The 69,030-nt window shown below is 40.3% G+C and overlaps 2 long non-coding RNA genes across 3 annotated transcripts; one reads left to right on the forward strand and one right to left on the reverse strand.

Moving 5' to 3' along the window:
- Window positions 1-5,612: 5,612 nt before the first annotated feature.
- On the reverse strand, window positions 5,613-36,913 carry LOC135313182 (uncharacterized). Its single transcript, XR_010372809.1, has 6 exons — window positions 36,740-36,913; window positions 36,376-36,594; window positions 26,086-26,228; window positions 19,702-19,815; window positions 9,332-9,682; window positions 5,613-6,100 (listed from the first exon to the last, which is right to left on the reverse strand). It is a non-coding gene; the product is annotated as an uncharacterized LOC135313182 (long non-coding RNA).
- Window positions 26,921-42,602, forward strand: LOC135313181 (uncharacterized). Of its 2 annotated transcripts, XR_010372807.1 has the most exons (7): window positions 26,921-26,959; window positions 27,054-27,163; window positions 29,840-30,049; window positions 30,926-31,086; window positions 37,836-37,926; window positions 39,267-39,330; window positions 41,585-42,602. It is a non-coding gene; the product is annotated as an uncharacterized LOC135313181 (long non-coding RNA). The 2 variants fall into 2 exon arrangements; XR_010372808.1 differs by lacking the exon at window positions 29,840-30,049.
- The last annotated feature ends 26,428 nt before the right edge of the window (window positions 42,603-69,030 follow it).

Genomic DNA, 69,030 nt, shown 5'->3' on the forward strand with positions numbered 1-69,030 from the left:
AGTAAAATTTATACGATTCATTGAACTCCACAAAAATTGATGGCTTTTCATTCCCACACACTGTTATAACTGTTTTGCATAGTAAACACAAAGAGAGTGCAACTGTACAAGCTGAAAACTCACATCTACGGCCCACAGCAAGCAACAGAGCACTGCAAATTTTTGTTGCTGGTGAATGAAAAGGGTAGTAAAGAAGTTAACTAAGCTAGGTATATCTCTAACTCTAGATATTTCTTTTTAAACACCAGCTAGAAAAGATAATACAGTCTGAGCAGGAATGAGAGGCTGTGGTATGAAATACAGTTCTGAGAGAGAATTGGTTTGACAATAAAAATACTGCCGTATTATTCCAGTGCTTATGTTGTAACTAAGTGTCTGTCAGGATTTTATGTTATAAACCACTTTGGTCAAGGATTTACTGAGGTATCAAGCTTTAGTTTAGTTTGTAAACTGGCACGCTGTCTTCAGCTCCGTTTTGCTGTTATTTAAGCTTCAGAACCCGATGAAGGCGTAGCACAATTGCTGTAAAAATACACCGTCACTTTAAAGTAGAGCTTAAAACTTCAGAAATCTTTTGGGTGGCCTGGTGGGGGGATGAAAATAGCTTGTACACCCATCATCTGATAACTGAGCAGCTTTAAAATATCCCTGGAATCTCTTGTTACCTTGGCTGAATAGTGACAGCAGGACAGGCACAAGAAAGAATATGCTGATTTCTAAGATAATGAAGTAATGAACATCTCATTTGCAAATATTTGATCCGTGGTGCTGCAAAGATAGAAGTATAATTCATTGCAAAATTCCGAGCGTGCCTGTTGAGAATCACTCTACGGGGTGGATGGTCCTGAGTCCGTAGCTGGGTGGAACCCGCACTAATCCTGCCTCCAGCTACTTGACTGCCAAGGAAGGAGAAGAAAATTCTTATCACGCATCAACCTCTTCTTGCCGTGTAGTTACCAATGCATTGGCATGTAAGGGCAGGTCCCCAGCTTTAGGAGATTTGCAATAAGGATTTTATACAAACTGCGCAGTGTGGGATAACAGACAATTAAGGAGGAGTTGTTTTGCATATGCAACTTGAACTGAGCCAAAAAGTGTTACTTGACTAAATACACAATTTGTTTTCATGTCTTTATTTCCTCTCTTAACATTTCCAAATAAATACTACTTATAGTAAGTAATAGATTTGGACTTCTACTACAAAATAAGCAGATGGAATTTGTTAAATTGTAGAAACTGGTTTGTTGTAAGCACAAAGTATAGAGAGAGGGCGTATAAAAGACAACTTTCATTTCAGTCGTGTTAGAACCATAGGAAACCAAGCAGTAGTAAAATAAGCTATTAATGCTGATGAGAGATTATAGTCTTTATGGCCCTAATCAGCTAACTAGGCTGTGGCAAAAATCATCTATAGACATTGGATGATTAAACCCTTACTTCCCTTTAGAGAAAAGAGAAATAGGTTTGAACTAATACAAAATCTAAGTTACTCAGACTTAGATCAATTTAATTTAGATATTGATGTGCAAGTGCAAATCAACCTAATAATGCATTTAATCAATTACAGACAGTTATATTTTGAAATTGATAAGGAAGAGAGCATCTCATTATAACAATGCATTATTATAACTATAATACAGCAATTTTCAGGCCTCATTCCAAGCAGAATATTGTGCAAGTTATGGTCCGATGTAATCAGTATCCATCACACAAGTCCTCCTTCTAAACCTCAGGAAAAAGTAGGTCACTCATTTTTTCATGGTAGTACAAAATTCAAGTGCTGTGAAGACAAACTAAATGCAAACGAAGTAGACTGGGAAATATTTGTACGGTTTTGATAAGGAAGGGAAGCTGCTCTGTACGCAGTCAGTGTACACTGGATAGAAGAAAATAGGTGAATATTGCTTTTCACTCTTAATCTTCATTTGACATTAATGTGGACAGAGCAAGCCTAGATATTGTATTCACATCAGTAGCACCTTAAGACATTGTGATGATTTATTGCAGTGAGACCCACATGAATCAGTATTGATTGTCCACTTACTTTAAGGTTCCTTGAGAGTAATGTGATGGTGCAGCTTCCAGGCAAATCCATGGTGCCTTGATTCATGAGCACTTTGGGGGGAAGGGGTAAGGATAAGGTGTAACACTTATCTTTATTTTGCAATTGAGATTTTTCTTGTGTAAGGTTAAATTAAGAGTTTAAAAAGAAGAACCGAATGACTGCAAGAAATAAACTGAGAGGACTGTTTTGTCAGTATCTAGGCTGTTTGAGAGGACTTTTGGCTTCTTACCAGGGTACCTGTCTCATTGCATATTGGGGTCATCCCGGAGCATCCAGCATGAGACTGTCTAATGTTAGTGATAAAAGAAGCTGGGGTTGGAGTAACTGGGGTTGGAGCGAGCATAAGTTGCGTCACTTTTGTCACGTTGGTCTTCCGTGTTTCTGCTGAATGTATTTAGTTCCACAAACATACCGAATTGTAGGTATTTATTTACAATATCTCCATCTGGGGAAATCCACCAAGGTAATTTGAAGTGTATTTTTTTCCTAGGAACCTACATTATCCACTCCTTATTTTCACCTATCTCTTGATGCTTAGGGAGCAGTCATTTATTTTATCGGGTTGGTTTAGGCAACAAGTTGCACTATATCTGATAGCCTTGTGTGTGTGTGTTTGACCGGAGCCATGTGCAAGTTGGAGAGCAGAGAATCCAACGCGCTGTGTCACTAACGAAACCCTGGGGTTTTGCACCTCCATACATTTCTGTTTCTCAACGGCCAGTGAAGAAGAAGAGTAAGGGGACTCTCACAGAATGAATGTCGTAAGGAATTATTTTTCATCTGCTCGTATTTACCCAAAAATAAACATAGAGAATTACGCCTTTAAAAGTTCAAGCCTTTGAATGGAGGTTTGTGCTTAGCAGGCATAAGTCAAGAAGTCACTTGCAGCAGAACTGGGTTTGTTTATCATCGCCTGCAATATCCCGAATCTCTGCTAGCTATTGCAAACAGTTTGGTGAGCAAGCAGATGAGATGTCAGAGGACGAAGTACCACTCTCTAAGGGTAAGACCTTGAACACCGTTAAGATAACGGCAAGGTGTAGTAGAGAAAAGTGTGATTTAGGCAGTGAGTTGATTTATATATGTAACAATTCTCCCAAAGCAAGAAACAAACTTTAGAAAATATTCTTTTATATCTGATGCTAGAAGAAACCAAACTTTTTTCATTTCCTTATTGTACTAAATGATAATTTCTGCTTTCTGAACATTGCAAATAAAGCCAGACAATTCCATGGTTTCTGGAGGACTTCACTGATAATCTTTCGATTGTTGGAATGATCTTGGCTGAGATTGTCTGCTCCATTCTGTTTTTTTTATTTTTGTTCAGGTGTGATAATTTCTAAAGACTGGCAGGCATCACTTGTCCATATTCAAAAGATGGAATTTTTGAAGGTTTTGAAGCTTAGAAGCTACAGAACTTGCTGCTTAAAATATTTTGTCATGGGGTTTTATGAGGAGTCTGAAAAATTATGCTGTTTCTTGAGTCATCTGTAAGGGACATTAATATCTCCTAACAAACATGTATTTGTAAAGCGTTCCTGAGAATAAAAAATATGTTATTGAATACAGAGGGTATTCTTCACAAAACTCTTCTAATCACTTGCTTGTTCATTCTTGCTCTTTGCTCATTTTCTTCATCATGTTTATGGCATCAGTGTTATGGTTCTTTGAGGGACGGTGTCTCTGACTTCACATTTCAGGAAAGACCATGGTACAGTTGAGCTAATGAGAAAATTGCTCATGCCCTTGATGTGAACTTGTATCGTGCTGCTTCTAGAAAAGTGTCAATGTTCATTTGTCAGAGGCTTCCATTCCCTCTCTTAAAATTTGCACTGGCTTACATCCAGTCTGTCGCTCCACCAACTGCCGAGCAGACACAGGGGAGGAAACGGCTCTTTCCCGTCTTTTTCTGGTCCTGGCCATGGTTAATGCACAATGATATTAAGTAGTTCTCTGGGATGGCTTTAGTGACTATGACAATAGTAATGTGATGTTTATTCCTATCTATGAAGACAGAGGAAGAGCAACTGTGACACAAACCTTCAAAGATGAGTATGTGTTACACTCTGTTGCTCTGCGCTGGAAGAGCGCGTGCCCATGCTCTGGCAAACATTTCCATGGAGATTTAACCAGGCAGAAGCCCCCAGACTTTTGTGTGGGTGAAAACATTGCTGTCTTGTGATCTAGCATTAACACAGATAATACTAATAAATCGCAGTTCTTATTGGGATGCTTCCCTGTCCTATTAAAAAGGAAAATTTTATAAAGTAATATTTCTCTCCACTGCCATCTAGTGAAGTTATTACACTGTGTAAAGGCTTTCATGCTCTCAGCTGAGCGTTGTAATAGCTAATTATGTCTTAATAGCACACAGGACTTTGTGCAGAAAATAGAGTTTGAATGCAGAGTAGCTAATATTCATCCCTGGGGTAATAGCAAATAGTACAAAATAAATGAGGTATAATAAATTTAATCTTAGAATTCTAACAATGGTTATGATGATAGAGGTACTCAAAAGGGTTTATGCTTGTTATCAGAAGAGCAGAAGTGATTGGCCAACACCTAGATTCAAAACAGAAAGTTTTAAGTAAAGCAAGGACCAAATCTCTGCAGGCTGGTGGAACGGTTTAAATTCAGGCTTTTTTGTGTGAAAAGTATACTGTTCTCTTAGGGGTGAAACCAAGACAAGGTAAAAAATAAAAATGTAACTCTTGTGGCAAATTTATGGTTTCTGTTTTGTGAATCATCCTAGAAGACTAGCTTTAGATGAAGTTATTGTCTGTTTTTACCAAAGGCTTCCAGGACCTTACAGAAAATTTGTTCTCACATAGCGTATCCCTTCACCAAGGTCTGAAAGGGGTCATTTGGGCATTGCCCTGCCCCAGATCAATCTCGTAATCAAGAAACTATTACTCTCTTCTTCACTTACATGTATTTTTCAGTGTTGTAATGCAGCCCCTCAGTTTTCTCTAGCTTCAGCAGGTGCACTTCACTCCATCCTTTCAAATACATCTCCAACCAATCCTGCTCTGCCTCTTTTTGTGTCTCGTTTATTGGTCTGCATCTTCTACTTCAAGTCCATGTCTTCAAGTCTGCAGAGTGATGCTCACCAAAGTCCGCACTGAAGTTCTTTGGCCTAGAACTTGAATGATGCTTTTTAAAATACAGCTTTTGAGATTTTAAATAAACCCCAGGTCGTGCCAAGCAAAACACACCACGGGTGTGCTCTGGTGGTTTCACTGCTTCCGCTGCCAGGATGGGCACCTAATCGGCTTTTGCTGTGAGCACTTTATGCCTCTCCATTTCTGTTCAGCTCAATGAGATTGATTTTGTTTAAAGATCCTTGACTATTTTTGTAACATACAAGTAGGTCAACCCATCTTTTCCTGATAGTGGAAATAGCTGAAGCAGGACATACAGCTCTGAAATCATTACTCTCTTCATGTATCATTTAGTGAGCAAAATCTCTCTCTTAATACTCTTGTGAAAGTCTTAAAATCAGAAGCTGTTCCCAGCACAAGAGATTAAAATTAATTTAGGCTGAAAAAAGACATAATTCTAACTTGATTTAGAAGAAGGAAGAATCAAGACAAGTGAAAACCAGATTCCTTTGGTGGCTGAAAGCTGTATTTCCATTGCCATAGCTGAGCAGTATCTCTGCGCTCCAGTTCATTTACTGTCTTTCCACTTCAGTTTCACAGGCACGATGGAAAAGCACCGATTCATACAAGGCTAAGCTGTACATTTCTCTACGTAACTTTAGTAGGAGTGTCATGGTTTGCTTCTCTGTTTTTCAATTTTGTTCTACCAAACTTATTTTCCACAAAATCTACTAGGCAACATTTACTGGCAAACTTTGTGTGTATCCTTCGGCCCTAACTGATTAAATATTATTGTAAAATAGAAATGAAAGACGAGTTTATATTTTAACTTGGGGTTAAAAGCTGCAGTCTGTGCTTCCAGGCAGGAACCATACATGTACAGACTTGCTGTGTTTTCTAAAGTTGCAGAAAGGAAGTGAAGCGAGCTGGTCATCTGGTAAAAAAAAGACAAGTGCAGGGTGGAATAAGTTTCTGGTTATTTATTTTGGAGGAAGCTTTTTTAAAGTATTCAATTGAATTGTGTCATAAAGTGTAAATTATAGAACAAAATTTCTTAACTTTGCTAAAATGTTTGGGAAATTTAGGAGACTTTGAAAAATCTGATCCTTGTAGTTCTGAATGAGCTTGCTATATTCAGTAATTGGAGCCATATTTAAAGAAAAATGCTTTCTTTGGTTAACTGAAGAAAGGCTAAATAGGATTGAGTTGTAGCCACTACCCCCCTGAACCAAGCTAAGTGCTTGAGAGAGGAGTTGTTTTCCCTGTCTCTTGAGACAATGAATAACTGTCTTCTAAATAATCTTAAATCACACGGTCTGCCCAGGCATATTTACAGTATGCCAGGGTAGCCAGACAATGACCGTGTTGCTAATTATAAGTAAGCAGGCGGTTTGATTCATTGGCAACTTCAGTACTGATCTTTTGCTGAATAACATTTAATTTCCAGCCAAACTGTATTTAAGCTTCTTTGTTCAAGGAGTTCCCTTCCTGAATTAGAAGCAATGATATTTGAACACTTAATTGCATGTTGCTGTAATACTTACACTTCATTTTTATTGGAAAAATACAGTACCAAGTAGAAAACTTCAACCAGTGCATCATCTTTAGTTACAGTTCCGCCCAAGGTGCTGCAGGTGAATAGCGCATAGAGAACCTACAATGTGGTTCCTAAGCAGGCCTATTACCAATAAACACCTTCAAAAGTACATTATGTACTTAAAGATATCAAGCACATCAGGAGGAAGAAAGAAATTGAATTCCTGTGGTATTGCATGGGTCGCATTGTGTTCTCAACCAGAATTTTCATGCCTTGTTTTGAAGTTGCCAAGTAAGGTTTTAGTATTAAAAGGTTCTCTTTTGTTCTTTCCATGATTGTTTATGTTGGACCTCACATATTCCAAGCTCTTTTTTTATTTCCCCAAAACAATGTCAGAGCTTGTGGACATTCCTACAGCTGATAAAGCAATGTAAATTGCCTTTATGTCTCAAGCTAAAAAGCAGTGTGGCAGATTAAATGGCATGCCCCCTTTTGAAGGGTAACAAGAAAGGAAAACTCCATGAGTGCAAAGCCACTTGTTCCTCACTTTGAGTCAGCTGCTTGATGGATAGGTAGCTGTAGAAGAAGGACGAATACAGGGCATTTTATCAAGACACAGGAAAGATTAAGATTGATTATATACCCTAGTTTTGCATAGTGCTGCTTTTACACGTACTATTAAATCCAGACTGGAGAACAAAGGTAAAATACTGTACGATGTGCTGATGCTGAATATGGCTTTGCACTGACTTCTAACGCTGTCTTCTTTTCACTGCATTGTTGTTTATAATTCCATACTCTAAAATTGTTCTGTTAAAAAGATGAATCAAGCTTATCAGGTATATGAATATTCAACTACGCAGAATTACTGCGGTTGGATTTATAAAGCAATACTACAGTTTATTTTTCTGCCAGTAAGTTGAATGTTGTTCTATTTCCATAAGAAAAAAAGTAATTAAAAATGGGACATCAAGAATATTCTTTAAATAGTTTCCCAGTGAAAAATACATGGATTTTACTTCTAGCTCCCAGTGACATATAGTATCTGTGGAAATGGCTTGTTTTCAGTCAAACTTTTCTAATCATGTATGAGAACTGGTTTTTGTTAGTTAGTGCTTTGGGTTTTGTTCTTGTTTTGTTGTTGTTTTTTGTTGTAGTCATCCCAGCTGTTATATCTTCTTTTCTTGCTTTCCAGTAGAGCAGTAATTGTATTCTACCTTGTACATAGGGTCTCCATTACATGTAAAAATGGATGCATATTAAAAAAAACCTAGGGAGAAAGATGCAACTTATAAACTTTGAAGGTGACCCTGTCACATAAGAACAGTGTCAGACCCAAGATCCACGTCGCCTAAAACCCTGTATCCTAAAACTGCCAAGAGTGAATACTTAGGAAAAAATAGTGATACTTCCCCAGAATTCTTTCCTGGCATCTGTTGCAAAATGGCTTAGGATCTTCCTGAAGGCTTGATTCAACTCTTGATGACTATTTCTTCCATGAATTTTCCCACTCCCTCTCTGAATCCAGGGAGACTTTTGGCATTCTGCTCCTGACTGTAACGACCCCTGTATACCTGATTTCAGTGGGGCAATCACCTGATTGCCCAATCTAGAGCGATTTTGGGCGTCCTGACTTCTCCTGAGCAGGACTCCATGCCTGCTTCCACATTCACAGGTTGTGTCTGGCGTACAGCCTCTCAGGGATCCCGCTTCTTCTGAAGGAATAGCGTAAAACCAAAGACTTCTAGGGAGAAACTTATTTGCACTCTCCCTGTCTTAGACTCCCTTGGTTGACTTAAAAGGAATGTCATAACAATCACTTGATATTTGTAGAGAAAAGCAGAACTCGTCAGCAATATATTATTGGGCAAATTTATTTACAGTTTGCATTTTCTTTCCATTTACTGAAAACCTTAGATGATTAAGTAAAATATTTTTTGAAAACAAGTATTTTTTCCAGGAAGAAGGCATGGCAATATTGCTAATAAGGGCAGAATCCTTTGATGTCAGGCCTCACGCTGCATAAACTTCATGGACCCATCATTAGTTCTTGTCATCTCTTAGGGTCTCTTGGCTTGGGGCCAAACAATTGATATAGTAGAGAGCTTCCAGCTAAAATAACAGCCTCTGCATCTTTATCTTCCCATCCATCAGATTGTTGGTGGAAGATAGGGCTAATTTGTCACTCTACCCACTTGGAAAAGTTTGATAAATGGCTTAATTAAACTTTTTTTTTTTAAGAAATCATATTTCTTGAGAAATCGAGGTTGGAAAAACAATGGCAAAGGATTGAATTAGAGAAGGAAAATATTTTTTTCTTCGGTAAAGATCAGAGGGAACATGTCCATTATGCAAGCACGAGGAGAAGTGGAAAGAGTACAGTTGGTCGGAAGGAGCTTCAAGGGAAAAAACCCAAACCCCTTAACACGCAAGTGTCCTGTGAGCTGTGCAGTTACCCAAAGGCTGCGGGCAGACCGTACCTCTATAGAAATATTAACCTGCAGAGCGCTATTTTAAGTATTCTGCCCCCCAAATTAGAGTGCACTTAAGCCTTTGCATTTAGACCTCTAAAATAGATAACAAGGTGCCATTTTACCTAAAAGAACATCTAAGTGTATAATTCATTACCTCTGTTTAATGCTTTTTAAATCTTCCAGCGTGTCATCTGTACTGAAGGGAACCGTGCTTTCCAGGAGGCTCCTGAGGTTAGTGCCTACACCAGTGAAACCGAGGACTTCAAATCTCAGTCTTTAGTTTTGGGCCAAAACGGGGCTGGTCCAAGGCAACATCCAATTCTTCTCTTGATGGATCAAGGATTGAGCAGGGCCAGATCACAATTCTTGAATGTTCCTGCTCAGAACATGATAAAGGTAAAAGGACATTTGCATTTTCTCTTTTCTGTGAGGTCATTTCATGGCTTACGAATCAAAAACCTATGGGAATGAGAATCAGTGGGTTTGATGCTTTTTGAACTTTCACCTAGAAAAAAAGGGAGAGAGAAGCAGAGTAAATTTCTTCTCTTGACTGTTGCTTCAACCACCAAGTTTGAATAATTATCCCTTCACTTTGCATGCATAATTATGACACGTATGCACATGTTTTCACACATGCGGATGTGTTTGTGACAGCTGGCATATCTTAGCAAGTTAGATGTGTCTGGACTTTATTTCTAATCATCTTTTTATGTAACTATCCCATTTGGATCACCGAGGAAATATGTTTCTCCTTTCTCTGGTCTGACATAAATTAACACAGCAACAAACAAACTGCATCGTCCTTTTTTTGATAAACTGTCCAGAAATCGGATGTAATTCAGGAATTATTTTAAAACTGTTTAACCTCTAGGCATAAACTTATTTAAGTAAGGAAAAGACAAATATTTTTCAATTGAAAAGATTTAGAATCCTTTTCTTTGTAGTACACTAATCTGAAATGACACTCAGGGGTAATAGGCCTAGTATTAGTGCTTCCCCAAGGAAATGTCTTATCTTTTGCACTAAATTAACTGTGTCTTTCTCACACATCCTAAAGCTGTTAGTTTGGGCATTCTCTGTAAGGAAACTTCTTCTGATTTAAAGTTTCTGAGAAGAAAGGCAAAACAAATGTGTTTAAACAATAATGACCTCTTACGCCCTAGTCTCCCCAGCCCTTTCTGAAGTGGATAGCCATTAACATTAAATCATTAACACTCCTGGAAAGGTCACGGGAACAGGTTGTGGGACTAGCCTCTGTGTGGGTCAAATCCTGGTGGCATTACACGTGGAAAGGCGCAGCAGCAAATGCCAGGGTAAAGCAAAGATGAATCAGGATAACATAGAGGTCTGTGTAGGGGCACCATTGAAGAGTTTTTGCTGGCCAGCCTCCAGGCAACCAGTACAGTTACAACCAGAAATGACTGCGGGTTACTGATCCCTCCTGACTCCTTGGTGGCTTATCTGAGACCCAATAATTGCAATGCAAATGCTGCATTGGAAGCGTCCTTTGTTTCTGCAACCCAGGGTCACCAGAACGGGACCTGGGCGAGCCAGTGCCAACAAGGGCTCTCATGCTCCTGGCATGGCTTGCAAGGTGCGATGGTGCAGCTCCACCACTGCAAGAGCTCTTGAAATGGCAGCGAGTGGTGGAGCTGCACCATCCCACCTTGCAAGCTGTCCTGGGAGTATGAGCTCTTGAAATATGGGTGCACACACCTCGCAACCACTTGACATAGAGTTTGGTAGCTTCCCCGCACCAGTTTGCAGTCTATGAGATGGGTAAGAAGTCATCAGAAGCCTCGCCTGGGCTACTTCTGCTTGGCCTTCATTGGTGCTTCCACCTGGGACTGTGGCAGGAGGGCCACGCTGACCTTCAGCTCAGCAAATGTTGTTTTGCAGAGCCAGTTTTGCAAAAAATGCCTCATGCTATTCTGCGTCACCCTGCTGTTGACATCAGTTGCAAAGCAGCCTGTATTGGTGTTTCCAGGTAAGAGCTTTAAGTTGGGGCTTGTTGTACCTATCGGACATCTTTAATATAATAAGGAAAAATGATGTAAAAAAGCATCTCACGACCATTTGATATTCCTGGCTGTAGTTTATTTCTTTGTGCAATCTTTTTACTATCTTCTGTTAGAAAACCGAGACCAGTACCCCACAAACGTTTTCCACCTCGGGGAGCGATTTGACGCACCCTGACCCACATGAGCAGTGTAATGGTCATCGCTGGACCAGCTGTTACAGGTGAAGCTATTCATGCGCAGGTTTACAGGATCTGGTCCCAAGATAATAATTGCCCATATCACTAGTGAACTGAAGATAAATTGTACTTGCAGCTTTAGATCTTCACTAGGAAATCTGATTTATCTAATTGCAGCATCTAAAAGTTCAACAAAGTGGCTACACATTGGGACATGAAAAGTGCATTTACAGGATTATTTTTGTACTGAAGGGAAAGGAAATCAAGCATTTTCTTCTGTATAAAGAAATGTCTTAGACGGGAGGAAAAAAAGGAATATGTCGATCCCTGTGTTGTGGATTTGCTATTTTAAAGTAAGTGAATATATGCAATATGTTTTACTATGTTTTAAAAATAAGAACTGTCAGAAATAAAACTCACTAAGTCTAGAATAATTCTTTTTGATTTAGAGCCAGTTGTGGATATTAATATTTTAAATTAATTCAATATGTTTTGAATTGCTCCGCCACTTAGTTTACTTGGAAACTAAAACCATTTGTAAGAAAACAGCTTGACTGGTTTTAAGTCAGACCAGTGTATAAGAACATGTAGAACTAATGGTGCACTTCAGACTATTGAAAAAGAAACTTCTGGACTATATAAATGACAATGATTTCAATTTACGTGCATTAGAAACCAAGCCTAAAACTCTAAAGGTACTTTGAAAAGAAAAATAATTCTCCACATTTTCACCTTATGATTTGCAATAAAAGATTTCATTCCGTTTAAAGGAAACTCAGGGGTCAGAGGATGAGATTTCTAGAGATACAGAGCGTCCAGGAGAACTGGCAAGAGCGGACTGGAACTAACCAGAAGTTTTGCAGCCAAGTCTTCTGTAAATCTGGACATATCTACAGTTTTTAGCCTGCCTAAATTTGTCATGATATGGCACAGAAGCAAGCATATTCCATATTAGTAAATCAGTGGTACAGGATGGAGAGTAGAGCTAATGGAAGCCCTGATCATGAAGCGGGCACATAGACTGGCAGAAAGCTTTGGGCATTTCCAATATCTCAGCTTTGCTGTCTTGTAGAGGTAGGAATGATCAGTAGCAGGAAGTAGTCTTTGATGTCTCATATGCACGTGTGGTAGTTAGTGGAATACAACCACGATACCTAACCTTCACATGGTCACAGATCTTGCAAGGCGTTGGTTCATTTAATGATTAGCTGGTTCTCAAGCATTTGGAGAGATGAACTTGGTTTCTTCAAGTTGTCAGGAGTCCTCTTTTGTTTTTTAAGTAGTTTACAACACGTAGAATAGTCTCAGATTTTTTTTTTTACAGGTACATTTAATACCATTTGCAAAATGATTGTAAATCTGCCATCAATTTGCTTGTTTATACGTATGGTCATATAACCTCAGAAGAACGTGTTACATGCAAGTAGACATGAATAGCTCATAACATGTTAAAATTACTGTGCAGAAGTTGTGTCTAGCAGTCTGCCCTAAGACATGAAATGAAGCACACTTCTATTACTTGGCCTTACAGTAAAGATATAGTGAGTTTTATTGAATCCAAATTCTTAATTGTTTTATTTAGAGCCTGAGCTGAAATCTGTACTCTTAAGCTCTTCATGAAATGCTTGGAAAACAGACTTTTCAGTAAGGGTTTTCAAAATGATGCCTTCATTGTTATCCAGTTAAAAAGTTTAGACTGAACAGAGGACAAACAGGAGCAAAGGGCCAGATTTATTGAAGCATAAAAAACTGCACAAATGGATTCCAGGTGGAGTTCAGTCATGAGTAAAGACTTCAGGATTTGGTCACAGTGATGACCTGCAGATTACATATAGACCAAATTCACTTCTGGAAAGAGTAGGTGGAATTTATCACAGTAATGACCCTTTCCCTGGAACGAGGAAAATTGCCAACCTTCCACCATCTCGTGGCACAATAATCTTTGAATAGCCATTTTAGTTATGGGGAGCTCTAGCGTTGGGATTTGTCAGATGGGAATTTTGTTTAAGTAAACGTGTGTTATTAATGGTTTGATCATTTGGGTGATAGTTATTTCAGAGGGGAGAATCACGCAATTAGGAAAATGCTTCATTGTCTCTCTAATGGGTTTGTTAGTAAAAGATGTTCTAGTTCCTCTGGTCTAGTGTACCGACTGAGATAATCTCTGCCTGAAGTTTTTAGTCCATTACATAATACTATGGATTAAATTAACTACATTTTCTTTTCAATACAGGTTCCAGTTGCTCCTGGACTCGCAAAGAGGGTAAAAGGGAAACACAGTGACGACTGGATATAAAACCAAGAGCAAGGACATAAAGCAGAGGATATGTATGTACTCAAAATGGTTTATATATGTTTGCTTTGATCTTCAAATGTAAACCTAACACGTATCGCAAGTTAATAATTGCTTACTAGAACCAGATTTGCCTTTCACTGTAGCATCAAACTCGAGGTAATGATAGCAGCATGAGAAATAGCTTCTAGGCTGGCAACATGAAAAATAGCAGCCAAGTTGTTAATGCTTTGGACTCTTTTGGCTTTTCTTTGCCTGTAGAACCAGAAATGAATGTATTATCCTTTCAAATTGCTTTGATAAATCTCATTCCCTTTAGGATTAAACATTCCTGAACATTTTTATGCCTCACTGAGCTCTTTCAAAGAAACATAAATTAATTCTTTAGCTCAAAATTTATACTTAAGAAACCTAATTCCCCTGCATCTAGCATTATTCTAGTCATGTTCATTTGTGCAAAGAGACCATAATGTTACTCTTCTGATGTTTTATGTACCTGCTTTCTGCACTTAGAGAGGTACAGAGATCATGCATGGCACTGAGCAGTAAGTAACAAGACTCAGAGTTTGATTCTGCAGTGTCCTACGGGGCAAGCTGGATGGTTAGATGTCAAACATCAATTTTAGATGCAAATCCAGGACACTTTTGTGCTTTATATGAGTGCCAATGCAGGCTTAACCACTAGGTGCTAGCTACTCTGTGATTTAGCGCATCTCCACTGAATTCAGGCTAAACTGAACACACATATAGACAAGAGTTCGTGCCTCATAAGTACTCATACACAAATATTTGCAAAATTGTTACCGTACTGGCACAATATGACTCGGCTCTCTTGAAATAATTGAGCCATCTGATTTATACCACTAATTTTCCTCCTTTGTGCTGTACACTCATGGAAGCTGACCCTGTTCGCAAGAATGTGATATAGAAAACAGAAATTTTGGTTTTCTCTGCAGGAAAGATACCCCACTGAAAATAATATCAAACTCGAAACACTACAAATCTCGACCAGAGCGCTGCAGTTCTACGCAGCCAAGTTTCCTTTGGTTTTATGGACATGCTAGGCACACTCGACTTTGCTGGTGTGCGTGTTCATTTATATTCATGTGGATGGTGCTGAACTGGTCAGAAGCAATAGCATGTGCTGCAGGTCATCCATGCACGCTGCAAGTGGCTGCTACCATCCCAGCATGTGGTGGGAATCCTTGCGTCTAACTAGTTTGCTTGCTTGCAACCTCCAGGCAGGGGCTTCAGAGGCGGAGAAGTGTACAGTGAGGAGCCGATGGGATGACGTCTGCTGCCCAGCCTGGCACTGCTCTGCGGGGCAGCTTCTGGCCAAGGTGCCTGTGGGGAGCTGGGTTGTTCCAGGCTGCCTTTGGGGGGACCCAAAAAAGCTGAGCTGTCTATACATGTCTTCATTGCACACTAACTAGGCCTCCTCTGAGCTGATCCAAGCAGACAATGGGCAGCCGGTGAATTTGGTGTGGGAGAAGGCAGTTTCACAGGATACCATGGACGCAGCTGATCAGGTTTTGAATGGCTCCTCAGTGGTGACCTCCATTTCTAGCTCCTTGGAAAGATACCTTAACCAGCACAACCCTCTGGTTGTCTGGCCCTCAGCCTTGGCAAAACAATCTTCTAAGGTGTCTGAGGTAAAAAAATAAGAACTTTGTGAACAGCTCAGGTTTTATATTAGGGATTTGCCATGAGATGGCTTATATGAAGCCATTCTCCGTTTTTCCTGTTTGCTTTTCTGACAGCCTACTATATCAAACCTGTATATTTACATGAACATCCCAGTAAACATTTCATGTACAGTATTCAATATTCATGGAGTAGCTTAGAGGAGGTAAGTAGCTGACAAAGTGCTTGAAGGTGATGTAGACCTGATAGAAGGTTAATTCTTTTGCCAGCAAATCTTTGTAAAGAAGTCAGTTCTCAGGAAGAAGGAATCCATTGCATCTCAAAAAGAGCCTGAAGTACCTGCATATTAGTTTAATGATTAATCTTTTCATGTTTAATCTTAAGTTATATGTCCTAGTGATGCAGCAGTACTTGAATGAGTGAGATGGCACACCAGATAATATTGAAAAAAAAAATCAAGTCAACAAAAAATATCACAATTTGTGCTTTGGATTATGAATATTTTAGAATTAATGGGACTTTAAAAAAGGCCATCTGCTTTTTCTTTCATGTGTGTGGTATGTCATATAAACAGGCTATGAATTCTGTGGTTCAGCAACAAGGCTTTATATATGATATAGTGCAGTTCCGAAGTACTGATGTGTAATAGACAGAAACAATCTACAGTGAGATACATCTGATTTGTCTTTTACTTTGCATTTGACCTGATGTTTGGCTGCTAAACAGTTATCCTGTAATTGGACTTATAAAATTACACTCTCATTTCCTTTAGTGACAGGGAAACTGCTAAAGGAAGTCTCTGCCATACTCAGTTTAATTTAGATGATCATCCAAATGCACAGATGTTTATTCAAATCTCCTCTAGAAAAGGAAGTGGGACTCTTGCAATCACATTGCTGTGACATTTCCAGTACTCTGGACAGGGCAGGATCCGTGCAAAAATGTAAAGTTTACATTATTTGCTATTCTATTCAAATTGATATATGCATTTCTAACTTGCATGTTGTATTTTTGCACATTATGGATCTAGTTAAATCTGGAAGAAGATAAATGTAATTCCAAATGAAATTAGTGGTGACCCATAATATTAAACTTTAGTACTTTCATATACTGGCTTCCTCTTAGGTATAGTAAGTTTAGAATTTGCCAGTGACAGTGACGTTATACTTAAGAGTTATTCCCTCCCATTGGTGTATTTTTACTAGTTATAAATTCAATCATAATCCTGTTACATCTGTTATCAACTGAATGCATTACATATTAAAAATCGATCTCCTAAACCTTTTCAAGTAAAAACCAAACAAACAAAGCAAACTAATAGCAAGTAAATGTGATTTCAGTAGCAGTGGTTTTATGGCAATTTAATTCTGTTGATTTCAGAATTATACGTTTGCTATCATTGTCCTTAATAAAAAAAAAAAAAAAAGAGAGAGAGAAGTAAAAAAGAGCTATAAGGAATTGCTGTCATTGCGTTAAAGAAATGTTCCACTGCCAGAAAAACTCTCTTTCTCAGTAACCAATACAGGCTTCTCTAAAACACTGAGAACTGAACAAAATGGTCATTTTCAGGAACCCAAAGGTACCCCAGAACTTCAGAAGATGATGGATCACTGTTAGTACTCTGACAGTTTTTGTACATAAGCCAAGGATTTCTGCCATTCTTCCCAAATATTTGTTTACTTTTAGTGTGTATGCTCTCCTTAATTTTTCCACAACATTTGCACAACCCTTTTGATTTTTTTTTCAAGATTATAAAACAGTTAACATTCAAAATTCACTTTTGCATTGTGCATGCAGACTGACCACAGAGAAGGCACTGTGGTTGTAAATTAGAGGCATTTAATCTAATAACTATTCTAATATTACTTAATCTTAGAGGAGAGATTAACTGAAACAAAATACTAACCAAGCTTAAGAAGTTCAGCAAAACCAAAACTTAGAGTTAAGAAGAAACAAGCTGTGAAAGCTCCATATCTAAAATGGTTTAAGTGTCCTTTAAGAAACTTTGGCCTGGTGCCAACATACCTCCACCCCCATATTATAACTGTATTTTAGAGAAAAAAAAAATCACCATTTGGGAGCTATATTTCCTCAGGTAACATCGGTAAAGCCCATAAAATTCTTCCCGTTTAAGCCAATGTAAGCTTGTGAAATCCGTAAGCTTCTATGAGGCATTTATAAAAATGTGATGGTGTTGGACTCTGCCTCCAAAGGCCTTTCTGTGGTGAATGCCAGAAGTACCATGCACAGGATGTATTTTTAATATTGACGAAATAGGAAAAAAACAAGCTCAGCCACACGTGTGCTCCGGGCTCAGACTGTTAACAAACTGACTGACGAACTTTCTCAGCTCCGTCCAGCTGCAGAGGACAGGAGGCCAAGAAGCGCACAGTCTGTCAGGGACTCCTATGTGCCTCTTACTGTCCTCATACCTGAATGTCCCACCGTCACCTTCCTAACTCTTCGCTGTGGTAAGGAGTGATAAAATTTCAGTTTAACAGAGAAAACTGAGTTTCAAATATACCAGCACTTTCCTCCCCAGTGGCGGAGGAGGCACCACCAAGGAGCGAGTGATTCTACCTCTACCCACAGCCCAGATTTCTCTTTCTTTTGCTCTCTCTCTCCATTTTAACCATAGAGGGAGATGGGATAGTAGATTAAACCAGGTGCACCTCTTAATTTTTTCCTAATTTAACCATATAAATCTACCTTAAGTGACTCCCCCAGCAACACACAGAATAGTTCGCTGGGGCAGTGGCTAACTGATCCATCCACTGGAACCCTAGTTACAGAGATCGTAACAGTGGTTTTTGTCTTGGTGTATGAGTATGGAAGAAAAAGCTGGTCACGGTTCAACCCCAGTTGACCCAAACAAGCAGTTTTTTGTGTTTGTTTGGCTGGGGTTTTTTAACCAGTTAAAAAATCAGTATGTCCTGATTGTCTTGGAATATTATTCTCAACCAAAGTCTAACTTTTTGAAAATTTTAAGTTGTTTAGCTCTTTCCATCTTCTAATTCTTTAATTTAGTTCAGTTCCAGCTTGCAAATAATCTCCTCTCTAAAGCTGTTTTCTTTAAGAACTATATAAGAAAAAAAAGATCTTCAGCCCTGAATTTAAACACCCTCCCTCAGTACTGCTTCTCTTGTGGGCAGCAGCACCATTTGTGCAAGAGAAGTAATGAATACTTATATGGTCTTGACTTTAGAACTAGCAATATCTCAAACTGAAAAAGTGCCATCAGAAAACAATAGGATAGGCTGGCACATGTACCATAGCATATTAAATTAATATAGCCAGGATAAATACCTAAAAATGCCGCTATGTATTAAGTTGACGTATCAGCAGTGAATGACTGCAATTCCCACCTCCTTGAATTTCAGGAAGGAACTTCAATTTTCCTGAAGGGCCTCTCTTTTAATATGGGGGCAACTGAGATTGATAAATAAGCAAGCAAAACCACAAGTCAAATGGGTGCCAGGCTCTAGTCTGAATCTACTGTATGTGATCCCGACAGCCTCAAAGAGCCAGCAGGCAATTACTGTTCACAACAGCAAGGCAGCTCCAGGGTGCTAGGTCTGCTGTGATCATTTATCAGCTCTGTGTTGAAAAATTCATCACTGTAACTGAAATTCATATTTTGTTCTGCCTCCCTGAAATGCAAGGTCAGCCCTTAATGTGGGGTAGCACCCACCCCCACCAGAACTTTACAAATCTTGCTAAAATCTTTCTTTGCTGTTTTGTTTTAATAACAACACGCACTGAGCACATAATACAAGAAAAGTTACTTCTGTCATACACCAAAGTTAATGAAAAACCTCATACAAAATTCTTAATGCATGTAACGAGTTTCCATTCATATAAATACATATATATTTGTTGTTGTTCTTTACAGATGCAGAAACACGTAGCATGGTAACATGCACTGACTACCCGTGCACCTCAGCACCAGATCTCCACAGGGATTTTGCTGATTCTCTCCAACAGCATAAACATGGGGGAGTGGCAAGTTGGGCTGAGCATGAAAACGGCTGTGTTGGAGGAAGTAACAAGGTCTGTTACAAGGAAATGGCCGTTTTCACTAACATATCACAACTGACTTCTTTGACCTTGTTAGTGTTATCTTGATGATGAATACCCTGCTCCTCTTTTGTACAACCTTGTGCTCTTAAACCCACACTGTATTACGCACATACATACATATATAACTGCTACAAGATTTGATGTTGATATTCCAAGTTTTACAGCTATAAAGGACAAAAGCCTAGTTTGTATATTGCAAAGTCCGTGTAGAGTTTGTTTGAGGACCTGTCATCAACACAAAATGGAGACGTTTTGTAGTTAAGACAAAATTAAATCTCTATCTTTTTCACAGAATGAACTTTCCACTTACTGCTGAAATTGCTAGCTGGGCCGCCAGGCACGCCGCCACCGAGGAACAGAAATTCCTTAGGTCTCTGCTGGTGCTTCGTTTATATGTGGCCTAACAGACAGAATGGAGTCTGGCCTGCAAAGTTATCATTATAATGTCAATATAAATATAATTACATTTTCTCCAGCAATGGAATTAGTGCCACTAGGAAACAAAATCATTTTAGTTTTCTCCTGCTGCGTTTGTATGAGCTCAGGGTCTAACTGGCAACCAGGGAAATTTGGCCTTTGTGCTCAAATAATGTAATGCTATGCTTTCCATTTCAAGATGAAATTACTACTAGTGGGATTTATACCATAGGAAAAGAGTTTTTGTTGCTAAATCTTCTGGTTGTTCAGGCTGCTTTGTCTCACCACATAAAGAGAGTTATTTACATGGCTTCACATACATAGATATACAGCACAGATATGTATCTATGTGTGAGTTGGTTTGGGATGTCTTTTTAGGGAAGTTAGTGTGCAAGACATTATGATGATGTGAGTCATTATGATGAGTGCAATTTTTGTGGAAAAGATGATGAGCCTCCTGGTACCCACTCCCTGTATCCCTGAGCACTCTTGCTTTTGAAGGCTCTGGGGGTGGATGAGGGATCTCAGCTGACAGCTCACCAATTTTCACCTGCTCTGACGTAACTTTCTAGACTGCTCTGAATACAAACTGCTCTGTCTCTGCTGGGAGCACTCAGTAGTAAGTCCTGGGAAGCTGCGCCCTACATCTCCTTATTGGGGACCCAGGCGGGGTGTGCTAAAGATTTCCTGCAGGCCATGTGCCCACGTTTTTCCTGGTAAAAACAAGGAGTGGAAAGAGGAAAGGGAAAGGGCTTGGTTAACCATAGACATGTATCCTCTATTTTAGTGTACAAGTCAGTTAGAAAATAAATGAGTCGCTGCAGATTCCTGGAGTGTTTCTTGTGCATCAGGAGATTAGATTTTCCCCTAGTATCACAGAAAATATAGTATTAGCTTAGAGAGATGGTGAAGAGCTAATTCACCCTATTTAAAATTGTACCTCCTATGCCAATATTGCAGTGGACTAAACTGTTCCCAAGAATGTTCTCAAATGCAATAAAATCAACAAGCTGAGGACAATTTTCCTTACACATATCCATAAGCTTCTTTCAAAAAAGTCTGGAATTATACCTCAGGATAAGTATTTCAGTTGCTGCTTTGGCTTTGTCCAACTGCAGCGATTTAGAGCAAAGCCTTGCCTGTGTTTCAATGAAAGTAGGGGAAAATTTGTGCTCAGCTGGATTCTGAGTGCAAATCACACCTGTGTACTGCCCTTATGCAGTGATAGGAGTATCAATAGGGGGAGGGTAGGTTGGTATTTTAGGTCAGATCAGAAGTGTACTTCTGAAACAACTACCCTGATTTCTCCCACTTACCACACTTTTTCTTGCACCACAGGTCAGAGCACATGAACCGGACTTTTGGGTGAAACCAACATTGGAAAGGTACTCCGGGAGGGCAATTCCTGTGCTCTGGCCAGTCAGCACGTGGGACCAGACTGAAAAAACCTAACCGTGGGTACAATATGGACATGGGGCCCTTATCAGCTATAGATCTGCTCACATTTGACTCTTTAGCTTTCTAATACAGATACAGACATCTGATGCCCAGAATCCATCAGCAGGTAAAAAATTATTATTGTTGTTGTTTTTACCATTAAAGTTGTTTCAAATGAGCACTGGAACCCTAAAATAGTATAATGCTCATCCCAAATTAATTATTCTCCTGATTTAAACTCAAGGCTTTCAAATCCCTAGCACAGGTTTTTTTTCCTCCTCAGCCAAAGAAGCAACCCTGCTTTTGAGACTGCAAGCATATGCACGCTAAAAAACCAATAATCTCTTTTCCACTATGACTTACATGCCAAATGTGCTTGTTTACTCCTAGGTAGAATGAATCTTGGCTTTAATTACTTTTATGCTAATTATATGCTTTTAATCTATGGCTTAGTGATTTATTAGTTACAGCTGTAGTGAGCAAAGTACACATAGGCTAGGGGAAACGCTTCCCTTTGTAGATGGCCGCTGTAGGTCCTTTTTAAATCCTACCAACCCTTATGAGTTCAGGCCTAAGTAGTTTATAGGCTTTGAACAAATGAGCACATTTCAGTCTTTAAGGACATCATTGCCATCTCCCTATTAGCTACATAGCACTCCATTGTTACTCTAACCTCTTTAGATGGTTTTCAAAAAAAAAGAAAAGGCTTGAGTGTTAAGCCAAAAAAATTTCTCATAGAAAACTTAATATCTCGTACTTTCTGACAGGATATTTTTTTCAAACATTCAAACTTAAGATCTTGTACTTTCAGACAGGATATTTTTTTCAAACATTCTGTATTGATTTTAATTTTCCTCTTGTTTTTCTGTCATTGCTATGGAACTGCAAGCAGGTCAGGTTCCTAAAGTCAGGATAGGATAAATCAATTCACAAACTTTCTAGGTATCTGGATTTAAAGTTTTAGTTGGACTGATTTCTAGTATGTAAAAATAATACACTTGTATCGCTCTTCCCTTCTGAACATCTGAAAACGACAGCATTAAAGAATTAGTCCCCAGAGCATTATTATCCACTTCCAACTGATGGGGTACAAAGAGGCGTGATGACTTCTTCAATACACTGTGGTAAAACTGGGAAAGGAACCCATATGTCCTGGTTCCTCATCCTGTCCCTGAACCACAAACCACACGTCCTTGCCTTATTAGCGACAATCACAGCACATGAAAACAGACTATTTATATCTAAATATTTCATCTGTTCTCACTCATTATTCCCTAACTCACCAATGTAATTATGTTGGCAAGCCGACAATATCTTTTTCCCAGTAAGCGCAAACAGATTGTTAGGTTTTCTGCTGAGATACAAGCTGCAGAAGAAGAGCTCCCAAATAACTAAGATCAAAAGGACTGTGTTTTCATCGAAACATCCTTGGTAATGCAGCAGTGGGAGAGAATATTTCTTAACATCTTCCTAGGTTGACTCTGACAGCCAAATTAAAAGCACTGATCAAGAAAGGTGAAGGCTATCAACCCTGAATGAGTTCAGCCAAAAGGGGTGGGGGGGACATGACAAGAACAAACCAAACAATAAAAAGGGGCTTTGGAAAGTTCTTTTTTTTTCAGTCAGTTCAACTCCTGCTTAATATTCCCTGAGACGGTGCAGGAGATGAGCCTCTCCCTTCTGCAAATCCCCAGCAGGATGGCCCCTGTCCTGGAAGCAAGTTCCCTGCTTGGAACCTTAGTAGGCGAGTGTGAAAAACCCATTAGGAGGTGGCTACGGGCAGGGCTCAGGGGTGCTGGAGGTTTCAGCCGGGTGTCACAGCTCACTTCCCATCACTCGCGCACTGAAGGGAAGGCTACGACCGCACATCTGGAGACAACTTGCTGTGAAAAGGCTTGCAAGCCTGCAGAAGAGAGACGAGATCTCTGCAAAGTGCAGGACTAGTGATAATGGGACTGAAATGAGCAGGGTATTTAGCTGATAGCTTTAGCTGAGTTTTTACTTGGTAAAGCAAATAGAGCATCGCCAGCCATTTGGTGTCTGATAAGCTGTGTGTTTCTTTTATACAAACAAGGGAGAAAGTGGAGGAGGCTATAAGAACAAAAACTCGCAGTGGTTGAAGGTGTGAAACTGGATTCATAAGGAGAAGAACAAATTGATTAAGGTAAGCTAACAGAGATGAAGAAATGCCATTTTTCCACATCAGTACAAACCTACTAAGGTGTATTAGTTTAGGAGGTTTACTGTAAGGTTGTAGCTAGATCTAGTTCTAAGTCCTTTCCAAACACACTATTCATAATAGTGTGTGAAAGTAAATTGAGGAATATTTAGCAGTCCTCAGAGTTTCCATAAACAAGCAACATTGGACAGAAAAACAAGAAGATTCCTGCAAAATACATCTCAGGTGTGCATTTCGTAAATATTGTTAAAATGATCAGCAAAAATCATGCTTGTTCTGGAAAAATACTTGCTTCCGTATATGGGGAATAACGATGCATCCTGGGCAAAACACAAAGGTCACTGAGAATTTTGCTACTGAAGTCAGTGACACCACATTTCCCTCTCTATGTAGGCAAGGACCTCTTGGCTCTTGACACTGCTTGGGCTGCCTCATTCTGGGACTGAAGTGGCAGCTACAGTCTGTCTCCCAGATGCAGACATCTTAACGTTGTGTTATATATGTACCATGTGTACAATCCTTTTTATTTTTCAGTGACATGCAGAAGCATGGTTGCGTTGTTAGTATGTAGACAACATACACTAGTTCTTCTCAATAGGATACTGGAGTTTATCACCATAAAACTTTAGGTTACTAATTCCAAGCAGACTCAGAGGAAAGGCTGAGAATACACCACTGACTCACAATGTTCAGGTTTCAAAAACGATCACCACTTAACAGGAACCCTTTGGCTGGAATTTTTAGTATGCTGATCATGTCCTCCCAGATGTAACCCTGAAAAATCTCCCCAGTAGTGGAACACAAGCACTTGAGAATATTGGAGGGAGAAGGTGGATAAAGAGCACAATATCTTCATCTGTTACTAGTGAGAAACACTCCACTGTACGTGTGCTCTTGTTTTTTCTCGTCCAGTGTTTGGTGACCCAGTACAGTCCAGAACGGTCCTGAAGCCCCCTGTTGTTAAACACTGCAAGTGAAATGGGCACCATAACCTCTGCGTGGCCCTGGAGCTGCACAGGAATTATTTCCTGCTCTCTGCAAAGGAAGATGCCTTCAGATTTTGTTAAATGATAACAAATAAGGAAAAGGAGGCCTCCCCTAGTTCTAGCAATCCTATCCCTCCCACTGGGCTTTCCTAGAGGTGGCAGAGTTGAAGCTCCCAGGTTTTATTTTCAGAACATGGTCATTTCTCATTTTGATATTTTAAAGTAAACAGTTCTTGGTTCCCATGTATTATTCAAGTAGAGAGAAATGGGTATCCAGTGCATACATAATCAAACATCCAGCCTGCACCAGACAACCTTCTCAAATCACTTGAGAAATTTCGCTATTGCTATTGTTATCATTCTCCATTCACTTCCTCCAATTATTTAACACTTCAAACATTGTATCCCATGTTTACCCCACAGCTGTGGGGTGAAGCAAGAGCTGTGTTCCTTCAAGCTCCTTTGGATGGTGCTTGCCCACAGAAGAGAGGTAGCTGCACAGATGTTGCTGGTACCTTGTTAATACAGAAATAACCTGTTGAACGTAGAGTTGTTGTCAAAGCTTCCAGTGAGAAAATATCAGTTGCAGAGAGAGGAATTAATGATTTCTAACCTGCCTATCATGCATTTTTCGTTGCCAGCATGTAACATCATTATTGGTGTTTCAAAGATGTGAGCAGGAATGGTGAGGATATTTTTGTTACTGCCAAAACATTTACATGAAACTGCTGTTCAGATCAAATTATCTCGAAACTGCAAAGCGTGCGTGGATTCCAAATTATTCAACTTGGAGAGATTGTTGCATATTGAAGTTACACAGTAGAAACAAGCAAAACATCACCGTTGCTTCAGAATCATAAGAATGGCAAAAATAGCTCTTGAAAGAATGCTTTTCCTTAAATGCACTACTGTAACAGACACAGGATTTTGCTATATTTAATCCAGTATTTCACCACCGGAAAAACATAGCTTCTCACTCTTTCAGGCAGACCGGTTGGTTCTGACTATTGTCTCCACAACCCCTTAAACATGAACAGCACGGCTCAGAGAGAACAGTGGTGCGGAAGTGACGGAAAGTAAAAAGTGCAACAGGTAAAGAACTAGGACTGTTTGTGGAATGACAGACTGAAAATATAAATTCAAAAAGTTCAGTAAACTCTCAGAGCTAGTCAGTGCTGGTAGGATCCTATTAACTGCTCTATTTTATTTCTGTATATCTCATATTTCTCTTTTAGCAACACACCAGTTATGAAAAAGACTCAAACATATCACCAAAAAGAGGACTGGACAATACTGTGAATTTCATGTCTTCAATAAACCACCATTCAAGGTATTTCAGTGTGTTTTTCTTTGCATAATATTCTAAATAGTGTTACTGGTGCTTTTCAGTAAGGATTCTGTGTTGTGATGAAAGAATGATACGGCCACATTAAAGACGACCCTAAGAGTACGGTGGTTCCCCAGAAGAACCATAAAGGTAATTTTCCAAGAACGATGGGAAGGGCTGTGTATTTTGGCTACAGAGGACAGGGGTCATTTCTCTTTGGCAGAGAGGGGATGGACAGATGAAAACACTATATGTAGACAAAACTTAAAGTGATAAAACCAGAAACTTCTAACTCTGCTGTCTGAAACGGGCTGACAAAGAAAAGCGAGGGCTGTAGGAAGAGCTCACCTGTGAGGAATATTGAGTGTGGCATTGGAGTGGGGTCCATTGCCCTTTCAGTCACTCATAATTGGAGATTGGCATCTGAAATTTGTGTGGTTTTTCCATGCAGGTTTGTAGTTCATTTGTTCTCATTCCCTCAGTGAAATATCCTGAAAAGCAACAAGAAAGCAATAGGATAAGACAGGTTCCCTGGATGTTGTGAGGAGCGCTCCACGGGTATTTGTCTGTAACGGGAAATATGTGCTCTTCCAATATGGTTTGTTTTATCGTGGCATAAAATTATAGTGATTTCAGAATCAACTTGATAAAAGGATATTCTGTACTGGTGAGTGTCCCATGTATAAGAAGAGTTGTAGCTAAGGCATCCTGTCTAGAACAATCTGATATGCTTCTCTGGAAAGGGAGAAGGAATTAAAGATATAACCATACTGGGAGGAATGAAATATGAATGTTCTCTTCAGAGGCTGTGTTTTTTCCACGTTTTCTTTTAATACGCATGCAATGGCAGCTATGTAAGTAGAATATGAAGCAGAATGTCCACAAGTATACACAGTGCACATGTTTCAAAACTATGATACCTACTCTGTCGCATTCAGATGAAGTGGTTTTTCTTTAAAAGAATTAAGGATTAAGGTTTACATGTCTTAGAGGAGAAAAAAAAAATCACTTCCCCTTCAGTTTCACAGAATCAGACCAATTACTATGTTATTAGCAGTTAAATTCTTTATCTGGACTTAGCAGACAGAAGCAATGAGTGATGCTATGAAACACACAGGACAGCATGGCATTGACTTTTTAAAATTTATAAAAGCCTTCTGTCACAGAAGTTGGACATAAATTCTTGACGTCACACCTCACTGTCTGGAGTACTTCTGACGTGGTAAGTTTGGCAATGCTCTTGATGTCACCCTGGAGAAGAGGGGCACAAGGTTTCCCACATCATCACCATTCTTATGAACTCTTGCGATTTACAGGAGGAAGAGTTAGCTCTTTGTTCTCCACCTTAAAGAAAAAGAAATCTAAATTATGGCTCTGATTCAGTACGGCGTTTCAACACCTACTTTAAAGCATCAGATGAGCTCCAGTGAGTACAGAAAGTGTGTGGGCAGTCTGAATGACATAGGCACTTATGTAAATATTCTGCTGAATGAGGCTTCAAGTTGCATTTGGGAAAACATGCAGTTAGATAAAAAGGAACACAGTAATTCCTTCTTTTTTTTCAACAGTCTTTAACTACATTTTTCTTAAAGTTTGGGTGTGTGAAAAGCTGCACTATAGTAGATAAAAATACATAAAATGTGGTAGATTAAAGATTTGGAAATTAATTTCTCAGGGGACGTTTTCCAGTCTAGACTCTGTTGACATATCCTGCCAATTTGTTTGCGTGGTCTCCCTGTGAACATAACATTTGATACTGTAGGCAACGTAAAGATCTTTGATAAGCTTGCTGCTTCCTGCAGCACTCGGTGTTCACAATCAACTTTTTAAACACAATGTATAGCTTTCAGCTTTCTATTCACCAAGAATGGAGGTGATCCAGTGAACTACCCAGTTTTCAGAGAAGGCTAAATATGTTCCTTGTGCTTGCTGTTCTCTGGCAAGACCAGCATGGAGCGTCAGCTTGATGAAAGCTCTGTAGAAATAAGGTGTTTAAATTCAGAACAGACAGGCAGTGTTTCCAAAGTCGCATGTCCCTGGCTACTGAAGGTGCTACAGGAAAAAAAAAGGGAAAAAAATGCACTAATATATTTGGAGATCACCTAAATGCATGACGCAGGAGCTCATCTTGAATCTGTGTTGATAGACGTATCCATGGTACGTGGCATTACTGGAGACACCTTTCAGGTGGAAGCGTGGAGAGAGGCTGTGCCATCCATATGTGTTCAGTGGCCATTCCAAGACAGGCTTTTTCACAGTGGCTTTTTCCCCCTGCCCCCCTCCCCCCAAAATGAAACTCTTCTTCAGAAACTGTTCTCTTTGTCAAACTGTGCAATTTTCACAAAAAGATTGTTCTACCCTTTCCATACTTACAACTTTCCTTCAGTCTTGCTCAACCACTTTCCATAAACACATTGGTAAAAAATGTGATTTTTAAATGTGGGACGCTTCCTCAAAACTGGTGCAGAGCAATCCCACAGCAGTTCTTAACCAGATTCCCTGCCTTCAGGGAAGGCTTGCTTTCAACTTCCAAAACTTCAAATTGGCCAAGTCCTAACTCCTTGAAGAGATGGAAAAATGGTAAGTATCTCAAGAATGCCTAATATCCTGAAATCCCTCATAGCAAGAAGTTCCAGGACATACACACATTCAATGCTGTCTTCTTTGCATCACCCCCATTCTGCATGTTTTCACCATGTGCCTTCGTGCTTTCATGTTTACTCCATGTGCCTTCATCCAATGGTAGACTACTCTCAACTTTAAAATCTCCTGTTAAGACAAGGCATTTTTGAGTTGTTATTTCTGTGCTAACATCCTCTCCTTGAGTTTACTGAGCTGGTACGATTTGATTGTGATCTTGCTCATTACCCGACTCTTCACTCTTTGGTAGCTATTTACACCAGTACCAACAAACTGGAGACTTCTGGATATGGACTGCTAGAGACAAAGCTGAACATAAGAATTAAAAGGCATTTCCACTAGAAAGATTCCAGAAACTAAGCTGATCTTCAGGGGGTGATGCTGACTCATGAGTGGTACTTCTCACAGTGCCTTTATTGCTTTTTAGTTAAGCACACAATGCATCTGTATAATTAAGCCACAGCGTAATATGGGACAAAAGGCACATGTGGCTTTTTTGCTGTTTTTAATTTTCTTCCTTCTAGTTATTACCGGGCCCACTCTAGTGGCAACAACTAGACACGAAGAGTTGTGCTCAAATTTTGCCATTTTAGATTAATTTATAAAATTCATGCTGTTTTCCGAAAATACTCATTTTTACTACAAGTTAAATAAAGTACATTTTTTTCCTAAATGTCTTTATTAGTCACAATATTTTGGTTTGAAAAAGAAAGACAAGAATATTTGGAATTCAAATGAAAAAAAGACCTGGGAATAGGAGAAACCTAGTTAAACTGACTCCTGTTCTCCCAGTCAGATAAATCAAACATTGTTCTAAAAAGTTATTGAAACCAGCTGTAGGAATAATCAGATCATAATTGACACAGGGAAACATAGCTAGCTAATTATTTAAGACCTCCTGAGAAGCCGCCACAAGGGGCAAAGGTGCTCAAGAGAGCTGGTTTTGAAGAAAACTTACTGAAAGCTGAGGACCAAACCGACCCTTGTGCAGGAAGACAGGGAATTATGGCAGAGGTCCTCCTGGCTAAGCAAGGAGCTTCTTAGTGGTCTGAAATGGAAATGAGACCATACAAGAAGCAGAAACAAGGACAGACAAGCAGGGAGGCATATATAAATTATTGCTTGGGTACTGACTGGTGAATGGGGAAGGCCAAAGCCAAGCTGGAGCTAAAATTATGAGATACAAAAAAGTAACAAGGGGCTTCCACAAGTATGCTAGTAGCAAACGGACCCTGAGCTTTTCCTGCAAACTGATTAGAAGTTTACTGAGTGGAGTTTCAGGGAAGACCTAAACCCTGTTTCACAGACTTCACCCAGGCTCTCTACTACCCAGGCTCTGGTGCGTGGACTTGTTTCTGCTCAGAGAAGCGCATAAGAAGAGAAGAGAAGGAAGCTCACTTTTTTTGTTCTGTGTGTTTCTGAAGTATCCATCATTGAAAGAATTCTCTTCTGTTTCATTTAGAGAAATGTCTCCCCTGGTCATGCCCAGGCAGCTCTAGTTTGAATGCATGACGATACCTCTTAGTTGGTCTTCATCATCCCCCAGAACCACGTTATGGGAAATTGCAGCGGTATCCTTCAGCACAGTGTCTCTCAGCTCTCCTGTGGTTATACCGATGTCACACAGTGGGTAATGGTTAGACGTGGACTACCCACTGTGACTGCAGCTAAAGTAGGTGCACCTGAGCTGAAGGTACTGAAAGCTATTTACTCTAGTGCATGCCCCAAGATCTAATTTCTGAACTTAGCTCTGTGCAGTTTGTGATGATTCTCACATTGTGGGGATGCTGTGACAGTCAATGTAGCTAATGTGAAACTAGCCTTGTGAAGCTTATGTGAGCTGCTACTTCAAGGCTCCGTGCCTTGAAGTTTATGGAGACCAGGCCAGTCATCCAGAAGGCAAGGCATCTCTATTTGGAAATGTGTCTTTACACTCTCTCACCTGTATGTAATGAATGAAGTTGAGTTCAAAGCCATCGTACAGCTGGAACCCAATTGTAGCAACCATTCTTCAGATTAAATATCCAGACCTAATTAGGCTGACTTTCTATGAAGAACCTGTTACAGTATGTCAGTGATTAATGTGGCACTTGCTAAGCAATACCATTTCTGCTTTGAAACTGTTCTGCAACAGTGGAAAAAAAAATCTTTCTTTTCCAATATGTCTCTAAATATTGCACTAATTTTGTCAACGTGGTCTGTAAATCGGCAATACTTGAAATTCTGCTATGAGGTAAAAGGGGAGCGTGAAATAGTTTTAATGGAAAATCTATAATTTAGACTACCTGTAGTCTCATTTACTATAATTACTTCAGAGTAGATGAGTAAGGTTTGAGCCTATAAGCTGGCAAACGAATGTTGTCTATTCCAAGTCCATTAAGAAGTTCTGGTTTGCCTCAGTCTCTGCCTCTCCAAAGGGGAAAGTGAGATGCAGCAGTCTTCTGTGGATTTTGTGGCAGTCTTTTTAGGATGTTTTTCATACTCTGTACTTTGTGTAATAACACAAAAAGCCTCCAGCCTTACAACTGCATTCTGTCTTTTTATATAGAGAGCTACAGAAATATAGCTGTTCACCCATGTACACAAAGGCTGGCCTCCCCATGGCCCTGTAGATGTCTTCATCCATCAGTTCCTTCAAGTGCTGTTGTTTGGTTCATCTCTCCTTCCTGTTGTATATCGGTCTACAGAACCCTGCAACATCTTGCCACGGTGAGCTGGCAAGCTTCATTGTTCTTCAGTTGTATTACTGTGTGGTGTTGGGGTTGGAGGTAGGAGACTCCTAGGCTGCTGCTTGCTTCATTTCATAGCATGATTCCCAGCTGGTGCTCTCAGTGCTCACCTGCCACTGTTTTGTGCCTGAGGCTTACAGCTGAGGCTCTTCCAATTGCTTCCTAGTGCTACTTTTGGCCTTTTGTGAGAATATGTCCTTACTTCCTTGCAGTCCTCTTCTATTCCCCTTTCACTCAGCTCCCAAGCCTGCAGGTCCTTTGCGTTGCCTGGATCATCCCACCGCTGGGATGGCTGCCTCCCATCTTCTCTCAGGGGACTTTTATGTAGCTGAACCCAACTATATCAGCATAAATCCCAAGAGTGTCACTGGTTTTCCTTTGCTGAGCCACCTTCCCTCTGGTCAATAGGACTCTCTTTTATCACATCAGGGGTGATCAACAGCAGTTTGGCCAACTCTTCTTTTTTTAAAAGAGCAGGATCTGGAGCAAGCCAGTGTTTGAATTATTATACAATATAGTGGTTGTAAGGATAAACTCTGTAAGTCAGCGATGCCTGTGAATAACGTGTTATTATAACTAGCTGCAAGCACCAATACCTGTTTCTCATTGGAGGATTTCCCTACACTTGAGGCTCTTCCTAACACTGCTTCCAGCATTGCATTTAGACTGCCATCCATAGGCCAGTATAACAAAGCAAATCCTAGTCACCTATTTTTTTTTAATGCTGATACTTTTTTCTGTTTTGTGGTGTTTTTTAAAATATATACATCCTGGGAATCTCTGAAATGGTCTCTCAGCAATTGTACTGATTACCGTAGGCATGCTCTTCTCCAAAGGCACTAAACTTGTGTAGAGGTATGGTTAGTTTTTTAGCTGGCGCATGCTGATTCAAAACCAGACCTCTGTTCAGTCTGCTTTTCATGAGTTTTAAATCCAGGTTATTTTTTTTCTGCTATCTGACTGTCTTAAACCTTTGCAGAGGAGAATCATAATGAGAGGAAGCCACAGATCTTGGAGGAGACAATGCCTTGCAAACAATAGGCCTGCTCTTCTAGAACTAGTTTTAGTGTAAAATCAAACCCGATTATCTGCCTCCTAGTTCCATGCTGTTAGATCTTTCTGCCATGTCCCAATGTACTTTCTTAATACCTACTTGATACTTCCTGAGCTTTCCTTAGTGCATCCAGTTCATTCCCAGATTCTCTCTGAAGGAAGATATTCAGCCACTCTGGTTGCAGGCTGCATGGATGCACGGCTTTCAGCTGACTTGCTGAGTAGTCACCAGCCATCCTCTCCTCCCTTTCAAAAATGGAGTTGGGGAGACAAGTCAAACTTACAGTCAACCTGGAAAAATACCTGCTTGTGCTCATACGCAAGCTTGTGAAGAGGTGGGCCCTGATTTCGTAGAATGTAATGGTGTTTCACACTGTCCTGGTTTTTGTGAACAGTTGCTATGTGCTATGCAATTTTTCTTCAAAGGGCTACTCATCAACAACAGTAAAATGAAATCGTGATATAGTTATTATTTCCAATGCCAACTGCTAGTGACTTGAAAACCCAGCTTCCCTGAATATTTTTTTTTTCAAATTAGCCTAGGAAGTACTTTGCTGAGGAATATTTTCTTTGTTTTGCTTTAATTTATGTTTGTTTGAGACCCAGTACAATAGAAGTTTCTTTTCGATGGGAGGCCGCCTGGCAGTAATGCAATGCAAGCAATAAACAATACTAAAAACGCTTTTTTGTTTGCAAGTCACAATAATATCTAACAAACATTCACTTTTTGCCTCTTTAACAGAGCCGATTAAGTGATTCACTTCATGCAGATTCACTATATCCAGATGTAATTCCAGTTTCAGTAGATAGTCATTTTTCATCAAATCTTCGGCAGCCTGTTTTATACGTGGGTTTTGGTAAGCATAAAGGGGTTTTGTGATTTGTTTCATTGACACAACGTATTACGGCTAGAGTTAGAAAAAGGTCTGTGTGTCCTGCTTGGCCACATGAAGAATACGAGCCCCCCAACACCAGGAAACCATATAAATGTAATAACAGTATGCAATATAAAGGTGGCACTTGGATGCATCAGGGAACATATTCCAGGTAGAGATAGGGAAGTGTTAGCACTGTTGTACGAGGCCCTGAGAAGAGTGTTCAGCATAAAATTTTGACGACCTATGGTTAAGAAAGATGAGCTCAAAGTGATGCTCGAAAGGGTGATAGGATGATGGGAGGAATGGAGAAATCTATCATACAAGAGAAAAGTGGAGATCACGGCTTCCACAGCCTGACAAAATTAAGAGGGGATACAGTCATTGTCACTGAATATGTTTCAGAGATGAGCATCAAGGGAGAAAAGCTACATAAGCAATCTAACAACAACCTTGGTATTAGGAACAAACAGGGATAAATTGGCTGTAAGTACATTTAAGCTGGAAGTCATGATGGTTATAAGCGACAAGATCCTGGAACTGCCACAGAGTAACTAGGGTTGAGCATTAACTGTTTTTAAGACTGAGCTTTTTCAAAAAAGGGTTAAGTGAGACTGTGTTTGTTATACTCCCTTGTGGCACCCTCCCTTTGCACGAGGCAAAAACTATCTCTAACCCAGATGTCACTTGGATTTCAGGTTGATATAAGCAGAGCTCCATGGTTTTAAGTTCTTTGGCATAACCAGGATTGCTAGGATTTACAGCGCAATGGTATAAGCTGATGGAAACAACATCTCTTTTTTTATATATATAAATATAAGTGCTTCAAATTTGTCACATTTTTTGACTTAACCAAAAACCTGGCAGCAACTTGAATGCTGGTTAACAGTATGATACAAGAAACTGAAAAAAAATTTAAAACCCCAGTGTAAAACCAGTATTTTTATCAATGGATATATTCAGACATTTTTAAGGCGTGTTTCATTTCCCCATGGGCCGTGTACAGTTGCGAGCTGAAGAGGGGAAGGTATGTGGTAAGTTTTGTGACCTGTATTGTGACGTTCCTGGTGAAAAAATGAGCATGTTTGCATATGGCACAGAAGAAAAAAACAAGTGTTTTATGGAAACACTGTATTTACATTGCAGAATGAGCCATATTGCAATGAATTCCCTCCTGTAAAGAGGCCTCTATGAAATGTGATAAATAAACTAATTCTCTGACCTATGTCCTTTCTGACCTATTCTCTTTCCTATGTCCTTATATGCTTTTTAAACTGTACCCCTGCAAAACTAAACAAATCTTATATTCTTCCAGTGACTAAATCTGCAGAAAGACAAATCCATTGCCTTCAAACAGCATGTGAACACACAGCTTTGTAAGTTGTGGATCCCCTCCCTCCCAAGCCAAAGGAAATTTCTCTTAACAAATGTCATGATTGCCTTATGGCAGCATATTGGGAAAATACCCTGGGTTTCTTGCTGTCCTGAAAAACAATTTTCTTCATTGCGGGACTACACTAATGTTTAATCCTCCGAATCATCAACCTCAGAGGCAGGTAGGTCACCTCAGAGGTGGCCCAGGCCACCTTCCTGCCTGCCCTGTTCCTGTGGGTAGCCATTGCTCTGAATAAGAATCTGGTACGGAGTAGAACATCCAGGGGGCTACTGTAATTTTCATCATTAAAATAGCAAGGTCAAGATTAAGAAATCAGCTGCACAGGCTGTTTCATCTCTGCACCTCAATATCCCCGAAATGCTGCTGTGGTGTTCAACCATCTGAGTTTCCCAGAAAGGAAGAGGAGCTGGAATAAACCCCCTACCCTGATGCTATAGAATCAACTGGCTGTTTTAAATTTATGTAGGATTTGGGTTTTTCCACTGAGGTACACAAAGCATGATTCCGGCAGGTTCAGAGACCTGCCTTTTAAAGAACCTGGGACATGATCGCTGGCCCGAAAACAAAACCCCCAAACACCAAAGAAACCCATTCTTCTGGAAATACATGTTTCTGTACCTGAACACCATGATCTTATCAGGTGGTAGAAATGTACACATTTTCTTCAGCAAGAATGTAATATGGCTTTATGTATCCTTGAGTGTATCTAGCATTAAAAAATTAACGAATACTTCACACCTTAAAAAGTTTCTCTGGGAAGCTTGCTTCCTCTGGCTGATAGTAAATTTCCAGTAACATCAGTTTGTACTACAGAGGCAGAGTTTTTGTCAAAGAGAAATTCCTTCCAAGCCACGGAAAATCATTATCCACTCTGAATTACCTAATTATCTTTTGGGGTTTTTTTATTGTGTGGAAAAAGAAACACGGGGTTTTCTTGCCAAATCCCTCAGAAGTGGCCTAAATGCTCATTGTCTAACAGAGATCACAGATTCAGACTGCTGTCCCATTGTCCAGCATCAGTGCATGCAGGAGCCTGGCCCCATAAAACAGACATTTAACTGAACAGAACCAATTAGCCCTCCATCGTGGCCCCTGTTCACAATAGAGAAAACAGCTGATGTTCCCTTAACTTGAAACAATGGGAGGATATGCATGGGCTGTGTAACTCTTACAAGCAGAGTAACTCTTTCCAGAGTGGGACCGTGAGAAAGTAAAGCCCGTAAATGGCCTTTCAGTGGATGAACTCCTGAACAGTCTTTTATAATGTGAACTCATCAGTCAGCTGTCTCTGGATGCAGTTTTCTTTAGAAAATCTCAGTTCAACTGCAACATGCCACTTTCTAGTGATAAACCATTCTGCTGAATTATATTCTGTCTCAGCACTGTATTCACCCCAGTATGGATTTATTCAGCAGCATTTTTTCCCTGCAGCCCTCTTTTACATTCCTTGCCATGCTTGTACCTCTTCCTAATGGTCTCGGAATAGCAATGGCCACTGATGTGAGTGTGGCAAGAACTGAGTGTTGCCCCTAACAATGGCAGTGAGGCTTCATTTAAGATTCGGATGCTGAGAAAATTCAAGCAAGAAGCTGATGAGCTCAGAAATTCAGCCCTTCCATACGAATCCAGTAATTTACTTTCTTTTGACTTCCTTCTCCACCCAGCTGGGATCTTGCCACCACGTGTAATCACTGGGTACCCAGAACCCAGATAGAGCTCCTGCTAGTGACAAGACCATGTTCAAAAAATTACCCCTCTTCAAAGTCACCACACAGCTATGTGTCCCTTCCCACCCTGAATGTTTTCCAAGTGCCTTCAGGCAATAGTTCATTACTTGCAAGTATGAAACTCTTTGAAACAAAGATGCCTTTGGTAATGACAAGGCAAAGATACCATTAACTTTGGGAAAACAATGCACAATAAATCCGTCTATTTCATTCAGTACCTTTGGCAATGGTCCCTTGGCTTGGTCGCCAGCTGATGCTGTGAATTTTCTGTAGGCATAGGTTCTTTCTGAGCGTCATTTCTCCTTCCCAATCTGCTAAATTTCCGTATAGTTCAGCACTGTTTGGATGCCGTAACTCCAGAGGTCTGACTGCTGCCTGGGCAGGCCCGTTTCCAGCCCCCTGCAAATGGGTATTCCATAGTTTTCTGAATCTCCTTCCTAAAAACCAATATGAAGGTTTCATTTTATTCCATGGCTGAGTAAAAGAGTTTTTGCTGAAGATCACAGAATGGTTTGGGTTGGAAGGGATCTTTAAAGATCACCTAGTCCAACCCCCAAGATGTCTCACTTCTGCTGCTCTTACCATGGTTCACGTGAAGAAAAACCTTTGCTTTGTTCAACTCCATCATGTATCTGTCTCTCTGTCATGTCTACTCATTAAATCCTTTGCAAGAGGTCTTACAGAGAAGTTGTCCCAATACAGGGTGCTGAGAAGACTTTGTAGTCATTGAAACATAACTATGATGTCTCCCCAAAGTGCCACTGGAGGGATGGGGAGTGAAAGACAAAGAAGGGTTACATTTTTTATTAACAAACAGATGGTATCAGACAGCCCCTACCTCTCTGGATTGTCTGGCCATCCAGTGATCCAGGTAAAACAATTAAACAGATTAACGAGTTTTATGGGCATTCTTCTCTTGCTCACCAATAGATGGGAGCAGAGATTTCTCTACTCATGAAATTTTCAGGCTACAGGGCTTGCAGTTTTTTGAAGACTTCAAGGGGGAAAAAACTAAAACCAAACAATGACGCTAGAACTCATTCATGTGTCCACAGGGAGAAGTATATTGTTTCATTTAGTAGCATAGAAATGAGGTTTGTAATGGGAGTCAAATGGAAACCAGGAGTCAGCAGTCTTGAATTCTTTAACCTTGGAAATCTCTGTTCTGGTATCTAGTGCCGGTCAAAGGTATTCAATACATTTACAACCTCTCATTGTTATTTCCCAGATATAAGGGTGTTTTGCTTGGATCCAAGCCTTTATAAAAGCAAATAAACATGTCCTAAACTTCCATTCATTTTTCTAACAAGATCAAAGAGGAAAAGCTGTCCAGATGTAAATAGCTAAGCCTCTAATGAGATGATCAGTGAATTGTTTCTCTCTTGTACTATAAGCATTTAAATTAAAATATGGCACTTGGGGCACTCTGCACTTCTAAGTTGTATAGCAGGATCCAAGCATCTAACACAAGCCAGACAAATAACTTAAGCAATTAGCTTTCAACATAGGTCTCTAGCCTCTGACCTTTCTTGTTCATCAGAGGCAAGCCAAATGCTTTGTTAAACAATATTAATCGTGCCTGGCACTTCTCTAGGGCTAGAGACATCACAAATAGTTTCCTACTAGCAAGAAGCTGTTTGCAGGAAGCAAACTCTCATGTGTATTTTCTGTTCAACAGGAGACTGACTCAGCCATACTGGAGGTGAAGAAAAGTCTGATCCGCTTCTCTCCATGTGAAGCTTGGAAATGGCAGTGGAGCACCTACACAGGTACCACGTGCATGACTCTGTACTGTTGCTCTTCACCATCTCAGGCTTAGCAGCTCCAGTAGCTCAGAAGTGAACCCACTGTAGTCCACTACACCCTGCACTTCCCAGTCCCTGCAAGCATCCTACCTAACTTCATACATTTAACCAAAGTGCCCAGGTTAGGACTCCTTCGAACTGTTGGTGGGAGAGAGAAATGTCTGGAGAGTTTCAGCTTAGCTGTGCTGAGCTGCTCCCTGGCACTGCCTCTTTGCACTGAGTACAGGCAGGGTCTGGGGATAGTAGATCCTTCCCTTGGTGAGCGTAGCCCAGTGCCACGGTGAGGCAGGGTGAACCTGGGACAAAAGGCTTGATGCCTGCATGTATCTGAAGACAGAAAGCTGCAGCTACACCTGCGGGGATTTTTTTAAGATCCCTCACATTTGACTAGATTCAGAGAGGTCCTGAGTCACCCACTCAGGGAGCTGCCAAGCCTTTTTATGGTCCTGTGCCATTTAACTAGAAAATGCTTTTAAAATTCTATTTACTGAGATCAATTTGAATAGCTTGGGGTTTGTTTGTTTAGGAGATTTTTGGTTAATTCTCTCCATTCATACCTAAATATTTTGTGTAAGCATAGTAGGAATATAAGTTAAGTGCCACTGGGGTTGATGGGACAGACAGTCATTGTTTTCCCTAGTACCTCTTATTCTTAGCTCATCTTTCAGTCTCCAGGTGGGCTATATGCAAAATAAATATTCCGCTGGTGAGAAGAAATTACAACAGTATCTGGTCTCCTGTTAAATGGAGTCCTGAAGTTACTTTCTAATTTTAAGGGTTTAATAGAGATGCATCACATTTTGCCTGCACTCAAACTGGTGTCAAGTCACTCTAACACCACTGACCCTCACGGACTTTCTCCTGTTCCACAACAGGATGAGGTTAAAGTTCTTCAGCCCATCTTAAAAACTTATTTTCATTAATTTCTGTGCCCTCTTCTCCATAGATATAAGATGCCAAAAAGATTAAGTAATCATAGCCCGTAGTACAACCTACCTGCAGTTGATTGCCACTTACCAACTGACCAGTCCTGGGGTCCTCAATTCTGCAAAAATAATTAAATTCGGAAAGAAGGAGCTATTGGTATTATAATTTGTGCTGATGCTAGCTGACATATTAAAGTAAGAAGCAGAATTTGCCTTGGCTTGGCTTCATGGATTTCACATTTTCCTAGCTCTACATTTAAAAGAATAACAGCAGTTCAGCTCATTTCACTGTTAAACACCAAATCTGTGCTTAGGAAAAGTTTGGGTTGAGATACATGCTAGTCAAAATTGTAGCCTGAGCGTTCCTCTTTCTTTCAGCTTGGCCAACGACAAATGTGTTGGAAATTCCTCAAGGGAAAGAAAGCCCCTCTCCTGCTAGCTGGTGAGTAGGTGCTTTGGGACTCGGACTGATGTTTACAGTATGTCAGTACGAATTTGAGGTCTGCTCAATATGAGGTGCTACCAAGGAATACCAGCAATATCTGCAGAGGTAAAACATGGTGCTGAGGTGTGATGAAAATATTTCCTTCATGGTACGTCAGGCCTCTCAGGCCGTCTTGATGCCCTGGACGTTTGCCAGCTCCTGAGGCGCTGTTAGACACACACTGCCCCTTCATTGCACCTCATCCCAGACAGGGGGTCTTCACGTTCAGCAGCGGTGTGATATAACCAGGGAGATGTTTTGCCTCAACTTCTGCCTGGTTCCCAGTCAAATCCTTAACTGCTTATTTGTTTTTCTTTCACTGACTTTTTTAAATAGGGAAAGCATTATGAAGAAAGCTACAAAGTTTAGTGAAGTCCGAAATTTTTATGGCAATAAGGCTAAAGCACACTTGTTGTTCAATAATGAGGAATTACAGTTGTAACGGGAAATTGTAACAGTTAAGATATACTTCAGCTATAAGGGCTTTCTATCAGAAAAGCAATTCACTCACCCTACACTTGATAGGTCCCATGGTCTGCTGACCACAGGACAGACTGGCCATGCTATCAAGTTTTATTTAGCAGTCAGCGGTGGTTAAGCCTTACTACTGGACTATCTGTCCACAAGGGCACTCACCTCCCTTGGCCGCAGGGACATGGAGAGAAGCAGGACCACAAGTGCCACCGGTCCTCATTCGTACCATCCTTGGCCATCTCCACCGGCAGCACCTGATGTGGGGTCCATTGTGGGAAGCACTGCGTGGAGCCTCTCCAGAGAGCTGGGGGTTACACGGGCAGTGGTTACACCAGATCACAAACAGCAGATCGCTTTTGAAACGAACTAGTGTTGAGCAGGAAAAACGATCATGATTCTTCTTAATAGAAAAGAAAGGCAGTGACAGAGAGGTTGAAATAAAAGGAAACAGTTTTACTGTACAATGTATCCTACCACATTCATAATTTTTAGCTGAAACTTTCAGAGCAAAGCGAGAGATAGGAGCATCTGTCAGTTTTAATGTGGGGCATCCAAGCTCCTGAAGAGAGTCTAAAGAAATTTCAGCCCACAACTCATAACTAAAACAAAGGAATAATTTTAGTAAATGTGTCAAACCATGGATCACAAAATGGGGGAAAATCACAGCAAATGTCATGCTTCTCTTTAAAATTTATGTGTCCGTATGTAATACAGGGCTCTGAGGAGGATGCACACAATCCCCGCTGTTTGCAGCGAACATGTTACTAGAGCAGTGAAAGTCAGGTACGTTCACTGAGTAACGCTGCCTTATCTTATTTTCAAAAATACAAGTCTGGTTGATACTGGCCAGGAACATAGATGACAGTGATGTCCGTGTCTCACAGAAGTTAGGGAAAGTTGGCAGTGAAAGAATCACCTTTTATATAGGAAGCTGGGCATGAAAAGCAACAACACACTCACAAAAAGGGCTACCCACCTCGCTCTCTCCATTATCTACCATATTGAAAGAACAACTCTAGGAACTGAGAAGCTGAGACTTTAGATGTGCTGCTGCTTTTTCTGAGGTGCTGCCAACCAAACTTACTATCAGGAGTCACGGGAAACCAGGTACTGCCAGGCCTGCAGCGTATTCGGTGAGCATTTTTTGATGTTGCACTTGGCAGTGTTTTTGCAACACACTTGTGTGAGTACAGTCTAAGGCCTGGCTGGAAGGCAGCTCTTGCACATAGTTCAGCATGCTGTTTACTCACCGTGGTGCATCTGCCTGCGGGTACTACACGCTTTTCATTTCCTTCTTAGCTTAAACCCCCGTGCCATATTCCTCCTGGTCCTAGTGAGTCAAATGGTGCCAGACCATAATTCAGTTTGTTTTTTCTAGCAGACGTTGTAGTACCCTTCATTCACTAACAGGCAACGAAAGAGAATAAACCTCAATCTAACATGGCATTTGCTTGGGAGAGCAGTTTGCTCTTGACATAATTACAAAGAACTTCTGCTTTTTGAAGACATTTCTGTTTCAGAAAAGGTTTTGAGGTATTGATGATTTCAATTCACTTTAAAATAAGGCATTTTGATCTGTTTACAATTACAATACATAAATCTTACCTTAATAGCTTAACTGTAGAAGATACAGGTTTAAGTTTATGGCTGCATAATTCAGAGCAATCTGCAAGTAAGATCAAGTGGTCCAGACAGAACCACAGCAGAGGGTCTCCATCATCCCAAATCTGTTTCCTAGATGTTTACTGGTGAAGAGAATGTCCAGCAGAAGAGAGCCGATGGCCACATGAGCGGTCTGTGTGATGTGGGTGCCCACAGAAGTGATCCTGGCGCATCACCAGGAACTCTGACCCAGGCGCTGAAACCACCAGTGAACATGGGTTGCACAAGCCTGTGTGACTCTGCCCTGGCCGGCTGGAAGCTGTCGTACCACCAGCTGGAAACAGATGAGTGACGGCTGAGGAGTCAGGAGAAGCTTTCTGCATGGCCTCTCGGCAAAACCCAATGTTTCTCAGCAGTCGCATGGGCATGTTTAACCCACCTTTGCAGTGAATGCTTATGTACCAAGGCCAATATAGTTTTCGAAATTTGTTTTGTTCTCCTTAGGCTTTTCCATGAGGCATTTCTAATACTTATTCTGTACTTACCTAAACTCATTTAGTCTCCATTTTTAAAAGATTTATTCTTTATATTAAAAGTGGGTTTACCACCTTTCCGATGAAGCCAGCTGTCCAAGACCCAGAAACCTTCCAGAGTCCTGACCTTGTTCCAGGGTATGATCTTGGCTTTGAACTGTGTTTCTCAGCTTTTTTCATGGCATTTGCTTTATTCCAGGGAAAAGATGTCTCCAAGTCCCTTTAATGACAGGGCTTCTCTGAAGCAAGGGTCTAAAATTATCATATCCCCCCCCCCCCGTGCGAGTAATCCTACAGATACCAGTGGTCTTAACTAGCACAGCTGAGTAGAAGTTGCCAAGAGTTCTGCAAAAAAAAAAAAAAAGAGAAAAACAATGTCAGCCGACTGCAAGCCAAGGAGGAGGTTTTTTGGAAATTAACAAAAACTGATTTGTACTTTGGGTGTGTTCTAGATTTATCAAAGCCACGTCTTCATTCTGGTAATAAGCTCTACTAAAAAGCGAACTCTTCTACCCAAAACTGACTTTCGACTTTCTAATTTAACAATAATAGCAGCCTTTCTGAAATTATAGTTTGTGTTACTGATGAGTTCAAAATTAAAATTAAAACCTTATCCTGCAAGAGGGAGCAGTTTTATGCATTTTTATACCATTTTATAATAAGATGGGAGAGGAGTTTCACAAACTACCCAACAAAACATGAGATTAAGATGTTGTAATGATTCAATATTTAAGAACATAATGAAGGGGAATGCATCTTCCCCAGCTTCAGCAGATTAGGAGTCAAGGATAAACTATTATTTGCCCTACACTGGCAGAGGCAGAAAAATAGGTACCTCTAGAGACCTCTTCATGTGACAGCCACACTATGGAGGAAGCTTTTACCCTATGGAGAAATATCTGGTTTTCCATTCACTATGGAGAAAGCCAAAAGAAGCAGCGTAGACTCAATGCCCAACTTTTAGATGCCTAAACTTAGATGAGTTGAATCCTGCCCCTGTGTCGTGGTTTAGCGGCAGCTCAGCCCCACACAGTCGCTCGCTCACTCCCCCACCGGTAGATGGGGGAGAGAATCAGAAGGGTAACGCTCGTGGGTTGGGATAAGACCAGTTTAATAATTAAAATTAAAAGAAAACAACAGTAGAAATGCAATGTAAAGGAGAACAACGAGAGGCGCAAAGCCCCGGGGGGGGGGGGGGAAGGGAGGGGAGAGGGGGAACGAACCGCCGGAACAAACCGCCCGCGCCGCAGCCGCGCGCCGCCCGCCGACCCGACGCCGCGCCGCCTCTGTGCTGGCTCTGCAGCTGCCCCCACCTCAATATACTGGTCATGGTGTCACATGGTATGGAATGAACCTGCCATTGGCCAGTCGGGGTCAGCCGTCCCCACCATGGCCCTGCTCCTCCCAGTCCCCCCCGCCACGCGGCAGAGCGCGGGAAGCTGGAAAGGTAGCCGACCCCCACAGTGAGGAGAATTAACCCCTTCTCAGCCAAAACCAGCACACCCTGGTTATGTGGTATCAGTTGTTTTGGAGTACTAGTTGCTATTGAAATTATCAGTGGAAGTATCAGTCCTAAACTGGAATATAAGGCAAAGGAGTGAAGACAGCTCCCTTTGACATGGTGTAAAATGAAGCTTGTGGATATCGGCAGAGTGCCTGCATTCATGTAAAGAAAAAGAATCCACTTAATCATACGTTCTTTTTTTTCATATATATATATATATTTATATATATAAAACATGATCTATGAGCCAGAGATGATGTATAAAATTCAGACCCTTAGCAAAAATCTTTGGTTTTTCCTGGGCTACAATTTATTCAGCACTGCGGAGGAGTATGGCTTCTATTACACATCAAAAGTCTTTTGCAGGGAAATACTTGGCCCCAGATTGTTCCTATTAAAGCCACACATATTCTGCCAGTGCTCCCTATCTTCTGTGCCCTTTCTGATCTAGAAGCAAGTGATGCACAAAAGCAATTGCAAAACTCATGCGAAGAGGCTGACCCATTCCTGCGAATAAAGGATCTGAAGGGGAGCCGCTCACCGGCTGGGCTGCAGTGCTCGGCAGCACGTGTTTCCACTCCGCTTCCACAAAGGCATTCCTCTTGCTCCACAATCCAGCTGCCGGCTCAAGGCCCAGGCTGGGATTTGTGGTGAGGATATTTTGCTTTGACAGCCCAATGTCACTTTGTTTTTACATAATCAGCCCTTTTTGTTATAAGCTGTGGGCTTCAGATAACAGCAATGAAAAACAATTTGAAGTGGAAGCAGCACCCTGGGTACAGACTGAGACAGAGAACATTCAGTAAAACCAAATATTTCTTATTTATATAATCACCTGCCTTACACCAATCAAATGTTGGCAAGTGTTTGCTGATAACTTGCTTTGCAGGAAAGACGAAGTGAAAGAGGACAGGAAGAGAGGTTCTTTTGCATTTCTAATAAACCTCTGGTTGTGCCCTTCAAGGACAGTTTTGCCAACAGCAAAAAGTAAGACAAATATCTGCAAACTGAAGTGGCTGGAAGCGAACTCTCACATGCCTTCACTGTATTAGGCTTTTGTTTAGAGAACCTTTCCATCTGGATGAGTAGCAGGAACAGGAAAGCATTTGAAGCTGGGAAAACTAGAATGCTGCTGTCTATAAACCACTGATATGATTTTTATGTGGACCCCTAAAGAGAATGACACGCAGTGCCTTTTTTTGGTTTGGTTTGGTTCCCCCCCCCCCCCCAAATCCGAGAGCTCAGATGCTTGCAAGCAAAACAAAACAGACTTAGGCATTGAGACTCATTCCTGAAATCTGTCTGGTGGCTGATCCCATGGCATGTACCCCAAACACATGCATTGTATGAGCTTTGCCTCATGTATACCCTTGGACTGTCATGGGTACAGCAGCACTACTGCTATGATACTGCTAATGGCGGCCACTCCACAAAAGGGAAGGTAATTAGCAGCCAAATTACTATTGGTGCAGCTAGAAAGTAGACAAGTAATCTTTTGGATTTCAGTTCATTGCATCGTTGTTTTCAAACCAGTGCCTAATCTTCCCAGACCCCGCTCCGTGGCTGTTCCTTTCTTTCTTTCTTTTCTTCTTCCCCCTTTTTGCAGGGACTATGGCTTATTCTGATTCACTCCATTTCTTTCTTCGTAAATGGCCATAGGGCAGCCTTGCTGTTGCCAAGGATATAGTAAATGCATGCGACATCATGCCACCGAAAACAATCGAGCGAGTCACATTCATTCCTGGTGTAATGGTGCTGAAATCAGTAAAGCTAGACTGGGAGCAGGACGTCTAAGCTACGAAATGATAAAAAGAATTTTCTTTAAAGAAAGTGTTCTTAAAAATAGCTTTCAGGGAGAAATGTGCGGTTTTGGCCTGTAAAATGGTTGTTGGCAAAGGTTTTATTAGCAGACTCAAGTCAGAGCATCAATGAGAGGTGGTAAACATACGCCATTTTGACAAGCAATTAGTAGGCAATATAGCACTGTGGAAAATATTAGACTTTTTTTTTCCCTAACCACAAAGAGCCTGTTAGAAGATTAAGAATCTCCAGCTCTCAAAGGTATAGTTGTTTTACCAAAATTTAATTAATGAAGAATAATATTTTGGGAACAAGAGAAAACACCTCTGTTGGATGTGGAGTGTTAGGAATAGATGGAAAGTTGCCTGTATAAACAGTTCAGCAACTCTGGGATAAATTATAGGAGCATTTGTATGCATGATTGCCCATCTGTGTAAAACAAGACGTGCAGCCACACACAGGAATGATGTGCAAGTCAGACATGTGGGGTGTGGGGCTGATATTAAGTTGATCCAGAACAACAGAAGATCTGTCCCATCACGTCCGAGTTTGACGCAAGGAAGTTTAAATAACTCTAAATGAGTAAATAAATAGAGGAGGAGGTCTCACTGAGAGTACTGAAAGGAAACTCAAGGTATGCTATCTACGTATCTGTTTCTGGGTTTGGGGTTTATTTAGACTCAGCTCCCATTTTGGACTGTTATTTCTCCATTTGAAGGTTTTTTGGCACTTCTGGGAAGGCTGAAGGCTCAGATCCAGCATGTTCCAGCTGCGTGGCCCAACATAGTCCACAGACACAGGCAGCAGGAATGAGGAGCTGGAGGACTTCAAACCAGGGACGCTGTCAAGAACTATGCCTTCCACAGCGCTTCTCTCAAGTACCATCTGCAAAATGTCAACACCACCTTCCTTGGAGAGCACAATTAATTAAATGAGGCTTAATTAATTAGTGTCAATAAAGCAGATGTAGCAATTATGGCGGAAGTAAATAAATGTACATATTGTAAATTATTATCTTCTCTGCAAAGCATTTGTTCCAAAATCCCTGTGGCCATTTCACTCCTCCCCACAATGCTATTGGGAACACCCCTGGGGAAGATTCAGCGATAAACTGCAAATTGATGAGGAACTAATGTACTTCTATAAGTTTATATCACAGAAAAACAAACAGCAAGCAGTCTTCTTTATTAACCCCTTGTGGACTTGATGGTGAAATACAACCCTGATATTTAATTTCCATATCATGCCACATCATGCGCCACAAGTAAGTCAACTGTTCAAAGTGTTGGAGGGTAATTTGAAGTATTTTACACTTGACAACCTCACTGAGGCTTTTGTATCATCTGCTGACACCATTTCTCAATAGTACAGGAGGAGAAAATATGGAGGCTATGGCAATCTAAGCTGTTCCATACGCAGGTAATAATCAACTGTGTATCTTATTCTGAGCATGTGGAGCAGATTTTGATCTCATTTGCTGTGCTGAGAATAAGGAAAAATGATGCTAAACTTGGATTAGTTGTTCCTAATTGAATTTAGTAACATTCTATTGAATGTAGAGCGATGTCAGTAAAGGAGCGCATCAGAACCCCACTGACCAAATATACCTCACCTCAGGTAAATGGGTCACCTTTTAAAATGTTAGTAGGTAGTGATGCAAAGTAATCATTCACCCCTGGTCAGAGGTTGATGTCAAGGGAAACAAAAGGGAAAAAAAAACTGGTGGGGGAATGAAAGAACAAAAGCTAGTAATCATGAAGTTATTTATTGTATATGTCTGTGCAGCTGTATTCTGCAAACCTGAATGTGAGCAGAAACAGCAAATTTGGATCCATACCAGACTGGTATTTGTGTGAAGCCTTTAGCAGCTTTGAAATGCAGCCTTATTAGTAATGAAATGTATTGCTAATCCATTCAGGAAGTTAGACTATTATAAAGGCTTTGCAATGAATGAAATCTCTCATACCTTGTAGATACAAGGACAATGCAAAACTCAATTTAATGGACGCTGTAACAATAACACTTGGAGAAAGCCAGTGAGAGAAGTTTCTGAGTTGCCTTTCAAAATTTATTCAAAATGATAAAGAGGACAAACTAGGTTGGTTAGAGATGCTAGCTATAAAAGTAAATGGGACTACTGTACTGGAAGAAGCAGCCAATATATTAAGAAACTAAGAGTACTGGCTGTGCAACATAATGTATCGCACAGTAAGTTCTATGCTGAGGGGACTAGCTAGGCTGCCATAACCCACAGAGGCAGCCAGAAAGAAGAATCACTTTCTAGTTATCAACAGCTCACACGTGAGATTTTTTAAATCTTTCCTCTACACTCTTTTTGCTCTGCAAATAATGACAGTTTTGGAGAAGGGATGGGAGCTGGGATATATTTTACTGGACTATAGCCACCTCACTAAATCATGCTGTACAGAAGCCATGGGGGGGGAGGCGGGGGGGAAACACACTCTTGCCTCTCTGATGAAGTAAATGGATTAAGGTAGGCAGCAGCCTATGGCCAGGGTGCTCTGAGAGATAAGTTGCCATCAGAGGCCACTGCTCTTCCTGCCTCTGAGCCTGTGTGCTTTCTCCCCCCAGATGATACTGATATCAGGTAGCCTTTGTGGAAAGAAGTTTCCATGACTCATGCCAAAATATCTCTTTTTGTTTTCAGGTGACAGCATTTCCTTTGCAAAGGACCAGAAAGTAATGAGCTGTTTATGAACGCATCTTTGGAGGTATGGGCTATTCCCCATCAGGGACAGCACCGTGAGTGTATTGCCCTAGTAGGATGAGATATTTGTGGGTTTTCAGTTTTATGTTACACACTTTGTGCTTATGCGTTTCTCTCCGTGCTTTCCAAAAGCCAGGGTTTAAGGGTAAATATATCTGTTTTACAATGGTGCAGTGAGTTGCTAACCTCATGAGGTAAATGAGTTTGGTTTCTATTCACAGACGCATACTTCTTTACTGCCTGTCTCAATTTGTGTTCCAGTGAGTAAATGAGCAGTGAAACAAGTAATGAGCTAAGTGAAGGTATGGACAGAAAAATAGCTAGTACAAAGTTTAAAATAATTCTAGAAAACGTAGCCACAGAGTAAGATGTGTGAGAAGAGGAAAGGCGGCCTTTTCCTATGCCGAGCCATGGGATGGAGAATCTGTTTAGGCACCTGAAGAAGCAGATGCATAATTAGTGCCGTGGGTTAGGACCTGGGCACTGATGGTGACCGGACAGCTGCCTTTCAGCTCTTAACTGTGGAAATCTCTTTCTCCTGCTTTAAAGAGGTATTGGCAGAGTCGCGCAGGTAAGATACACACCAGACCATCTTGCATTAGGGGCGAGGGTGGCAACAAGTGTGCTTGAATTTTTTGGATCTGAAAAGGAAAACCTTTAAAAGGACATTTAAAATCCCCTTTTTAGTTGTCTCAAAGTCTGAATTCTCCCCTTTTAAATGGGACACGGGGCTTTTTTTCTTCCTCTTTTTTTCTCATTTAAAACAGTCACTTCTTGTGCAAGTTCTAATGCATTTTAGAGAGCTTTTACATGACAGCACTGTCAGCTTCCAACTACATGAAGCTTTCTGTGATTTGAGGAGCTATTCAGGCAATGGCAGCTTTACATTTAATAGTCAATGACAGGGTTTACATAAACACAAAATATAAATAATTTTCAGGGACTTAATGCACCAAAAGCTAACCAACTCTCCATATCGTCGCATCCTTTTGTCATAACTGTGTTTTATATTTTGCGTAACACTTAAAAGAGGGGGAAAGGGGAAAGCCCTTTAATTAAGGCAGTTGAATGAAATGCTTTGACAATGAAGAACATTATTTGTTTGCAAAAAGTCACGGATCAGATTATATGACCTCTACTTATGTAGGAATTTATGAGAGCGGGTGTAGCATCATTATCGCATTACAGAGTCCAAGTACATTTGTAGACCCTGTACTAGTGGAAGACGTAGATAGGCATTGCCTTTCCTGCCTCTTCCCATTTGCTCATCCTCATGCCACGCCCACACAATGCTTGTAATGTCTTTCTCTTTTCATTGTACATATTTCTCATTGCCTTTCTCCCTACCTTCTATGCACCGCATGGTCATCAAGACCAATTTGGATTCATAAAGTTAACAACTTTAACCCCAGTCCAGAGGAAGACAGCCAACCCACAAACATTTCAATAGACATGACTATTCACAGGCTTAAATTTAAGCAGGTGACTACAGGAAAAAGCTCCAGTGTTTGTAGCCCAGGCTGCATTTGAATGACTCTTCTAACAAAAAACCTTAAACTTTTTCAGACAGTGAAACAATAGACTGTTACCCATCTTGAATCCTTTCTTTGACTCCCACCATTTTTTCCAGATAATTTCCCCCCAAAATCTCTGTTCTCTTCCGGTAGTCTGTGCATGACAAGCTGAAATCAAATGGGCTAAAATTTGGCCAGGCTGGGGAAAGTCAAAATGAGGCTCAGCAGGGTAGTGTGGTTGCAGTCTTTGCTACCGGTCCTGTAATAAGCTGAACAGGTTCCATCATCATGTCCTGTATATTCAGCTTAATTGGCTCAGTCTCTCCAAGGAAAGGCGGTGGTATTGATTTACTGCACTGTATAAATGTGTTTATAGCTTGGCACTAGCACACTTATGCTCACTTTTTTCCAATGTGGATTTCAAATAAGCCCTTTGCTCAAATGAGTCTATTAACTTTAAAGTGCCTAAAGCTAAAACTGAATTATGAGAGGCAAGCTTTGGGGGTTGCAGCCCAAAACAGCTGGGAAAGGCTCCTAGAGGCTTCTGTTAGGACCTGTTGTGATTGACTTTTAAGCATCACTGATGGAAAAATAATTAAGTAAAAGCAAAGTTGGCGGCACACATTGCCTGAGCCTGAGCTCCCTTTTACCTCAGCTGGCTCTCAGTCCCATCCGATTTCACACAATTATTAGAGCAGCTACTGATTTAAGGCAATGTGAAAGCAGAATATAACCATTCCTTCCTGTTCTTATTGATTAAACGTTGAATAGTCACATTTCCCTGTTCCTGTATTGGGGGTGCAATAGACTGGGGAGAAGATCAGCTATCCATGGTCCCGCCAGCAGTGTATTTCATGGGTCTGTTTGGTCTCCAGTGTTTTAAAGAGCTGGGACTCAGTTCCCTCTTCTCTCCCAGCCTGGGGGACTGCACAGAGCTGTTCTCAGAGCCCGTCAGTGCTGCCCTGTACGCTGCTGGAGGGGCCGTGCCTCCACTCTGTGCTTGATACTTTCATGTGTAACAGCAATTATCATCCCTGCAGGGATAGTTAATCAAGCAGAAAGTTTTAGCGGACCCCTAAGTACAATCCATAATTATCTATACCTTCCTAAGATTAGGTGTCTCCAACTAAGAAATAATATAAATCTCTAGTTGCTAATAGTTTGACTTTATTTGGGATAAAAAAAGGAACACCTTAATACCCATGGAGAAAAAAAAAATATTTGTAGAGAACAGAATTCAATTAAGGAAAGTAAAATTTAGGATGAATGTCAGGGATAAAAAAAGCCACAGTAATATCTACTAAACCGTGGAACAATCTCCCAAGGAAAGTGAGTGATGGAATCCTAGGGTGTAAAGAATTAAAATAGCATCAGGCCAAGCCTCAGGAAAGAAATGCCCGAGGAGGCAGCACGGACTGGCTGTAACAGTGCAGGGACCGTGCTGGCTACAGAAAGCTGTGCCACCAGCTTCTGCTGAGACATTTGCAATGTAGCAAGTGCACTGTATGTCAGAAGGCACACTGAACATACACTTTTCCCGATTTAAAATCGACGCACTTGTCTCAGGTAGGTATGATTTGCATAGCTTGAAATCCTGCCTCCATTTAAACTACTGGGAATTTTACAGGTTGAACAAACATAGAACCATCAGAGGACACCAGTGACTGTAGCTCATGTTCTTATCTCCCATCCTCAGCACATAATCTCTTAAAAATCCTTCAGGTTTACAAACACATGATTTTTCACAGCATTGCTGTGAGCTAGAATGTGGTTATTACTGGATATTTCTGCTTTAAAAAAAGCAAGTCTCCTTTGCTTTTACAATTATTATTAGTAGTCAGCTCTAATATGTACAGGTAGGAAATGAGACAAAAACCAAAAGCATTTCTCATATTTGCTGGAAGAAGACAAAAATACAACTGGACTTGTTACAGAATAAGAACTAGATGTATTTCTTTGTTGTTTTATTTTGCCTTTTTCCCAGGGAGTTTGTTCATAGTTTCTGGTGGATAATGAGGAAGGATCTCCTGATCTGTAGCTGTCTGGGGAATCCCTTTTCTAGAGGAATTTTTGAGCACATTGTCACAAGTTATAGGCTGATCTGAGGAAGCATGGCTGCTCTGTCAGTTGGGAACTGCTCCCTTTCCAGCCTGCTGTCCGTTACAAAACGATACCTTCTGATTTCTTTTTGTGCCAGTGAAATGTTTATGTGACAATTGAAAAAAAAACCCTGCCTGTGTACCAAGGCCAGGATGTGATGTCCCATTCTCTATGGAGATTAGCTTGCGTTGCCTTGCTTCTGGATGACAGCCATGTGAAAGAGCTGCAGATGTTACAAAGGGATACAATTTTTAATTAAAAAATATAATGTGCTGGTATCACATTATAATATAAGTTGAACTTGCAAACTTTTGCAGAGCATCTAAATATAAGGCCTGCTGTGATTAGTAAACACCAGTTTGCATAGACAGCCATTCAGATTAAAGGCTTTGGGATCAGATGAGGGAAAATTCACTGAACCTGCTTCATGTATCACTCAGGCACCTCACTCCGTGTACAGAGAGATTTTACCATCCAAAACAAAGGCGTGGAGATGTACTAGTCATGACCCATTTAGCTGTTCTCTGGAGATTTTTGTGTCTGCATAAAAGAAGAAACAAGAGCAGAGAAGCTGAGAGTAAGGACATAGTCCAAATGGGCTGGAGATGGAGGAGGTGTGGGAAGCTGAGGGGGAGAGGGCTGGTGAGCCGAGTCCTGGCTAAACCTGACCCAGAGCTGTGTAAACGAAACCGTGTCCTGCAGCTTGACCCTGGGCCTGGGGAACAGGACCTTTGTAGGTAAGCAGGATTGCTTCAAATATACATGGTGACAATATCATTTTTAATTTGTAATACAGAATATATGGAGACCCTAGATTTTGTCCAGCCAAGGCCCTCTGAGTCACTTGTCCCTTGCTCCCTGGCACCAGCCATGAAGCAGTGCTGACGGACTCTTCAAAGTCTCAGGTTTGGGTCTGTTCAGGAAAAAAAAAGTGCCTATTCCACTCACCAGATATGCTAGAGGGCTCAAAACATAGACATGGAAAAAGCAATGGCCATAGCTACTGTCCTGGCTCTTCTGTAGATGTTGGCTTTTCTATTTGTTCAGGTTAGACTACTGCCACTTCACAGTGCACTTCATCTACCGGAATGAGATTGGTGCCGTGTATATTTATCTTCTATATTTGTATTTACGTTAGTTATTTTTATATTTTGGAAGGTTTATCCCCTATGCTTTTTGGTTTTATTTGACTGGCCCCACTTGCGTGGTAACTGTCTTCCGATATTTTCCATCATGATTCAGTGGGTGTTTCATTAGCCAGCAGCTGGGGGTCTATGTGAGGTGGGAGACCCAAGATCTCACTAGAGCTCTGCAGCATGCTGGGTGACCCGAATGAGCTTACTCTCTCAGCCCCACATCCTTTTATAGTTGTAGAGATAATAATAGAGATTGGCCTCTCATATTTAAAAGGGCTGAGGATTCCCAGCTGGAATGTTGTCCTGCTTTCTGCCATGTATCTGTGTCCCCTCTTTCTGGTGTATCCATCACCTTGATATTAAAGGATTTTCATTGGAACGAAGTGGGGTTTCCTTTTTTTTGTTTTCATTTTAAGATCAGATTGACTTTTTTCTCAGTTTACCACAAAACAGTCAATCCGTGAAAGGTTATACACGTTATCTCTTGTTCCAAAGGAAAAACGTTGTCCGCTGCAATTCACACACACTATTAACTAAAAAGTGTCAGCAGACCTTGGAGGCCCAGAAGCCATGTGTAATCAACAGAAAAATCTGTCCTGTTCAGCCACATTGCCTCAGGAGAATACAAATGCCAAACTGCTGTGACCTTTATGAATTTGGGGCCTCCTGGTAGCACACAGTGTTTCGTCGTTTGTGGGAAATCAAGCAACGCTTCAGCAAAGCAGGCACATCCCTGCTATGCACAGGTTCACCAGAGATGTCTGATCCAGCCAAAATGTGCATAATCAGCCTGGGACACAAGATTAATAGTTGTGATGGAAGCTGAATCTTTCATTTGGTCTTTATATTTTCTGCCTTTTCTTTGGCTTTGTTTTTCTCTCTTTTCTTCCTTTGCAATTGTCAAGGAAGCATCTGTGAGTTTTATTAAACAAATGTTACACATTAAAAACCCATTGCTGCCTGCCAGAAAGGAAAATGGCATCTTATTTTAAAACAATATGTAATTGTTATTGCTGTCTTGTTGCAAGTTACGCCCTTGAAAAATGATAGGGACTTACTTAGTAGCAACTGATGCTGAGGAAAGGCATAATAACTAAAGCAGAAATTAACTGTTGCATTATCTTTGGGAAATACAGTACACACTTTCAAACACCATAATACAAATGCTTGGTATATTGTACTTTTAGATGTGTTTATGATTGCTTCAAGTAAAAAGTACTCGAAGGACAGAATAACAACATTTTTCCATGACGCTTTTGTCTGTCTGTCTGAATGTTGGAGTCGTAAATGTTCAATTTGGTGAAATGCACGGAAGTGCTCAGATAGCATTTGGCCAACAGAAGGTCTAGTCATAATTGGTATTTCATTTCACGTATGGGCCTTGCGGCAACAATGGACACTCAGGTCCTAATCAAGAGAGCACAACTGAAGTGATTTGAGTAACAGACCTACAGCAAATATTGTAACACCATCTTGGAGACTGCCTGTAGGTCCAGTGCTGGTACGCTATGGCTATAAGTACAATTTTTGCCTTAAGTTGGCACCCCCAACACTTGTACTGCCAGGAAAAACTGCTAACAGTCACTTACGTAGAGATTTTTAGTGTTCTTTTTTAATGTTTCCATCTCAATGTATTTTCTATTGCCTTTTATTTTAGGGTGTTTTTTTTCTTTTGATTTTTTAAATTATTAATTAACTTAATTAATATGAACATATTTTTACAAAGCAAATCGAGAAACACAGCAGAGGACTACTTATCACAGTTCTGCACTGTTGGAAGCTCCTTGGCAACCTCGTGTTCATCTCTGTACCCAAGCGAAGCCCCTCTTGCAGCAGAACTTTAACTGCTATTTTTCCCAGTTACCTGCTATTTATTCAACAAGCATGGCAAGCTAGCGAATGTAATTCTTCCCCTGACACTTCAGAGAAAACATATAAATACATTTTTATCATAAATTATGGAGGGCTAAATTTACCCAGTATAAATTATGCTGGGTAAAACAGTATACAAGAAATTGTGGGAGCTAGTGTAATGTTATCGTCCTTGTTGCTCATCCAAGGGGGTTGGGACCATAATTCAGAACAGGTGAAGGCCCTGTTCACAGTAGAAGTTTATTTTTAACTTCAGTACCATAACCAATATTCACAGAAGAAAAGAGCTCTGAAAAAAGCTGTAGTAGAGTTTTAGCCATACTTACACCTCGTATTCTTACTAATTGTCCTGTTACTACAAGTATCCCTTTAAAAGTCTAAGGAGCAGTTTCTTTTAAAAGATATTATAGTTTAATTTATAATTTTAAAATATTTCATTTACAATTTAGAATTATTATAGTGAAAGAAACTCTGACTTTGGATGATGTGATTTTTCTCAAGAGCTGATTAGGTCTTTGGAATTCCAAATTAGGGCTGAGTGAAATGCTGCCATTTCCATCTTGCCTGCAACGTCAACAAATAAACCGATGCCCAAAATGATGATAATTCATTATTTGTATTGTGATGGTATCAAACCGTTCCTTTCCTAGGGTAGAAACTGTCAAATGAGGTCCAAAAACCTCTGCCTGCAGATCACAGGCACGTGATGAGAGCTGAACGCTTAGGGCTGATATAGCATCATCTATGTAAAAACCTCTGGAGAACCCCCACTCCTATTTTGTTACCTCTGAAACGAAGCCCTTAGCAAATGCAACTCTGTGACGGCAGTCTGGGACATATGGGATAGTGTCTAGTACTAGTACATCGTATTTATTGCCAACTGACCCATGGTTCCCACATCATCCTTAGGCACCCAAGCGCCGTGTTAAACCTCTCATTCTCTACATTGCACCCTCTGAATAATTTCCTTGGTAACAGCTAATGCTTCAGCCAGCAAAGAGCATTTTTTCTTTTAGAACTCTGAGTTGATCTATGGAAAATGTGCGTACATCCCGAAATGGTCTGCTGGGTGAAACTCTTCAGAGCCCTTTTCTCAGGGAAGGCTCTGGGAGTGCTCTGGTCAGGAGCTAGACACGCTTATTTTGAATATTGCAGCCTTAGAGTGGAAGATTCTCTCCAGACTCTGAAGCTGGGGGCGGGGGTGAGAGGTGGCTGCAAAGTTGCGTTTTGAATTACAGATCTAACCTGTACAAAATATTCCTCTAATTGCTAAAGCAGGAGGGAGGGTCTAACAAATTTTCTTTTAACCAGACTTCTAACTTAAAAACGTACATAAAAATTGCAGCTTACATATAAAATTTGTCTTCTCAAGTATTTACTCATTCTTCCAATAATTTTTTTTTTCCAGATTACTGATTTGAAGAGAGCAAACGCGGTATTCTCCATTTGCCCTCAGGAAATATCAGAATATGCTTTAATGTAGAAGAAAAGATTCTGACTAATTTTAAAAAGTGACATACAGATACAATCATGTTTGCCTGTCTCATCTTGCCAGTCCTAAGCAAGAGCCCGCGAGTGGTGATGCTGGATCTTTTTTCCCAGAGCGGAGTGCTGGATGTGAGCTGCGTGTAACAGCCTGGTGGGGTAGATTGGATAATGATTAAACAGTGAATCAGCACAGTGCTGCTTACTGAGATTTCAATGCTAAATGATTTGGCCAAGCCAGATTTCAAGAGTCTACAAGCCAAGTTCCTAGGACCTCGTTGGCAAGAAAAGAGGCTAATACATCCATCATTTATAGAAGGTGGCTGTGAAGAATTTGTCCGTGCCCTCCCACTGGTGAGAAATTTCCATATACACTGTATAGCACTCGATATCTTTATACCACATAGACTGTAACTGAAACTAGCAGCAGAGCTCATCTTTATTAAGACCGATCTACCATTAATAGAATATAAATATGACTGAGTGTAATGGCTTTAATCCCTGACAGCCTCAGGTTTGCCAGCAGTGGATTTCCATGCATTTTCAGCTGGGAATTGGGAACACTGGCTAAGCATAGAGCATTTAGCATGACGCAGACAGTGCCTCAAGATTTCCTGTGCACACGTGCGCAGAGGAGTGATGGTTGGGAAAAGCTTCAGTTTCCACCTTCCTCGAAACACTGGTGGAAGAGGAATTCTGCCTGTTGTACTCAGGGTGTCAAGCACTTTGCAGAGGTCCCATAAAGGCACCTCATCACCTTTGCCGTAACACCTCATAGCCCCTTGTTAGCTCTTCTCTTTTTTATGGTTCTGTAGGTAATAGGGTTCATCTTATTTAAATATCCCTGAGGCTACCAGCAAAAAACTATTGAACTGCATAAGAAAAAACTTGAATACAAAACCAGATGCATACGTTTGCCTTGGGGATAAATGTGTTATGATATGGGGCGAAACTCTGCTCCAGCTCTATTGCACAGCAATGCAAAGCAGTCCCAGCGCAGCCAGACGATTTCTGAACTGATGCCAGGCTGAGGGAGAGCAGCATTTGTCCTAGGGTTATCATCAGGCCCTCACAATCACATTTTCACTTATTCCATGTGGATGGGGACTTGTTGACAATTCCCTGGATTTCCATTTGGAAGAAAGAGCTTCGTGTGTCTGCTTGCCTCGCCCACACACTTTATATCGATCCTGTTCCCTTTCATTTAAGTTACATATGATGCAAGCTATAGTAGCAACGCCTGCTCTTTTTTTGCTGCTTTGTTTTTGGCTTAGAGCATTATCAAATGGACCCTGGTTTTAGTTTCTGCAATCACTTCACTGCTTTCATAAAACTGCCTCAGCAAAGTTGGACGACCAGTAAGAGGTGAACTTTCTCTAACCCTCAGCTGCTCCGATCAGAATTTTTAAAATCCCTTTGGACTGAACAAATGCAGAAGATATTATTGACAATTTTCAAATAGTTCAAAGATTTTTCCATACATAAATACTCAGAAAGCCAGAGTTTTAGCTGAACCTAATCCAAATGCTCTGAAAACTTCTGAAGGCCTCACAAGTGTGAAGATACCTTTCTTACCTTCACTACAGCGAGAGGACAACTCCTGGCAGTGGCAATAGCATTGCTCACAAGAAGCTAATGTGTGCTTTCTCCAGCCACTGGTAGAAGATCCCAGGGCTAAATATACTCATATCCATGTCATATCTAAAGTATTGCTTCATAGTGACAGAGGACACATATGGGTGGTGTATGGTACCCAGCTGAAGCAGTGGGTGCCCCTCAATAGCTTGTTCGTAAAACTTTTACGTTCTAGTATGTCATTAAAAAAAATTTATCATTTCTAATATGTCCTCAAAGTCACAAAAGGATTAGAAGTGAGAGAAACAAAGACATTACCAAGAAATCAGCTGGGTACTAAGGTCCCCTGGAAGGTATTAGGAGTGACAGACACTCAAGTCTAAAAACTGGTAGTGGAGAAAGGCTACCTTGACAAGACGCAACCTAGTAAGTCTTGACTCTGCTGTGATTGGCTTTCTTTTCCCATCATATTTGAGACCCCAAAAAAAGAAAAAAAACAAACAAGTTATTTCAATGTAAGCCCGTTCAATAACTGGCATCTTTCCTGAAATCTCGTAAAACGAATTGTAGCTCTACGCAATTAAGTCAGCTGGGTTATAGTATCCTGCAAAACTAGACATCTATAATGGGAGTGTTGACAAGCCCTTCACTGTAGCAACACAGTGGTGCCCACTCCAAGAATGAAGCAAAGCTCCTGGGAAATAATTAAAGAACATTTTGGTCAGCTTGTGATGCAAATATGAATTTTTCAGGTTATGCAGAAATAAACTGGAAACCCACAGAACATCAGCAAAAAAGACTAAAGTAACAAGCCTGACTGATGTTTGTCCAAGTGGGCCTGGAAGGAAAAGGCTGAGAGGAGAGAGGACAGGAAGGTTTCTGAGTAGCTGTGATTCAGGGAAATATCTCTCCATCTTTCTGATTGTTTTTGTAGTCTGATGATGGAAACAAAACTAACCTATCTTTTCATTAATCCTATGTCCTTCTCCTTCATCTGGAAAAATGACACCAATTATGACTTCAGATTCACATTTTACTAATTCAGAATCTTCTGAGAACAGCATTTGCATGTCCAAATGTGTTACTTTTACTAGTCTGTGGCTAAATTCTGCGTCAAGCCAAGCTTGTCTTACGTTACCTTTTAACAGTTAACTTTTAACATAGTAGAATCTGTTGTTCATTACATAGACCATTTCCAATTCCAATTACTGTGAATGAAAGTCAAGCAATTTCGGTGAAATCAGTAGAGACCACCTAGATTTAAACAGATCTAGCTGATGCAAGGAGACAACTTTATACTGTAATCTGGCTCCTCAAGTTCACTAATGACTGAATGAAATTTAGAAAAGCATTCCCTCCAGCTAAGCGTACTAATTCCCAAATGAAATGCATCCTATTTTCTGCTGACATGATGAAATAATGATGGTCAATGATAGTATTGAATAACTATATCCAAGAGTTAACGCTCTCATGCATACGTTTCATACTTTGCTAGCTCAGTATTTCCAACCATTCTTCAACTGTGTTATTTTTTGCTTCAAGAAGCAAATATAGTGCAAAAATATTGAGGGAAAACAAATACTTTAAAATTGACTTATTAATTCTTGATGTCTATCTAACAAAGCAATCTTTTGGTTATTTTGTCAACATGGTAAATTTAGAAGGCATCCAACCTTCAAGGGGACATTCTGCTTAAGAAAACAGTCAAACTTAAAAACAAGACTTGAAAAATTAAAAGACATAAACTACAGGGAGGCATCAAGTCACAAAGTCTCTTCTTTCTCTCCTTTCCCAGTCCTCCATATGAGGAGCCTTAATTCACTAAAGGAGTGTTTTGAGCTTTTCCACAACTGCAAGCGTTTGGACAGAATGAATGGAAAAGTATTTTAACAATTAGCCCCTACATGGTGGTCTCCTCCTATTCAAAGGTGCAAGCCTGAAAAATTAACAGGTGTGAAGTAGATACAGCCACAAGCCGTGAAGAAAACAGTCATGTTTAAATCACTTTTATCGCTTTTTGTATATATTGATGTCTAAAACAGTATTGTTTAATGACACAGTATATTTTCTAACATACCCTAGAGTCCCTAATTAGCGCTTAAGCCACTCGAAGGGATTATTCCATTTTTAAATAATTTCTGCAGCTAAATGAGGGAATCCCATATTCCCAATGTTGGCTGCATGAGCGTGAGCATTCTCGCAACTGCTTCTGGTTTGAGTTGCCTCATGCACTGAGTTTCCTATTTCATGAAGTATTGTGAGAGAAAATCATGTGCTAAAGGTGTAACCCAGCAATGAATCAGTAAGTAGCTGTTCCTCTGAAGATCAGCTCATTAAGAAGCAGACATCTGAATGAAATAAGATTCCTGGGGAGCCTGTGGCACCAGACGTGACAGAAAGAGAGGCATGAAACCTTGTTATATGCCATGACCAAGCAAAAGGAATTTTTACCTAGGCAGGATTCGTGGTTAATATTCTGCTCTTGTGCTTCGCTTATTGAAGCCCCAGCGTGCTTTTGTTTATGATCTGGTTCTTGTTCAGCACATTTACATGCAACTGACTGTTCAAGTGGCTCAGTCACCTCTGGTACAAAACAGAGCTGAAATGCTAAATTGCCACATGGAGAAAACCCAAACAAAAATATCAGAACTTTTTTTTGTTTGTTTTGCTTTGACAAAAGCTGTAATGATAGCTTCTTTATTCAATAGAGTAGTGTTTTATGGATATATTACAGCTGGTTGAAAGACTCCAAGATTATGAAGGTTTTACCTGAGTTTTTTTACTTTTAATTAAGTTTGTTAGTTGGAGATAGTTGAATGACATGGCATGTTTAACTTAGCAATACACAGCAATATTCACAGCTTAATTAAAGACTTCATGTGCCAATCTCTAATCATGACACAAAAAAATATTAAATAACCTTAACTCCCCAAGCCAATTTCTTGGAAAAGAAGGTTCTGTTACAACATACGGCAAGCAATCTTTTCTGCAAAACAGGAAACTAAAACACAGCACTGCTACCATGTGTTAAGAGACGCTGTCCTTTTGCATGATATATTTATAAACACACTCTCTCCACAAGCAGCAGGTATGCAACTACGATTGCACCAGGGTTTTAACACCTAAAGCAACTACAGTGAACTGAAAGGAAAGGGAGAAAGGCAGGAAAGGAGATGAAATACCATGAATTAAAATCGCAATTTCCCAATTTTTTAATTGTTGACTTAGAAGTTGGCAATTTGTGAAATGTGACAAATAAGGAAATAATTGAGAAAGCCTGCTGCACTCAGATTTGTCACTGCCAACACAGGCGTAAGTAGAAATTGGTGTCTGAATTAAGTTCAGTTGAATTAAGCACCCAGTTCTAGCTGGAGTGTGGAATGAACCGTAGATTTAGTTGCTGTAAATCTGCCAAGGTTTGGGGTTGGTTGGTTTTGTTGGTTGTTTTTTTTATTTCATGGCTCAATTACCTAATCACCCTGTTGTGATATATACACACTATGCGCAAAAAAAGTATGTCTTATTTTTGTGCTCAGCACAAAAAAATCTATAGAAGCCACTATATATTGCTATTTGTTGTGTTTAGCAGACATCATCCAACAAGTGAACAACGACTGTAATTTCAAATAAGAATAGTTTTAGCTTGACCAAATTCTCTGCTGTGGTTATGTTATTTATGATAATCCCGCTTTACCCAAGCAGGCTGAAGGAGATGTGCGGGGGGACTCTGCTGGAGACAGAATCGCATCTATTTGTTCATATTTTGCTATTGCATATTTGAAAAGGTCAGACCCAAATAAAACTGCCAAGATACGATATTCCTCTGAGAGGAAGAACATGGTTTATGTGTCTCAGCTTTGCCAAAAAACTATGGAAACCAATGCTTCATTTTGTGAATAAAGATGTAGGCACAAATACAGCCTCAAGCAGGGTGAAGACCACCCTTGGGCAGAAGTGTTTAGGAGTTGCAGTGGTGAAAGGTTGGGGGTGTGCTTTGTTTTGCGGAACTTTTGGGTGTGTATAACAGGCCTGTCTAAACAGAATTGGTGTGTCTGATGGCTGATCCAATATTCCAAGGAGGTCCTCTATTCAGAACTTGTTTTCCTTCCACACTTACCCTACTTTGTGTATTGTGCTAGATTATGCTGGTTTCATAAGTGGCAGTCACAGTTACTGTCCATCTGGATATGTTTTGAGGCTCTATAAAGTTTTAACAACTGTGAAGGGGGAAAAAATACTGAAGTATGCAGCCAGTCTGAAGTGGTTATCTTGAGATTTAACCTACTGTCGCCAGGAATGCACAAAGCACGCTTCATAGTCAATGTAAAACTTATTTAGATCTGCAGCCTTAATAATACAGCCAAAAGTATTCTCTTATAAGAGATTATATCTTTGTATCTGTAACCTCTTAATGAATGAAACAAGTTATAGTATCAAAATCGTGCTAACACATCTCTACACATTTCATCTTGATTCAGGGCATGTGTAACTGAATCAGATACTCAGTTAGCTCTTGCACTTGTCCTATTGCTTGCTTTTTGATAACGAGATTTTATGCTTTTCAATATCCTTTAGTAAGATTTTGGTTTGTTATAATTTATTCTCATGCTATTCATTATGGAATGCCAATCAGTTCTCAAAATGCTTGTAACATGCTTGTCACTTTTTTCATGTTTAAAAAGTCCTCTATTTTGGTTTTTTTCAGTGCTTAATAATTATTTTTTTTAAAAAAAGCACTAACAATATAGAGGATAAGCTTCAATTTCATATACATTTCGTGACAAAGAACAGTTGTTACCAATGAAATAAATGTGATATATGTGATCAGACAAGCCATACCAACAAATATTTGGAAAAAATAAAGACGTCTATTACTGGTATTTGTAATTCCACATGTCCTGAATTCCACACCCCAGTTCCTCATATTTCGAGCAAATGCAGCTTTCAGTTCTCAGACTTTCCTGGTTGAGGCGTAAGATCCCAAATTGCACAGAATGAAATTCCCCAGCAGATTCACTAGCATGTTACAGTAAGTGGAAAGAAAAATAATGTTCATTTCTTGCAAAAATTGTGTGCACAGAGAAACATTTTGGTAAATCCACATACTACATTAGTAGCGTGCGGCTCTAGCTACAGCAGATTCTCCTTTGGGAAAAGGAAAAAAATGTTATCTCAGACTAACTGACCCTGTCAATCGCTAACTCTCACCTCTGTGATGATAGATTATCTGTTTTCAAACATCTAGCTAGGCAAGAGCATGGTTCTGCAAATAATCTACTCAGGTGCACATCCTGAATCTGTGCAGTCGGCCTTTTGAAGTCAGTACGGTTTAGCCTGGTCATCTTTAAGTTTAAAAGTAGGCAGGTACTTGTGCCAGGGTCAAAGGGACACATCAGGGCTTTAGGCCCACATGTCTAAACTACTGCCCTCACATCATCAGATAATCCATGGCTTAACTATTTTCCTCTAGAGACTCTGGATTGCTTGCATACCACTCAGAAATAAGCAGTGCTATATTTTGTACATCGCCATGGCTGTCTTTATGTAGAGCCAGGCCATCACATGTGAGTAGAGAAAAGCACAGGACACTTGCCACACTTTTTGTTCACCCCAGCCCCTGGAGCTGCTGCAGACGCTGGCACAGCTCAGGGCTCTGATCGGCTCCTGTAGTCCTGGTATCTAACCGTAAACCTGTTACATTTGGGATGATACAAATGAATGGTGTACAAGTGTACAGCCACCAGTGCCAGGTCTGTGCTGTGCTAGGGTTCAGCAGTCTGAGAGGAGATTTATCGGTACAGCATGTCCAGCTGGATCTCGAAGCTGGATGTGTCATGCCTTTCTGCTCAGTGAGCAGTACAAAAGGATGAGGCACATGCCAAGCCCCGGTCCCCAGTGTGCCAGTACACTGCCCTGTTACTCCAGCCTTCAGTCAGCTCCAAATCACGCTGTCACCCAGGTTTGCTTTCAGTTGGGCTTTTTTTGCTCCTGATATATTGATGAATACATAGCAGAAGAGAGGCCAAATTACACAAAACTGTCTTGTTCTGATATATTGGGCCATTAGTTACCGTCAGTCCCCAGAGCAAAATAATACCTGGGCTGAGAATAGAGTCAGGGCTCTTTGCACAGCAGCTGAAACTGTGCCTGCAATTGCAAGTGTGATTTAAATCTCTCTTGTTCATATACAGCTTTTTGGTACTTCATCCCTTGGCTATCTCAGATAGGTCGATAAATTTTTTTTCTTTGCCATTTGTAGGAGAGGATTAAACCATGTTGGGCTGGTGAAAACCTCTCCTGCTGGGGGAGGAAAACAAAAGTTACTGCAAGACCAAGGCAGAGATGCTGTTAGAACAGTGAAGGATTTTCCTGTAGTTTCTTAGAACGCATCTGCAATAAATTTTTATGAGGGTTTGGAGGAACTAGAGGCCTAGGCTAACCAGCAGGTTCAGTGGTTTGGAAAGCTGCGCAGCATAGTTACTGGCAAATCTTTGTTTTATCCATCCTGACAGGTTCTGCCATATTATACAGGTATTTCTTTTTCCAGTGCAATATTATAAATCATTGTCAGGTCATCAGCATTCCCACAGTCTTCCAAAGTATTTTTGTGGCTGCCAAAGGTTCCCACCAGACCTATAGGCCTATAGGATGCTATATAAGCTCCTTTAATGGAGCATGTAGTGCTGAACTGTGCTCTGCTGTAACATTCCTGCTCAGAGGAAGAGGTATAAGGAACGAGGTGGTCCCAAGAGTTATGGCTTAAGGATACCATGAGACTTGTACTGAAGGCCACCTCTAGTAATAATATGCCTTCAAGCGCCATAGCAAAATAAACCAATATTTTATTTAAACAAAAGCTTTTTTCCTTCCACTGTTCACTTAAGAAACACTGATCAATTAATTCAGTTAATAAGACATCCTGTTACTGTACTGCACATGCTATACTGTCTTCAATCTAAATGCTTCATATCTAGTCACAAATTAAAAGCTCTTCACTCCTCTACGTTAAGCAAGTCCCATTGGTTCTATTTTATTTATAGGGGAGCCATGATTAAGGTTATTTGCCTAAGACCAAATTTAAAATTCTGTATGAGGCTCCTGGGGTGAAGTAAGATGCCCTCAGGAGACTCAAATCTATGCCAGCCTCCAGAGGAACATCCTCCAGCTGAGAACAGCTGGCGATGCATGCTGGCCACCTGTCCTCCTTTGCCTTGTTGTTCAGCCCAATGCGAGTCACCTTTCTTTTCCTTTGGGCAAGTGAATGTTTCCCTTCTTCTTTTCCTGAAATGTGGTGGAGCACTTTCAAGAAACATTAAGAAATCAAATAGAATTAAGTTCACTCTTTATTTTGTGAGAATCCTGCTTATCTCTAGGAGTTAAATTATTGACTCTACCAGCTAATAACATGACGAAAGTCCTGATAATAGGAAATGGTGTCTCGGATGCCAGTGTTACCAGCGTCATACGGGGTTGCTTATGCCTCACCACGGTGATGCCGCAATGCTCTTGTGCTGCCTTGCTTTGCTAAAGGTTAGGAGATCAAAGCTACACCCACACTAAATGATTTGAAGTAAAACAGGCCCTTTATTTTCAGACCATCTGAAGGGCTTTTGAAAGCAGGAGGAAACAAAATGACAGTTAATGGATCTAGGAGGGCCTGACCTGAGGATAAGGTTAAGTGGTATAATAATCTCCATACTGAACTCGGTGCTGTATAGCAGCTTCCCTAATGTGCTTGGTCACAAGGTGAACCACTCTGAGCAAACCTCACAGATTTTCTGCCCATACCACTTAGAGCAAAGCTTAGGGTTCTGTTAAACACAGGAACCCTCCCCTAAAACACTTTCCTTTTTATTCATTAAAGAACTACATTCCTCCACGTTACACTCACTGATAATCTTGCCATTATTTCTCATTCACTTCTGTGCACTGTCCTTTCTTTAGTACTCTGATATTTGCCTCCAAAAGCAAGATCTATCACATTTTCTAAATCTAAAACATTTCTTAGTTAGATTATAGGCTTTCTTCTTTGAGAATCAAAAAAAGTTAATGCATGAGTTCTCTTTGTTTGGCTTTGTTGTTAGGGAAGGGGACGGTCTGGCTGAATAATTGTTTCTTTTCAGAGAGTGTTGGATGGGCATATCAGGCAGATTTTTTTTTTTTTTTGGTCTTTGAAAGAAAGATAAAACTAGCTAATGAATTTCTCTAGGCAATGGCCTCTTTATGCTTGTTAAGATCAGAGTAGGCAATATTATCCACACACCTCCTTATGGAAAATGTTTTAATGCCCTTCTCTCAGACACATTACACATATCTTACCAGTGCAGGAAAAAACAGCTGAGGATCTAAACTTGGAATTTCTCTGAAATAGGGAAGACACTCTCAGCTAAGAGAAGAATTCACAAGGATTTATTCCCCAATGGCTTGGAAATGATTTGTTTCATGTCCCAACTCAACCCAGCCATACTCTTTCTATATAATTAGGTTGGAGAAGCTCTTTACCTTGCAAGAACAACACTGACTTACTCTCACTGACATACCATGGTATTTCAATATGTAGAGAAGCAACAGTTATCTGACTAAAAAAAGCAAAACAAACAACAACAAAAAAAAACCAACCAGTGAACAGAGGTAGGAAAGCTTATTGTGCTGAAGACAAAAAGTGAAGGGAACTCTACTCACCGCTCATGCAGAGGTCTTTACTAAGCAAGATGACAGATTTAATGTCGTCAGTTCAGGATGATTTGTGAAGTAATAAACGTAACTGGAAGTAGCTACATTGAAATACTATATGGTGTCTGCATATACTACCTGAAATTTCAAAAGGTCAGGATATGGAACTGATATCAGGATCAGTCAAAAGAAACACTCAGGTAGGAGACCAACATTTGGGACGTAAACAAGGAACGACTTTCATCTGAGCTAAGAAAAGCAGATGGCACTTGAATAGTAGGCTACATGGCCAAGTAGATGACCGAGAAGGTGGAAAGGAATTGAAAAAAAGAAAGGATAAAAAATCCTTCTAAGAAAGTAATCTCCTAGACAGGATGAAAAGGCTACTAAGAAATTATTTTGGAAATAGTGGCAGCTGCAATCAAAGAGTCTACTGTATTCATAACAAACGCAGATATTCTGCTCTGACTTGTCCATGAGCTGCACAAGTAAGAAGGGAAGTACAATCAGAAGTTTGAGGGAGATTTATAAAATAACTCCCCGTTTTAAATTTCAGTGCTTATATGAGTGAAGGAAAGGAGGGAGGGGATTCAGAAGTGCATGCAAGATGTTTATAATGCAAGCACTATCGATAGTATGGTTTTGTTTTCTTTGCATTCAGAAAAGACATCTGAATAACCTGTCATCTCAGCCAGTCATTCCTGAAAACTTCTTTCCTAAAGAAGGTGTATGTGCTTGATCTCTGAAGCAGCTGCTGGTTTATGATACCACAAATAACATGGGATTTCTTTCTGCTAATACTCTCCAGCAAGCTTAGCCTTTTCATTCAAGGCTCATGCTTTCAGCTCTGGAAGTCCTTTGTGTGGCCCATTGAGCTGGCCAAGGGAATCACTGTATAAATACACTTAAAAGGATTTTGTGTCAAGGGATCTCATCTTCTATTTAAGCCTCAACAGGTCAACATACCTTCAGTTTGGTTGATTTCCCTGAACTGAGGAGGAACACAGCAGTGCAGAGAAATCCCAACCCACAAGATGGTTACTAATTGAGGTGCTAATGCATGATCATTAGGCTTTCAGATTGGCACAGCAATCTGCAAAGAGAAAAAAAGATTTTGTGTCCATGATGTCTCTATTTTATGTACCATAAGACCTAAGAGGAGCTCACCACTCTGAACGCATTCTCGGTGGTCATTCCCATAGGCACATTTACTGACCAATACCTGAGTAACCTTAACTCTGCCCATCTAGAAAAGCAGTCACAAAACCCACAGATTTCATCCCACTTTATGTATCATCAGAGATATAGAAAAATGTAATACCCTTTTTTGTCAAAATAGTTTTGAACATTTTGCCATTTGTACAAGCATGTAAATCTACTAAATCAAAGATGCGTAGATATAAAAGAACACTTTTTAGAAAATCACAAAGAGAAAAACATAATAAAAGGAAGCACGAATCTGATTTAAAAACAAAAGGTGCTGAAAATATAACAAAGTGGACTAATCTATTCTTACATCTAAGCACCCTGAGTTTAAGTTCTAAAGCATTATATAGACATACCGGGGGTGGAGGGGCAGGAGGGGGGAAGTGAAAGAGGGAAATCCAGAGTCCTAATAAAACAATAAGAAGTGTAGCAGAAAAGATAATGAAACACTGGAAATTATTTATGGATCACTCTATATATCTTCACAGAAAGAAAATATCCAAATTACCTCAGCTTTAATAATCATATTCCTAGTGACTGCAGATGAGGAACTTTAAAATGTATGTATAAGGCTGGAAATGGTTATAAAAGTTCAGAGGCTTTCAAAATTCACTGTGTACCAGGTCTAGTGAGTGCAATGCCAAGAGTAATAGATGAAATCTGATCTGACAGTTTCATAATTTTCCTCCTTTGTTTGAGGAGATCCCCATGCAATGAAAAAGTACAGCATGGTGCCAGAACTGAAAGAAACAGTGGAAAGGGCTCAGAGGTAACGACCACTAGTCAGTTTCTCACTGGCAAAGTATAAAAAGAAGATGAAGAATTAATTACATTAAGAAATCCCAAGGAACATGGTTTAGATTAAAGGATGCTCTTTTTACCCAGTCAGCTGGAAGGTTGATGTAGCACTGTTCATGCAGATGTTTGGAAAGTATTTCACAAACTCTAATTTTGGGGAGTGCTTCTAAAGGATGCTGCTCTTCCACTGCTCTGTGCCATCTCCAATTTGTCTTAAGTATCAAATAGAAGACATAATAGAAACCACTGCTTCTAGTTAAATAGGAGGGGTCTTTTTAAAGAAACACAACAAAATGTAAGATATTATGGTCCAAATTCTGTAGATCCAGAATCTATAGTAGGTTGGCAGGTCTCCTTTTACCTGTAAGCAATAAAAATTAAGTAAAAGCCAATCTGTCAAAATTCAGCATGTTTAATTCAGTCCCTTGGCTCATACTGGCTACACGTGAACTTTGTATAGAACAGTAAATTGCTGTTTATCTTGGAGTTCTGACTTGGTTGTGTGGTTTATCTTTAAAAACCTGGTTCTATATTACTGCCTGGCTAGAAATTTTTAGCAGGACTGTGCACATGGTTACAGCTCTTTCTCATCTTGTTGCCTCAGCCCATCTCCATTGGCAGTTTCTGATATATTCAGAGCTCTGGTGTATTCACTAAA

This window comes from Phalacrocorax carbo, chromosome 4 (assembly GCF_963921805.1).
Source record: "Phalacrocorax carbo chromosome 4, bPhaCar2.1, whole genome shotgun sequence".
NCBI classification, from domain to species: domain Eukaryota; kingdom Metazoa; phylum Chordata; class Aves; order Suliformes; family Phalacrocoracidae; genus Phalacrocorax; species Phalacrocorax carbo.